Raw genomic sequence first — 72089 nt, forward strand, 5'->3', positions numbered from 1 at the left:
GGCGAAGGCTACTATCGCCATTCGTCTGGAATTCTTCCTATTGTCATCGTTGTTATTCTTATATCGCTGTTATCTGGCTGTTGGTTATCGGATTAGTGTCGCTGGATCGTAGTTTTCGCCAGAATTCCTGCGTATTATGATACCTTTCCTTTTTCTTTTTTCGAAGGGTAGCGTGGAAAGTGATAAGAGAGATAAAGTTGTTTCTTTTCTCGTTTTCGAGTAATTTATTAGGAAGAATTGCGAGTTGATTTTGAGTTGTATGTAGAGTGAGGATTTTTATTCCTTCATGGGAGATTTAGAGATAGAGTACATAGATGATATAAATATATGCAAAAATATATAAAATAAACAAAGTATAGTTACTACTTACGATATTTGAAGGCTACGGAGGAAATGTGCGATAAGTCATATGTTTTGTCTCGTATGAAGAAACGATTTTAAAATTTAACTCGCTGTTGGCTAATTCCATATTGTCTAAACAATTTTCTATTTGATTTAGAAATGAAATATGTTATTGCTATTCGTCTATTCTCGAGTATTCTAGAAATATTATACAAATTATACAAAACTTGTTAGATTGGCTATTTTTAACAGGTAATGGTATCTTTGCACATAGTGGACAAAAATGAACGAATGATAACAAAAATTAAAAACTTATGTCTTTTCGCATTATTGCAATATTTCAGTGATTTTTCACACAAATTTCTATTTAGACACACTGATTTCTATTTTTGCGGCCTATTACTCAGACAGTCTTTGTAGTTGTAATTTTGTTTATTCTCCAGGGAAGAATTATAATTATAGTTGCAATACGTTAATTCACTTTGAATTGTAGTAAATATAAATGGCTATTTCGGGATCAGTGTAATAATATATTAGAATACAATGGTATAGCGAAACGTAAATAGAATTGCATAGTATTATGTACATGTAACTTCCAATGTACACATTGTTAGGGAAGGTTAATTTAAACATAGCTGATTTTGTTTAATTTTTATTTGGAACATGCTTTTGCAAAGCATTCTATCCAATTTTTGCTTCTTGGAATATTACCAGTAGATATAAATATTCCGTTCCTTTCTTTGTCTATATCAGGCTAATTTCTTATGCGAAAACGTAAGTTGATTCAAGCGTGATCAATTCAAGTTGAATGCTTAACACCGTCTTGATTAATACTTTCGTAGGAATTGTTTGAATTTCTTAAGGCTTTAAGAGTATCTTCTTCTTTTATTGCGCGTAGAATGGCACTGTATGATTCTTATCTCGTATACTTTAAGGATAAATATGGATAAACCATGGTTTTAACTCTTTCATTTCTACGACAGCCTTATGATTACATATTCAGAATTACGAAATACGTAGAACGTTACTTTCGTCAACAACTAATCGTAGAATCGTAGAATTGTAAATTTTATTCCACGTTTAAACAATCTTGAATATCGACAGAATGTCACGTAATAGGCAAAAATATTACAGATAAAGATAAACGCTAACGCCTTTTTTTACCAAGTTCCCAATTGCCACGTTACACTTCAGAAATCGTAAGTACCAAGTATCGAAGGGCTCGAGTGTTTTATTTCTCGAGTTTACGCTCTTTCCGCCGTTAGACAGAGAATTATCGTACAAGTATGTAATAAAACGAATTCCTCTAATTTCTGGCCGGGTAACGTCGAGTTTCCGCGAAACTCTGACAAAAGTGGAATCATATTTTACCATACACGTACGCTGGGAACTAGCCGATTGAACTTACCGCGATTTTCCTCCAACTTTCCTCTCCGCCAGGCGAAGGAGAACTTTTCTGACAGTAACGTAATTTCGCGAAGAGTAGTCGCTGGAGAACGAGAGGAGGAGTGCAAGGTGAGGATAGAGAAGTCGATCTTTGTTTGGGTCGGAGAGAAAGAGGAGAATGGTTGCGAGATTAAATGTGGGATAAAAGGGCAAGACGAAAGAAAAGAAAACGAAGAAAGGACGAGGAGCCGTGGGCTATACACGGCCAATCTTTCGACGATATTTCATCGCGCGTTTGGGATCCAGCGAATTATCGATAAATAAATAAGTCATAAGCAAAAATCGAGGATGATGAGGAACCTGTTAAGATGAAAGATTTGTTGCAAGGCTTTTGATCGTTTTTTTCTTTTTTTTTTCGTATGGACATAACGATTAACGTATTTACCGTGACTTTTCGATTTGAATTTGAGATGATATCTGGAATGGTTGAAGCGGTAATTTGGGAAATTCGTGGCTTGACACGTGGATTATGGTAATGACGAGCCGTTTATGGTAGATAGAAGGCATGGACGGTTAAACTCGTGACGAAAGATACATGAAAAAGTATATCAACGTATAATAAAAGCAGGAAAACATATATTTGACGGAAAATCTACGAAATCTTGATCTTCATGCCAGGTTTTAGATTATAATAAAAAAAATCAGATGTTACTCAAAGTTCAGTTAATTTATCATGCACAGAAATTTACGATATCTTTAACATTTTTGTCAATTTTCATATAGAAATTATATTGTATTCAATTACCTAGAATTCGTATTTTGATCTTGTCATCATGGATGGAGCGTGACTTTCTATGGTGTTCTTGATTTTCTTCGTAAGACAATATCCTTTCACTAATTTTTTAAGCGCAATAGTATCAAAGCGTTGTAAACAAAACATATAATATTACTATTGTTACGATATTACAATTGAATTACAATTGAAACAGAATATTCAACGTACGAAATTTCTCTGGCTAATTTTTCATCAATCAAGATTCTTTCATGAATTCCACGTTTCATAATAAAAATTCATATTTCAACGAAATTCTATCCTTACTTATATCGACTTTCCAAATATCTAATATTACTAAATATTTGCCAACTTGCCACTGTGTATTAATTCGTAACATGGTTGGTTTGGTTCTGACACCAATCAGTGGGAATTATTTCCGGCTAATGATTAGTGGCACGGAAATAGAACAACTTGTTTAAAAATTCATGAAAAATCTTCGCTTATATTCTCTTTCGTTCAATCAACTCTGTGACGTCAGCCACGACCTTTGCCTGGCCCGATTCGTTTGTGCATGTAGAACATTTGCACGATGTTCTCGAATCGGGAAGTATGAATTGCATTAGTATAAAGTTATATCTTTGGAGGTAATAGGCTTACTGCGCTGTGATCAATCGCTTCAAGCGTTTGTGTTTCCTTCTTCCGGGTATTGGCCAACTGAGAATATCTCATCGTCAAATAATATCGCTTTTGAGGAAGCGATTCGTGATTTCTCCCGTCATTTACTAAATTTATCTAATTTTTCATACACTTCGTTGATAATTATCTGTCAATCTTCAGTTCTCTATTTATGGCGATAAACAACGATTTAAGCGTGAAAAGTTACACACATCACATACAAAAAAAAAAAAAAAAAAATACAGCAAAATACGATGGAATGGAATGATGCAACGTTTTCTTCTAAGGAATATTTTTGTAGAAATATAGGAGTTTCGGCAAATTTCCTCTTACAAAATTTCCTCCATTCGGTAATAAACAGTAGCTCGACCCAGATTCTAGGATCACGTTGTGTACATGTATCCGAAAACTGCACTCGTGGCATTCATTTAACGTCAAACACAGTTCCCATCAGCTTCGTCGTTAAACTGCACTTTACGCTATATTATCTGAAGGAACCATTTCCGACGTATTCTTCGACATTACGCTATAAATTCGTAATTTTCTCACTTCGTGTATGGAGAGTATTTCGTATTTCGTACGAGAGAAAGCTTGATCTTCACTCGGCAAGGAATTTCCAAAAATAAAATTGTGGAATCTATGTGAAAGCAACCGCAAAGTGTGAATTCAAGGAAAATAAAATATATAACGTTATAGATAATGGATTCCAAAGGCTCTAACAGTTTTTTAACACTTTTCGGGTCGCATTTATCACCTCCAAAATGTGTGCCTTATGGCGATTGTTTGAGGTGCTTTCCTACTTAAATTTCGTCGACACACTAAACTTACACAAAAGAAAGAAAGAAATTGACCAATAAAACTTTAAACGATCTCTGTTTATGCTACATTTTTCATAGAAAACATCTTAGCAGGAGAACAATTGACATTATGTGAGAAATAGCGAATAAACGAGCAACTGTATTTGGTATTTGTGTTCTGCCTTGGAACTTGATATTTGTTTAATAATATGAAGCGATATAAATTAAAAGTAGACAATATACGAATATATAGAAACAACATAAACACATAACGTAAAAAAAAAATGTATTAAGATGAGTTAAGACTAAATCAGCTAATTGTTCCAATGATCGATCAAATGTAAAAAATAATAAATATTCAGGAACAGAGCTGTGAAGATAACGAATATCTATAACCATAAATTAAAAAGAAATAGAACTAATGGATTTCAAAGAAACTCTTTTTCAAATTCAATCGGCCAATTATCGCCTATATGTCGCTGCTGAACGCTGTTCGGTTTAAAATTCAGAGAACAATGAGGATATTTTTGCGAATTAACAAATCCACCGGTTGAAAATTGATACACGGTTGAAATGATGTACCATGTGCACGATAGTCGCGCATTTTGTGCCGAGTTGTTCGTATAATAGCGATGATGTAATTTTCAGACGCGTATGCATCTCCAATGCAAAGGGATATGGCATCGTATGTGTTGCGAGTGCACGCCCTGCATTGTAAAATGTCGCGTGGAAAAGGATCGTTTGAACGAAAATACGGTTAATAAAAAAGCGGTGTTTCGCCATGTTGCGCGTACAAAAATTGGTAGTAGCGCAAATGCTCCTAATGAACAATCATTATGTGTAACAATTTGCAAAAGTGTCGCTTGTGAGCTAAAACACAATTACTGTTCGTTGAACTCGTTAAAAATTATCGCGAACAATTACTTAGTGTAGCAATTTGTAAAAGAGTCGTTTCAGCTAAAATGTAATTAGTGTTCGTTGACCTCGCTAAATTTTACTATTTAATTACTACGGAAAGATTGCAAAAATAATTATATATATATAAAAAAGGAAACAAAAGAAGCATAGGTATAGTAAAGTACACAAAAATATAAGATTCAGCTGGCGTAGTCAGCTGTTTAAAAAATTAATTCGGAATAAGGGAAGATAAAAACGCGAAGAGTATACACTGTAACAAGTAACTTCCTTTTCTCTTATTCAGCGTGTAGAATTTTTTTCTTTTTCTGTCTTTTATTTCACGTTTGCTACTGGAGATTGAATCAAGGACCAGCAGCAAACTTATCATTTCTATTCGTTGTACGTAAAAATCGCAACCGTATTGGCGTTTCTATCAACGTTGAAAGGAAAGTGGCTTTCATAAAGTAAAATAGGACGTGGGAAATACAGATAGTTCGAAATTTGCATGTCTATATTGACTTGGATCGTTTACCACTTTCGCGTAAATTTACTATTTTGCTCGGACATCGGTAATTAATGACAATGAACAGAGAATAACGATGCTCGTGGTCGTACTCATCGTTGATTGAAACATTCACGTTGAAATGATCTTCGTGGATTCGCTATTTTCCTATCGAATGAATACGGCGCTAATTTTGTGCATTTCGTGTTACTTCGAATTGAATTTGAACGATTACGTAAATTCTGTTTTAAATTTACTTTTATTCGACGAAGATATTGCGCATTTTAAAATGAAATATTGACGCAGACGAAAAGAGAAGAGCGAATAGAATACTTTGTCCAATATCAATTGTTATAAACGAAAGAGTATATTCCCTTTATCAATGATATATTATTTTTATTCTGTATTTAAAATTGTAATTTAAAACTGTATTTCAATATCGAATTTTAATATTACGTTCTATCAGACTAGATTTTGTTACATGTGGATCATAATCGGTATCAGTGTGACTCACAAAGAGAGAGCTGTAGGAGGTGTCCGCCTCCGATTTTGACCTACATCGTAGGACAGTAGAGTACACTTTTCTTTTCTTACGTAGAAAGCATTACGCGTAAATATCGTGTATCTTTAAAAATTCTAAGCGACAAAGGTACAAACAATCGTCTAACGTAAACTCCTCTATTTCAAACTCCGCTATCGAAGATGTACGAAAGTAATTTTACCAGATTAGTACAATTTAGCTGAAGAGACTCAATCCGATGGAAATATGAAACTTTAACTCGATATTTTTATTTTATTTTTTCCTTAACAATACCCATATACTCCTTCGTAACAATTATTTTCTTATCGGGCAAAAGATCCGAGTCCTGCTGTATAATAGTTAAACGATATAATTGCACATATCTGCTTTCCAACAGGATCACAAACAAACACTTTAAATTCGCAAAAATCTCATAGAAATGATCAGCAACGCCAAACCATGTACCGTTTACGTCACTTAGAGACTCTTCGTCCTTTAATTGCCTCATCTCCCATTTTTCAGCCCGAGGCCACCTAATTATCAGTAATCGAGAATGACATCTCCTCTCTCTTCAAATTCATCCCATGCTGTTCATCATCGCAAACATTCTCAAACTCCAATTACAAAGTTACAACCTTACAAACCGTGCAACCCATTTCGATCGTATAATAAAAGCTAAGAGGGCCACGTTTCCACGTCGCGGAATTCATATCGGCGCTCTCTGCTTCTCGATGGTCCTCGATGTCTAAAAGATTCGGCGTGTCAGGGATAATAAGCGCGCGGGGATCACGTCCGATCATTAATCCGCGAAATACCAAGTGGATTCGGTCGGAGTTTCGGCGAGTGAAAAAAGCGTAAACGCGTGTTAGCGCCGGATGCATTGCAGCAACGTTGACTGATTCGGGGCCAACGTTGCGTTAACGCAGCATTTCATTTGCAACTCTTTCTTTTTCCAATAAATTTACATAATTCAATTCTGTTTTCTGTTTCAAGGATTCGTAGTAATTCGAAGATGGTATTCCACTGGGGGTAGCCATTCACGTGTTATTTAGCAATTAAGTTAGAAAAATTTACCAAATGTCCAGGTGGACAAATTGTAAAGTACAAATTAAATAAATAAATAAAAAAAAAAAGGATTCGTAGTTAGAGTTGATGGTTTTTTCGCCACTATCTATTTCACATAGATCTTACGATTCTATGAAAGTTGGAGAAATTGAAATAAGGGAAACCTGTACGAAATTGTATTATTGCAAGGTAAAACGTATCTCCATAGCTGGTTTAAGATCTTCATAAGTAATTAAAAAGAAATTGGCGGTCATTTGGCCACTACTTTTCACCATATTCAAGCGTTTGTCGATAAAAATGTATTACAAAGCGCGTACATCACGGAGAATTATTAAGTTTCCTGTATTTTCAACTGTTTCGATCTTATTCTCGACGCTACACGAAGAAATATATTAACAGTGTCTATTTACAACATGTTTTTAAAACTATCGCCGGTCATTCATTAAAAAACAAATGTCGACGAACAAATAAGCCAAGGCACGTGAGAAGAAATAACAATGAAAATAACTTTTGCGTATAGAAACATGGCGTAAACCAGTTGAACGAACATTTTGAACTGCAGTTGCTGTGAATACGAAGAACTTAACGATTCTCGATATCACCATTTCAGATCGGTTTATACACGAGTTTCATTCATTCTAATATCATTCAGTAGCTTCGATCAAGATCGATATCGTACAGTACGATTTTACACAGCCCACGATCCAAGATCGAAGAAAGAAGAGATTTCGTTTCATCGTTAACTTTTGTCACTGCGCTTGGACTTTCGAACTCTACGTTTATCACTTCACGTTCATTATGAAGGCGTTTCGTAAGCACAAAGTCTGTTTTCTAAATTAAAAAACCATAAACCTAGAACCTTGAACATACAATTTTCTACGATTTTCCCATATTTATAACATCGTGATAAACAGACGTCGCTTGGTCTTCATCGCGTTGACTGCCATGCAGCTTCTTGCATAGTAAACATCTTACCCTAAAAACCGCTTTAGATTCGAAGCTACTCTGACTCCCTTTCTGACAATGTTCATCGATCCAGGTCGTTCGCATCGTTGAATACTCCTCGATCTCTGTCGCAAAAAATATATTTTTAATTTCTTACTTCGGTCATCCTGAGAAATTCAGTAAAACGTGGGTCACCGATGATCACCGTGGCGGTTGAGGTGTCGATGGGCGAAGAAGTGTGAGCGAGTGGAGGACACAGAATGGGAAGGAAGGGGTAGAAAGGGCGTGAGAGAGAGGAAAAAGGGGGAAGGAGAAAAAAATAGTAGGAAAGGAATATCGAGAGGGGGTAGGCTGAAAGGGGGATGCGGGAAGGAGAAGAACGCAGGTGAATGCGAATGGGCAGCGCAGGGTGTGACGCGAATGAATGCGATCCAACGCCATTTTGAAAGGATACCGCCGGCGGACGAGGCGGGAAAAGTGGATTGCAAAAATGTCCAAGGTATGCACTTCACGGCGTCGTGCTCGAATCCGTCGTGGTTTTCGTGACCGCGAGATTCTTCGAGGGTCGACCGATTCGCACCCTTCGGTTTTCGCAATCGTTTTCTTAGTCGCGAGTGCTCGCGTCGTACTCTCGTGTTTCGTTACGGTACGAGGTGATAGGTGAAGGTGTTGATGGAGTTGCGTACGATGACGGTTGATTCCTTGGAAGATCGTGGAAGGCTGTGACGTTAGTTGAATTCGTGGAGAAGGTAAAACGATTAGAACGTTGTTGCCGTTTTATTAGAACCAGAAGCAATGAGAGGTCGATAGGTTGTTTTGATGGAAGTAAGCAAAGAACGTACGTACACTTGCTCACGGAGGTATTCGAGTATTTATCATAGGGAACTTTCATGTGTAGACACGTTCCATGTGTTATATAAAACAGCTTGAGATTTCATTAGCACTCTGATGAAACACGATTATGACTTATACGTATGGATTGGTAGAAATTGAGATTTATCGCAAGATATTATCGCAAACGTACATTTAGTAAACAATTAGTGTACAGTGTGCACAGCCACGTCTGATGTCTAATAATAAGTGTTAAGGATTTATTGTTACTTATTGGTTTATTTATTTATTGCCACGTCGACTTTGTCTTGCTCGATATCGAGGATTATTAATGGTGTAATAGATAATTGACTAATTGTCTAAATAATTTTTTTGTAAAACATATACTTGTATTAAATGTCTCGTAATTTCTATATATATGTTGTAGATTTGTTTCAAACTTCACCAATACAGATACGATAGATGAATTTCATTACACACATGGTGCTTTTCAAAATGTTTCCTATAACACGTGTAATATATTCATGACAGGTATCTACAGGTGTTCAGATACTTTCGTAAGTCCGTATAGATCGTTGTTCTTATAGTTAGTTAATTCTGTTAGAGAAACATAAGGAATTAAATTACTGTTTCGTTAGAAAATATTAACGACCAACAAGCTGTAAAGTTATATACATTTATGCTGACTATAAACATGTAAAAATAGACCAGAACGTGTAAAAACTTAATAAAAATATATGATATCTCGTGAAAGTTTATCTTTTTGAAATCATTATTTGCGTGTTTCACATTTAATAGGTACCAGACTTGCAACAGTATCTTGTTACCATACTGTTACTTGATCAAAATTTTTTCTACGAAGTAACGTTTTTGACGTGCAGAGTTGGTGATCAACAGAAATTTTATCACTATATGACGTTATATTTTATGCAAAATTCTTTATACGAAGAAGCTTATACAGTATAAATTACGGTAAAAATTTGCCTTCAGAGAACGATCCAAATAATAATTTAAATAATTCTCTATTTCACATAATATGTAAAATTACGTACGATGTATATACAATGCGTTACACTGCTTTACGCTAAACGTATTCTTTAAACTCACAAAAGAATCGTATTTTAATTTCACTTTACCGAGACTTCATGAAATATGACCTTGTATCTTTGTAACAATCGAACGTCATGTTTTAAGAAAATATTTATATTCTAAGGAACCAAACGACACGAAAGGTAGAAGGTCGAATCTTCTTGAAAAATAATTTGAACGTTAAATTTCGAATTTAATCAAAGTATGCAATCTCGTTATTCTCTTGTGCAAAAATTTACGCAAGCCAAATAATGTTCAACCTTTCAAGTACTCTTTTTCCAAAAATTCCAAAATACAAGTGAAATACCATCTTGAACATGTCTGTTCGAGAGAATTATTTACACGTGTCGAAAGATCGCACTTCAGGTATCGCCTGATGAATATCCGAGAACCGCGGTCACCAACGAAAGAAAGCTGTAAACGAGATTTATTCAAAGACAGGAATATCAGAATTTGCATTAATCGCCAACTTCGAACTCGATACATTTCCATGAAACATCACGATTGTCGTTTCTTTCAGAATCTACGAACGATCTCGTCACTGCGGCGAACAGCGCGCTCTTAATCCTCTATAATCTACTGTAACATTCAGGTAAAGTTTCCAACGCATACTATACTTGTTTCCAGTTTGATTTGTTGCGTTTTCCTTTTTTTTTTTCCTTCTTTTTTTTTCGGAATGCGCCAAGTAGTCGCTAATTTTTATCGAAGCTTGAGATACAGCGTGGACGTTCGCTGTACAATCTTGTGTTTATATTTCTTTCTTCTTCTTTCTCTTTTCCTTTCGCGTGATCACAAAGATTGACGCAGATTTCATTCTGTATGTCCTTTAGTGTGTTTGTCTATATGCAAGTAGCTTTGTTCGCAGCGAAACGTAGCTAAGATTCTATTTATTTGCAACTGTTATTAGCTGCAATTTCACTTGTGCTTTTAAGTAGCAGTGAATTGGAATTAGATAGATGTCTAGTGGTAGTGATTGAAACAGATTGTCAATTAGATTTTGCCAGAAGATATTTCACGTGCGTAGATGAACTTTCTATAACGTAGCGATTAGTTTTTTGTAGAAAGTGTTTCTTTCAGTTCCGTATTATACGAAACGAAGGATTTTTATTGAAATGGCTAGAGCCGATGCGAAAGTGACGCAGGGTTGCAGTGGAGATTTGGTTTTAATCGTTTGCTTTTCTAATCAGTCCCATACCAGTTTGTTTTTTTTTTTTTTTTTTTAGTCATTTCCTACGATTCGTCGTTTGTAACATTTCGACAGTTGTGACGTTTTTGGTTAGTAACGAAAATTCACGACCTCTATATTTATTGTAAATCTTTATCAAGTTGGAGCTGTTAATAAGTTATTTTTTGGCAAATAGACCTGAACCAATTTCTATTAGGTACTGTATACTACAAAGTAGACAGATGGTCGATTCACGTATCTGTTCTAAGCGTCTCGACGATATAGAAACCAGAGTTAAAGTTCGAAGAATGAATGAAAGCACATTATTTTCTTTCCGTAAATTATATCAGAAATGTGTTTATTAAAAATATCTACAATTGGTCATTCTTAATTATACACTAGTGCATGATAATTTTGTTCTTCTTTATTAAACGAGGGTGTTCTCCCACATATAAAATGTCTTCATCTTCTGAGCTTTCTGCTACAGTTTTGTCCTTAATTTTTTAATTTCTTGTGTTGGAATTAGACCAAATTGCAACAATGCCCTGTGTATTTGGAAAATAATGTTAAATTGTGAAATTTATTTATTTTTTTTAAATAAACAGCTATTGATCCGAATTAAATAAATTTGAAAATTGCATTAAATCTCGTTGAAACGACGGTATTTACATTTTTACACGATTTACGTTACTTAACGATGACTTTAATTTTTAAATGTGAAACAAAAATCTAAGTTAGTTCATCGAAGTATTCATACAGAGTTCGAGCACACTTTTCTAAATTTTTTTAATTAACTGCTGTTCATTGATACATTTTGAAGTAGAATTCATATCATTTTATAAAATTTCAATGCTATTTACGATATTTTTAATGTTATCTTTATTTTCTTCGTGCAACTGCGTCAGGCACTTGCGAGTTATTGCAGTTTCAAATGAAGACGTCAGATAAGGTAGTACCCGGTGATCATAAAGTCTTTCCTTCGTGGATATTGCATAAAGATTTTATCATGCCCCTAATTTATGCTCGAAACTTTTCAATTTCGCTGCGTTTAACCGTGTTAACTTCCTAGAATCGGTGCGACTCGAAATTGAAGTTTTAAAATTGATATAATAGTCTGCTAAAAATAGCAGGCCTGTGAAATGGCACGGGCACATGCGAATCTTATTTTTGAGGCGTTCAATAGCAACAAAAATTATCTTTCGCGAAACAGTGCAATTTTTAGTGAAAATAAAAAAAGGTAAGTGCGTACGAGAATCTTGAAAATCCGAATCTTTTAAAATTGAGAAATTTATATTTTTTTATTTTAATGTCACTTCCAGTTTAAACAGAAGTTTTAATACTATGGCTAATAAGTCGACGATGTTGTACGAAAGTCAAAGGTATAATTATTAAGACAATTCAAATATTAACAAAAATTCCAAGAGCATGGAAAACACACGTTTAACCCGACAATCAACTAAACAGACAATTTTGGCAATTTCGGGTTGATTGACCATCTTCTTCCATAGTGTTCGTGTATATTAACAATAATTGTTTTATATTTCCTGTTTTTTCGACCAGTCGCCGAGAGACGCGATCACGAGGAAGCGCGTCAACGGGAGTCGTAAATTCCCGTTACGATTGGACGATCGACTCCACGAACAGATCGATCCCTTATCTCGGTTAGGATAATAGAGGTGGTTTAATGAGTATAACAGTTGATTAACAGTTCAAAGATATATATTTCCAACAACCTTGCAGAGAAGATAGTTACGCTGTTGCGTAAGGTAAAAGCTAAGTAGTGAAATATTGACAGGTGTAAACCCGCCAAAGAGATGTTGACTGTTCCAATGTCGATAAATCAGTGAAGTCAGGTGACGATGCTGTTGCAAAGGAAAACTCTTGTCCGGTGGTGATCGCTGCACCACTGGTCGCTTGCGGGTGGAATCCTGGGAAACGTAAGAAAACCCAAGTTTCCCATATTTTTACCTGATGGAACAAAAACCAATAGGGGGTCTCTTGACGAGAAGATGTTTTATGCCAATTGACGGACTTGACGGTAAATCAAAAAGCCTCGTTTTATGACAGTTCCTTAGGATTATTACGGCCCGCTTAATTCTATGTGCACAGCTGGTGGTCGTCTGGAACGTAAAGAGTCACCGGACCTGACATTTCCTACAAACGTAAGAAATTTCTTAATAATAAAAAAGCACGATTAGATAAAAAATGATCCACAGCACATAATAGGGTCACATTAAATATATACAGCCTGAGATCACAAAAATTTGTTTACACGTCCGAATTGTCTTAATTGTACGTACATGTTAGGTGATAGTTACGATGGATAAAACATCCGAAAATTGCAATGCATACGTAAAAAAAATATCTATCTATGTATTTAATTATTATCAACTTATCGAGTTCGTCGAAATAACATTTCTTTCGAATAGGCAATCGTTGTCACCATAGCCTTGTAACTTGCTCTACGCACTTAATGTGTATATTACGTGCATTGTATAAAACATATTGAAATTTTATTGGCATTATGACGAGACACGACTACCATAATTATATCCCGAAAATATGAAACGAATCTGAAGATGCATATTCGAGTTACAAGCTATTTACTCTTAAATCAGAGCTTGCAATTAATAAAGATTAATATGAAACATGAATAACTATTTTAAATACACAAGAAGTATTAAAAATAGTCTAATTTAATTTGACTTGAAATATACTTGTGATTTCTATGAAGCAACTTGTACCATGTATCTTATAGCTTTTCTGTATGTTCTTCGATTTGTTTCACATCTGACAAATATATCGGTGTCACGATTAGATAGCCGAGTCTTATTAGAATGCTAATGAAATGTTAAAATGTTTCGTATAATGTACGATAATACATACCGGGTGTTTCATAACATGCGGGGCCCACTTCAGGGGTGGACAGCAGACACAGACACAATGAAAAAGGTTCACATAATCGTGTGTTCTATTTGACCTCGTTTCGAAGTTATAGCCACTTTCGTATTTCAATGATCCGCGATAGTTTACCTTCGTAGAAGGTGCTCGAAATGGCTACCTTCGGTCTGTATTATTCGTCTGGAATTTTTGAAAAATTGCCAGATTCTTTGACACGACGGCTGCGAGCTTGCATACAAACCGAGGATAGAAATTTCCAGCACCTTCTATGAAGATAAACCATCGCGGATTATTGGTAACGTAAAAGTGGAAATAACTTTGAAACAAGGTGAAATGGGACACATGTTCGTACGAACCTTTCTCCATTTCTTTTTCCGTTCCCTGTTCACTCTTGAAGCGGCTGCCGCATATTATGAAACACCCAATATAAAGTTGTCTACAAGCGTCCAAATACATTCGTAAGCCAACGCGTATTTAGAAGAAAATTTATACAGGAACAAATTAATATTTATTCGCGTGAAAGGGGTGACTGTTGGAGCGATCCCTTTCTTTCTCGGCTACACGTGTAATTCCTGGTAAAAACGCTTTGTGACAAGCGTGTAAAATATGTCCGCAGACGGAATTCAGCCGGCTAAACTTGCTGTTGGTCTGGAGGCAAAAGATGCGAGGCTCGTTCGAAGGAAAAATGCGGCGAGTTTTGGCGAGGGAAAGAGGGACATTTTTCCATCTACGCCGGTCATCTTAGCGTATTCAGCGACACGCGCTAATTATATTGCTCATTATGCAAATCGAATCCGCTTAGCATTTGTATCGCAGCCGCGTTTACGTTTCTCGCCATTTTTAGTCCTCGTCGACGTCGTCTTTCGCGCGGCGCGTCGCGCCGCACCGCCTCGAATAGCAACTACAAACGTACAGAGTCCTGTCTTTCCCTCTCTTTCTTCCTCATCCCCGACTTTCACTGTTTGTGCAAGTGTCTTGCATCCTCCGTCTCTGAGATACTACCGATTTTCTCCGAAACGTTCGAATATTTGTACTTACGTGTTTCTTTCTTCTTCTTTTTTTATTTCCTCTTTGATTGCTCTGTTGTTTATACGAGACTTGCCGGGGAATTTTTATTGTAAAAAGCTGAATTCGTTAACGTTTTGGTAGATAGAATACGTGAATAATTATTGAGATATTTTATCAAAGCAAGTTCAAAATAAAAGAATAATCGTTGCAAATATGCTATTCTTTTCTCAAAATTATATCTTAATAGTATATTTAGATTTATCAGAAATTCATAAAAATCACAGTTTGTATCATAATATTGAATTACCGAGATATTTATAATCAAGTTCAGAAAGATAGGAAGTGAGAGTTATGGTACAATAATAGATGTAATTCTAATTTGTGATCAAAAATCGAAAATTACAAAAGTCATCTTTTTGTCATCTTTTATATGAAAGATCGCATACGTCTAACGTGTTACTTTTCTAAAATTATCAACGACGATATTATATACTGCAAATTCTTATATTAAAATTATAATGTAATTTTGCAGAAAATAAAGAAAGATTTGATGTTGGTTGTACGAAGTATCTTAACATGGTAATTCCATTCTTTTGTACATTATTGCATTGAGTCATCGAGGCTTTGAAAATTCGTCATCCCTGCTATTGAAGTTGCACAAACTCATAGTTTTATTTTTATCATTCCTTGAGCAAAATTAATTCCTATGACGATTTCCTACGATAACTTTGTTCTTAGAATCACTTTACGATTACTAACGACTACGTTACTTACCATAATTTAGGTCATCCAGTAAGTATGTAACGTGGCTTTTCTCAGAGTTCTGTTTAACCTAGATAAATCTGTCATTTCAGAAGGATGATTACAAGGTAATCTTATTTCTTACAGTACAGTTTATTCTGGTTTATACTAAACGAGATTCTCCCGGAGGAATTTCAAATCAGCTGACAGTAATAGAAAAATTTAGTTGACGAATTCAATTTGATTAGCAAATAAAGAGGAAATTACATTATTTTAAGAAACGTCATAAAAAAAATTTGGGTGTTTGTACGTTAAAGCAATGAAACTCTTTACGATAGCAGTAGCTGTATGAAAATCAAATAGGAAACTTAATATTGAGGCGATAACAAATTTTAGAAAATTATGGAAAAGAAATCACTGAGCAATTAATAATAAACAATTCTTTGTTTCCAGTTAATATGCAGTGAGAATATGTGCAAAAATATTCGTACATTTATTTTATCGTAGAAATACAAAAAGCATTACTTATATGTCACGATATCGTATAATAGTTTACTTCAGACATTATTTATGCATTTAGGAATTATATACCGTCAGGAATTGTTTCCTTTGACGATTTGTTAAATATTTAAAATTATTACTTTTAAAAAACGTAAATTGTAAAATGTTTTAACGTTAATAGTGACGCAAAATTTGCACAGCTTTTGATTTCCTAGATTAAAATTAAAATTAAATTAGACCAAAAATGTAGTTCGTGGTTGTTATACTTGGACTATAATCTGTGTCATAAGGGTGACTCACGTTCAGTGGTGGAAGGAAACGGGTTAAGATATTATTTTTGTATATGGAGATATAATTAAGTGCTAGGTGATAAGGTCAATTTTATGTTTTTCCATGTCGACAAAGTAAAAAAATATAAGATTTGTACTATAGAATATCTCATAGTAAGCAATTGCATGCTTTGAAATTTAAAATATTACATGATTACACATCAGATTCCACAAATATTTTAATTCGTGCCTAATAATTTCATTGTTGAATATCTTTTGTTAATCTGTAAGGATAATTTTTCATAAATATATGATTTTGAATGTAATTTTAATTTGTAATGTAATTTAATTTTAATTTCCAATATCGATAAATCAATAATCATTTAATAATGAAACTTATAAATAAATGTGTTTAATCTTCGAGTGCGCTAGTTACTATACACTCGTATAAATTCTACTTAAAAATGCATCTGTAATCAGAGAAGTTCGAAAATAGTATAGTTCATGGGATTCCCAGAATTATTCATTTCTTCACATTATTTAAACGGAAGAAATATGAAGACCCTAAATTGACGTAAGCTGAAATTAAATTTAAAAACTTTCGATCTAATAATTTAATTTCAATTTATCTATATTCGGAATTCTCCGTTCAAATAAATGAAGCGCCGTGTTTCGTTAAAATTTCATCATTTTAGAAATTACCCAGCATATTATAAAATGTTCCCTTATATTTTCTACAATACCGAACCGTATTAATAAATAAACCTACCGAAATAAAAAATTCCATTTATCGAAGAATTTGCACGTACGATGCCTATAAAATAATATCGTAAAGTTCCATACAATTAAATGAAACGCTAGGGTCTTGGAGAGATTTCACGTATTATGGTCCATAAATTCGAATTTACATACTCAAGAGGAACCGAACGTCGAAATTGAAGTTTTTGGCCGTGGGTTAGGTTTGACCACTAAGTTCTCCACGGAAGAACAGTTTCCAACGATTTCGAAACGTGTTATTAAGTTGATGTATGGGCTTTTTGTGAGCGAAACGCTCGCAGTACTCCCGGCGGCGCACATTCGACAGTAGTGATCTTAATACGGGCCTGATCTTTAGTTTATGACTTAAGGAAAGGTCTACCGTGGTATGTACCGGTTGTTTATTAAGATTTGTGGATTTACGAAATTTTTTCTCCATCTTTTGAAATACGATATTTGCGATAACTCCTTTAAGAAATTTGTGCGGTTCCATTTTATCGCCTGTATCGATACTTGATCGATGTAAATTATGCACCTTTTTTAAACCGTGTAATCGTAAGGTACGTGTTGAATTTCCTTCGTGCAGAGATTTAACAGGAGTTTAGTATGAATTTCAGATTAGGTAGAATAGCATGAATATATTTCAATAGAAAATTACTAAGTCTCTTATTATCTTATTTGAACATATTTTGCAATTAGCTTTATGCATCGTTGGAATCCCATTGTTTTTAAATCTAACTTGGTTGCTATTCCCAAAATTTGTATCGAATATGTCTACATTAGTTCTGCAAATTAGTAATTTGTTGCTCGTGTCTAATTTAGATTTTCTCGCTGGAATTCAGCACACGGATCCTCCTGTTAACATTGTTTGCTTCATTTTTTCCCGCGCGTGTTTTTCGCACTTCGGCTTACGATCCAGATGTAGTCCGAGATATTTAACGGAAGGTTGTCGATGCCTCCGTTCGAATCTCGTATTCCTGAAAGTCGACTTTCTTACTGTTTTCGCAAGGTCTTGCCCGATTCGCGGATAAAGTGTAAGAAATGTTAATTAGCGACACTGACTGTACAATACACGATGCACAGCGTGATATTTGCGTTTCTTTAGCATCGTTTAATTGCGACATAGTTGCACGATACGATGGTGTTACAACTCGTTAATTGGCACTTCGCGGCGAAAAGAAGGAATCTCGGTCTATGAATGAAAACGGCGAGAGTTCGTTCTTCCCAGACTTTCTCCGAATCTGTTGCTACGTGTTGTTAAAAGAACAACGTACAACTATACATAACTACGAGGTATTAACGGGAGAAACTATTTGTCTGAATTATATCTATTCGACTTTTTCTGCATCTCGCTAAATTCGATAAGAAACTGTTTCAAAACTGTATCTTTTATGGCGTTTGGAAAAAAAAAAGTACTACGCAAACAACATAGCAGGTATGGTGGTAGTAAAAGTAGAGGGTATAGCGTATCATAAAGTTGCTTTACTCTTATTTCTTTATTTTTTTGTGTAATCTAACTGAAAGTATGGGTTACTGCTAGACTGTGGATGGTTATTCGTTTATGGGAAATTTAGACACAGACGTATACAAAAATGTATAAAATATCGAAAATACTTGATGGTATTTTTAGAGGGTGAAACAATATAAATAATTTTCTTTTTATTTATGAACTGAGTAATATATTCGATATTTGAATTATATCTTTATTTTATTTCTTATTCTAACTACAGCATTGATCTTATAAATTAAGTTGCTTTGTTTTATAATTGTTCGAACTACTGTAATCGATGTTTTAAAACATATATGCACGTAGAACTAATTAATAATCTCTTCAACTTTTAATATAGAAAATAATTACCATGTGAATTCTAAATATATATACATATAACGTTGTCTTGTTTCGTTTTTAATCACAATTTTCAGTGAACAGATGCGAATGTTCCACGAACATTAAACGTTCTTTAACGAGTTGTATTCTACAAATATATTAGGTCGTCCGAAAAGTTTCTTTCGTTTTATAAGGAAATAATGGATGCACAATATTTTCCGTTTTATATTATTCTATCGAATGATCCAGTTTGTTCGATCAAAATAAAGATCACAACGTTCGACAGATTAGGTTTCATGTTTGTATAAAGATGCATCGTTGTAAAAGACGTGTCTGTAAAAGAAAGACACTTTTCGGACAACCTAATATTTCAGTGTTACGCACCACGAAGTGTAATTTTATTCAAAATTCGATATTACAATAGTATTATGCATGACATTGATGTCATAATTGAAATTCCTAATAAATCCGAGTGTTTCGTAATTTTCAAGGACCATTAACTTTGATTAACGTGCAAGATCGCTGGTACTTGCTGCGATGCTAATACTATGCTCGTACGAAATTTATTATCCACTTTTTCGATTACTATAACGCGTTAACGTTCATGCTTAGAATTCATTTGTTCGTGCAAAAATATTTGGCGATTTAAATAGATTCGAATGTAAAATTGTTTAATATATAGCAGAATTCAGCGAACATTACGCATTCCTGCGCATTCCGCGTACCGTAATTCGTGAGCCGTGGTTTAATAATGTTGGAATGTTTAAGATTCGACGTATTTAAGCAAGCCATAAAGTGTGAAAACATTTAAACTTTTTCTCGATGCATTTGGCCGCGAGAAAGCGAGATCTCTAGTGAAATCCGTATGAATTCTATTGTTCGACTGGTAAAATTAAATATCTTTGGACGTTTCTCTCTAACAAAAATTATGAAAATTTTATACCACGATTTTACATAATTATTGAAAATTTCACGAAGAAACTGCATATAAAAATTTACAGAATTTTAAACTTCAATAAATTTCATTCTTTTATTTTATACGATAATAAATCTTTTTCCATAAAATTTGTCTGTGATGATCGATATATTAATTGTAATAGTAATCGATCGAATGATCCTTGTAGGTTATTACTCTATGAAAAGATTGATTGTTCGATCATAAAACAAGTGGCGAATAACAAAAATGTTTGTGGAATGAATTTTGCATGAAAAACGTGCCGTAATTTTAATGCTTGCGACTACTCCTTAAGCAGTATGTATTCTGTCGATGGTCTTACTTCCTTTTCAGAGCTCCTTTGTACCGTACAGGGTGTGGTTTCTTTCGCGGTAACACGGAGAATTTGTTGTAGATTAAAAATCCTTCAAGTTTAACAAGGAATACAAGTAGAAAAAATACAGAATATCGGAAAAGTGTTAGCAAACTTTTTTAATCGTGGATTTTGTAGTTTAATTTACTTTTAGATTAATGGTTCTTTGATACAACGACATTAACATCGGCAATAACAAAAAGGTGTATTCTTTTCAAAAACAGCATTACGATAATTCAAGAATAAACTTGTAATATTATTTTTCACAGAGATATCACATCGAAACATTGAAAATTATTAACATAACAAAATATAATCAAAATTATATCTGTAAGACACTGCGAGAATTAAATTTCTGTATTATTTTGGTAAGTGTGGTTAATTGTAGGAAAAAGGCAGAAAATTCAACAAATCGAGTAACAATATTTACAAAATTGGAACGTGTTTGTTTCTTAATTTTTCTGTTTAATATTCGTCAAATTTTTATACGATCGTCTCTAAATAAATTTTTCGATGTTCCATTGAAATAAAGACAATGATCACGAGTGTTCCTAATCACTCTCTCGTGCAATAGAGGTATACTAAATATCACGATTCCTTTGACGATAAGTTTCGGTGCCACCTATAACTTCGTGAATAGTAAAACGATGATCGGACTCGGGGAATTCGACAATCATTCTCTCCTCGTTCGGTCGTCACCACGTGCCTATTCAATTCTGTTAAGCTTCCTTCGCACGTGCACACGACGAACGTGTAAAAATCCCAAACAGGCCGTTTTCGATCGGCTATGGAACGTTTTTCGCTCGGCTAACAATGAAACCGTCGCGCGTTTATGGGGCAAACCCTTTGATCAGCGCACGCATTTTTCACCGTCACTTGTGGTTTCCAGTTTAACCAGCCCGTTTTATCGTCCTCACGACCGCGTATTCAACAGGGACACCTGTTTTTGACCGCTCTTTCGCGGCAGTTACAGGACCAGGCGATTTTATTAGGTGGTCCGAAAGAATTTTTGCTCCATTCCATGGCGCTCATTTAGACTTTGATTCGATCGAGAAAATGAGGGAAGAAGTAGAAATAAAGTGGACGACAGAACGTTGTAGACGATCGTTTGTAGTAATATTTATGATATTTTCAATCATGTTTGGTAATCTGAAATCGATTGTTTATAAATAGAATGTTTTCCGTGACGCGTTGCGCGGTTCATGGTAAAAGAAAATAAGTTTTTTGAAATTGCAAAGTGTCAAAATTAGCGTATGATATTGTAGCATAGCGTTATATAAATTTACAATCTATCAATCAATCAAAATTTATTTGTAGAACTTCTGCTAAAGTTTCTGATGAGCTTGAATATAATTCTGATTAAAGTAGGCTTATTTGTTGACGATTGTCAAGCTAATTCAGATAAGAAACAATGTTAAAACTATTTACGGAAATAATAGATATTCAGTCACTGAGGAAAACTTAAGAAAAGCTAAACTCGTTAACTCGGTATAATTTACAGTAACAAAGATATTCGGGGATAACAAAAAGACAGCTACCTAGTCTTAAGTATTATTGAATTATCAATTTAAAAAATGTATTCACAATTCACAAACAAATCTTCGCCATTCGAAAATCCAACAATTATTACAATTGAAAATTGAGAACTGATTTGAGACATAAATATCATGGAGTATCAAAAATGGCAAAATTTAATTGGGAACAAACGTTATTAAATTGTATAAAAATGAAAAAAAAAAGACAAAGCTACCTATAATAATTCTTAAAGGACGTAATCACAAATTACTGCGATCTACAAAAATTCTTCAGCGAGCGATTACTTTGTATTAAAAATTATCGAAAATAAAGATTCTTAATTAAAGAATTTTCATCCCTTATATAGCATTCAACAATGACTATAACTGACAGTTACTCGGTAAAACGTGCACTTATTTTAATTAGCTTGTTCGTTGGCAACCTTCTGGAACCAGTCAGATGTTGTATGCCAGACGCGTTCCTTGTGTGGATCTCCCCAGGAGTCCAGACGTTGTCTTCCAGATATTCGTCACGTGCACGATGAACGTGAAACTCTCGTATTTTGACCGATCACCCTGTAGACGGGGGGAGCATGGAAAAGCACGTTGTCCTTCGAGGGTGGAGGCGCCAGTTGCCTAGCGACCGGTCCTGGAAACCCTCGTAGCCCCTCGGGGCGCACCCTGTGCAACTACCATCAGGGGTGTGCTCGACACGCGTTAAATCTCTTCGTATCTACGGCAAAATGTTCGAATCTTTTCAAGTGTGCCTCTACATTGCTATTTAATTCTTTCGATAGAATTCTTTCCAAGCTTCGTATAGAATCTTAACGTAAGCGTTTAAGATTTCGAATTATTATTAAATTCGTTCTAAATAGTAAGATTTGAAACTACTACGAGGTATTAAATATTATATAAGAAATACTTATATCCCTTTTAGGTGATGTTGCTAGTAGAAAGAGCCAAATCTTAATTTTTAATTATCATTTACCGCTGTACGATATTAAATAAGTGGTTTGTTCAAATAAAAGAGTGTGATATAGAAGGAAGATGTTAAAGGATAGTAACACAGCACACGTTTAGTAAAACAATAATACTGAGTTAATCGAAGAAGTTATTCATCCAAGAAAAAGAATATAAAAATTATGAAAGTAATTTATTTAATGTCAAGAATATCTAAGTCTACGATCGAGCTACGGTTGTTTACTCGTTTTTGGGAAAATTGGATACATAAAAATACATATAATGCGTATAATATGCAAAAATATAAGAAATATTTTAGGTATCTACTGTAATATTTAAGGGGTGGAAGAAATCTTGGTTTGTGTGTTCGCCCTTTATTTGTTTGTGAAAATATGAATTTGCATAAATTTGTGTTTGATGGTCGTTAAAAAAGAAATTAAAAAATTTCAAGTATTATTAATACATAGTAATTGCGTACACTGATAAATAATTAATAGAAATTACCAAATTATAAATACAGATTACTAGCTTTCTTTCTTACACTTTATCGTTTTTCTTATATATCAATAAATTATCTCCATTTGGTCAAACATAGCGATATTTTCCAGCAACTCGATAACTGTCTTTTTATGCGTTCTTGATTGGAAATTTTGATTGGCCACACGCCTCTGTTCAAATGACGATTTAATTGCGATAATCTTCATCGACCTCGCACCGACTGACCTTTGACCACTGACCGAATAACGAACGAGTTGACATAACCCGCATTTTCGAAACGGGAAGGTTCTTGTTAGTTTAGCGCGTATAAAGTAGAAGAAAGTTTAACGAAGCGAAGGTGTTAAACTCTCTAAACACATGATAAATACACGTAGCTTTCATTAGCCCATCGTATCTTCTTGTATCTTCTGAATTAAAGTTATTTATGGACTTCATTGTTACCTTTTCTACTTTAGTTCAGTTTGTATCCAAAGTAATTCTCTGGTTTATCTGTAGGAAGTAAAGTGACATTTTCAATACAGATACGGAGAAAACAAAGTTATAGTCGTTCGGTCATGTATCACGATCCCATCTACTGTATATTACGTGTACCGTGGAGAAATTTCCGTGAAATGTTTGAATTATATTATTGGGTTGACAATTAAGTGATTGCGGATTTTGTCATTAGGTGGTAATTGTCAACCCAATATTATACAAAGCACTACACTTTGTATATTTTATATATATATTTTTTTCTGTATCATATGCATTTTGTGTAATTTACGCTTTCATATTTTATTTCATATTTTTTTTTTTATCAATACCACCTAATGACAAAATCAGCAATCACTTAATTGCCAACCCAATAAAAGACAGGCGAACGAAATTTGTAAGAAAAACATGTCAGAAATTAGTTATTTTGTTGTCTTAGAAATGGACGATGCAGAGACATATCAAATCGTTGTAACGCGATCTGTTGGAGATGATATTGTGTCAACGGTGCGAAATATGATACGTCGAAGAGTAGTAGCGCACATACTTCAATAGTGATACCTTAATAATTCGCCGTTTACGTACTGGAAAGCTTTATCTTTTTCGGGGTACTCGGTTTTCATGCCGGGGGTAGCTTTTTCTCATTACGTACAAGCCCTTTGACAAATCACAAGTCGAGCAAATTTGTTGGATAAAAAAACGAATATCTTCTGCGCGACTTGACGTTTAAAATATCTTCCTCTTAAGACTTTTCACGTATATTTGAAATTTTGTTTGCAATTTATTGGAAAGAGTCTCGCTTCTTCCTATTCCCTTTCGGATATTTTTGATGCCATGGAAAAGTTTACGTGACTTGCTCTTGGTAAGTTGAAAATTCACTTTCGGCTCTCCATTTCGGCACTCGCGTCTCTCTTCTATATCGAATAATAAATATTTTATAATACATGTGTTGTATGCTTCTACGCAGCTGTCAGGTTTGACTTCTTAATACACGTTCTTTTTATCATTTTAAAAATCTCGTTTTCACAAGATAAACACGAATTCCGAGGAAGTATATGGAAATCTCCAAAACTCTCATTCTATCGTAATATACCAAACGTTGTTGCGTGTTCAGAATGCTTTGTTTTATTTAACTTTTTTTCAATATTTACTTCGTTTCTTAATTGCACCAACTACGGTAAGAAAAGAGTATGAATTCTGAATGATTTTGTATTTACAACACGTTGTATTTATTATAACATGTGCACACTGATCAATAAGATCCAAATATATATATACACTGTACAATTCGATCGCACAAACACACGTGGCTACAGAAATTTGATACTACGAAGATAGAGAACCAAAATGTAGAAACTGATAAACAAAAAAAAAAAAAAGCACTTCATTCAGAAATAAAAACATGATGAAAAAAGATGTTAGCAAAAAATGTTAGCACCAACGTACATACCACGCAAGTTCTTCGACTTAAGAATAAAGAAATCGTTTGGAAGTTGCACGTGCAGCGGCCAGTTTTCCGTTTGCTTTCGCGCCCCTTGAAACCTTTCAAGGATCAAGGATCAAGGATCCCGCAGGCAGGTTTTCCGAGGGATACTTTCACTCGCGAAACAAACGGCAAGACGGAAAGAGGAGCGGCCACGAGCCATCGGCTCCGATCGTTGTCAATAATTATCTTTATCTCGCACGATCCTTGTCATTATCGTTTTTTATATACACTCGCTGAACAACACGCTATTCTCCTTCGCTGTCTGGCCACCGATAAGATCTCGTGTATCTTGCAGCCAGCTGAAAATCCTCCGACGAGCAAACCATGCTTCGAACATTTGCTCGGTTCCGTGTCTTTTTTACATTGCCAACTACCAAGTGTAATTGATGTTTCTTAAACTGCATTTTGTCTCCAAGCATGTCGTTTAACGAGGATATCGTGAAGCGATGTTGGAACGGTTTATTAGAGAAACTTTCGGGACGGGGTCTTTTTAAACGGTGAAAGTACTATTATGGGCTGCTAGTCAAAATTCTTAATTAGGATGTGAATATTTGCATAAGTTCGTATTCTTAAGAAGATAATGAGAAAAATGTAACGATAATGTGATTTTGTAAAAAAATGTCGCTAAGTTGCACGTGCCAGAAAAATTACTGAATATTCTCAACACGAGAATTGATTGTAATTTTAATAAATATTAAAATAGATATTAAAATAAAAAATAAAAGTTGCACGTTGCGTAGCGAGTCAAATATTTTTGAACGTTGACAGAAACTTTCTGTAGATGCTTCACGCGCGGAATTAACGGCCAGTGAATGTTTAATTGTTTTCGTTGGATACTGAATGCACTTGTGAGTTGTTAACAACGAATATGTTATATTTATATTATATATATTTGATATATATATCAATATACGAAAGAAGTAAAAATATGAATTTTACAAGGTTTTGAGTAAGTCAATGTATCGATGCTTGCTGGATTAATAATTGAAGAAAATCTGATTTTCATGTGGCTCCCACCCTTTCACGTGCTCGTGATACACCTCCTTCTGTTACGGGTGAAGGGCGCTAAACTTACGTGAAACATTTATCTATTTGAAAAGGTCGTGATATTCCTGCAGGTCCTGGGCTTCGGCAACTTGTACCATTAGATGCGTTTTCCAATTACCCTTCGGAAATCTCGACTTTACAACACGTTCCAGGCAATAGCCCACGCAATAGGGTGCGAAATAAATTAGAATTCTAAAGAGTGTGCTGCCTGTTGCCTCCCTTAAAAGATTAAGATTCCAATTCACAAATAGCCCTCTTTATGCTCGTACCTTTAAATTTATTCGACGAAAAACCCACGTAGACCTTTTGCGCGTGTTTCGGACGCAGCGTAATTAAAGAGATGAAACCCTAAAGGGAAGAAAATTTTTACTCAATAAATAGTATATATTAGATATTTGATATTGTATATCACGTGCATCTTTACACCTTCGAATTTCCTATAAGAATATATCTGTTTATAATCGTCAGACTACAAATTCCTAAGGTTTTGTGGGAAATTTAAAGGTGCAAAAACGTATAGAATGTATGTAATACGCAAAACTACACGAAAGTGTACATTGAAAGTGTAGCATTTGTTTATGATTACTTAGTAGATGGAAGAAATTTCTGCCCAGTTTCCACTTTTTATATTCATAGAAATATGAATCGATACGCGAAATATCTGACGGTGTTCATCGCTTACGCATCGATTAGGCCTGACTTTCTGAATACATTTTACGATTCTCTTTTTTAAAGAGCCAGAGACTCTTCTGTTAAAATATTTCCGGAGGAAATGCGACGGATTATTTCCACATCGGTATCGGTATCGGTATCGGGACTCTCGCGATCTTTCTCTTTATTCACTTTCCTTGGACGTGTGCACGCGTTTCGTTTGTCGACCATTCGGAGCCAAACCTCGCTATAAAGCGTTTCATCCTCGCAATAAAGCCGTGCGCTGTGTACAACCGAACTTTTCAAACATGAAATTATATTGTTCGTAGTTCCGCTTTCAAGAAGCCTTTCTGCCAGTGCCAGTCGCGTATTGTTTGCTTGAAAAATTTGTAGGCGAATGATATTGCGCGTACGACAGCCTCTCTCGCCGGTGAAATTCAGCCTTTCCGCGTTTTTGTGTGCTACGAAATGGCGCAACGAAATGCTTTTCTGAAACATCACGTGGTAACTGCCCATTACGATAAAAATCAAGGTGCTCGTGTAAATGGAATTTTCACGAGCTCAGACAGGAAACGTTGAAATTTTTGTATCGCCATTATGGAATTCAACATTTCGAATGATTGTTCGATTTATGTTGAATGATTTATATCGCGTTAATCTGTATCTATATCTGTTACATTGTTTATATTTTTGCAATAAAAAATTGAAAAATTGTCGTGGGAATATTTTATTGCTGTCACGGAACTTTCATATGAATATTGCATAGTATACGTTTACATATTTGGTGTATCGTTTATATTTATTATATTTTGCAATGCGATACATCGCGTTAACTGTCTGTAATAAAAGCTGCATAATTTATGAATTTTTTAATTTAGAAAGAATCCATTCTTCTAAAAATCTGAATCAATGTGTGTTGAATTGTTTAATATGATTTATAAAACAATTTCGTTGATTAACTATTTCGTTTGCGATCTGCATTACTTTATGCTTATTCTTCTCGAATAAATAGGTGACGAAAGTTCACGTGGAAAATTTTTATTATCGTCATGATATGCTTAGCAGGAATTAAATATTCAAGGTATCGCTTAAGCGATCTTAGTGCTAAGTAAATTTTTTCTGTGTGAAGCAGACTTTTTTTATTACGGAAATAGCGAAAGAAGATTATATGAAAAAAGATAACCTTTAGTCTAAAAGAAAGAAATATTTCTTATGATAACTCTCAAGTTCAATTCTCAAGTTTTTCATTTACAGTTCACGATAATTATTCTAGCAAACATTAAATAAAAAGGAAAAGAAAGCTACATTTATATCTTTATGAATACAACTAAAGGAATGGAATTTAAATAGACATTTGTTTCATCAATTAAAAATTACAAGGGATATTTTCCTTTGGATATTTTATCTATGATATTTATATACGAGCTTCTCAGAAGCCAAACTGACTAATTCTGCTTTCTGTGAATTACTGAATTTCATCTGGATATGCGATTAATACAAGAGCTTCGTAAAGAAATGAACTTTCTCCGTAAGTTTACTCGCTACAAGAAAATAACATAAATAAACGTACATCCCAAGGAAGTTCTTAAAAAATCGCAACATTCAACACACTTTTCCTCAATGCCCAATTTACGAAGTTGATCGATATAGCTTCCGAACGATTCATTCTCGCATACAATATAAATTCTCTGCAACGAAATAAACATAATTTACGAACTTTATAGACCCTGTATGTGTTATACATTTTTGCACAAATTATAAATTTCTTATATAACCACATAAATATACTACGTAATTTATACAATTATTTCCATATAACTATTTAAATGCTATTTACAAACTTCATACACCATTGATAAATTATCGCGCATATCTAATCATATTCTAATTTTACCCCAAAATATCTACGACCGAAGCACGAAATCTCACCGATTCTTGCGAAAACAGTCCGCCACGATACACATACGCATCACCCTCGTCATTTTTCCGATAATCGAAGAAATGCAATTCGACCCGCATCGTGGTGTCTGTACAGTCGATGCAGCCAGGGGATGCTTACAGGCCCGTTTATCCATTGAACAATCCTGATGTTGACCCTGATCCTGGCAAAGGGATGAAGAGGAGATCGGTTCCTGGAATGCCATACCTAGCTTCGGGCGTTTCTCTTCCCTTCTTCCCTTTCTACCACCCCCCTCACTTCGTCTCTTTCACTTTCATTACGTTCACCCACTTCCGTCTGCCTCTATACCGTCGTTCTACCTATCCTTCTCCACCGTTTGTTTTCCAGCTTTCCCTAGTTTATTCTTTATCTCTCTCTCTCTCTCTCTCTCCCTCTCTCTCGCCCTCTTCCCTTGCTTCCTGCCTCTGTTGTTTTCAACCCTCGTTTTGTCTCTCTCATTCCTGCGTTTCCCTGTGATTCTATGTTGGCCTACGCGTTCTCTGTTAAAGGCATCAACATCACCGTATCGTGATCTTCCTTTCTCCTGTCTGGTCTAGCTCCAGGCCTGCTCCGCCTCTCTTCTCGTTTTAGGGGCTCTCATTTTGTTTACAATCGCGTGTTTCCTTTTCGGGTCACGCCCGAACAACCGTATTAGTTAGCCTCTTTGCGTTGTTAGAACGGGGAGGTCAGTTCCGCCTTGCGCGTTAATTTTAATCGAAGCATATTTGCGGGAAACACAGTTGAAAGTAAAGCTTGTTATATTAGATCGTGCGAAAAGTCCCTTTCGTTTTTATAAGGAAACAATGGATGCACAACATTTTATATTATTTTATCGAATGATCCATTTTGTTCTATCAAAATGAAAATCACAACGTTCGACAGATTAGGTTTCGTGTTTCTATTTCTTTTTATTTATGAAGTGAGTAATATATTCGATATTTCAATTATATCTTTATTTTATTTCTTAAACACAGTGGCTGACGAAAATGAAATTTCCTCAGGAAAAAGATAAAAGTCACCTATTACATTACGTGTAACTCACGGTCTGTTTTTATCGCCAAATATGAGTAAAAATACAAAGACCTAAGTGCATCGCAAGATTTTCCATCTTTTTCTCTTTTGTATTAATTTACACGAAATTTGCGAGAAAGAAACTTGCGTTATGCTGTATGCCGTGCTTTAATGTCATTCGTTTAAAGCGCAAATCCTACCGTAAGATGAATCGTATAGGAAATATATTTATTAAAAATATATTAATTAATTAAAAATATATTTATTTAATAAATAGAACGAGGATACTGCAACAGATTTTTTCTATTATTAGGTGGAATATTTTTCGATAAAAAACAATATTCTTCAATTTTGTCACTAACAGTGCTCTTTCTGCAAGGGTACTTTAATTGCCTGAAATCAGTCGAGCGTTTTCATGCCGTGTGTTGTTCTTTTTGTGTTTTTTTAAACACAAGAATGGACTGACTTCTTGAAACAGGCTGGTTAAGGCTAATGCTCCGGTGCGTGCTTGCGTATTTTGCATAGTGCTTTCTACGAAGATTATTTTTGACGATGCGGACAATTTGATAGCTTCCTTGAGAAGATTGAGACTAACTTTCGAGAAAGTTACATATGTGTATTGAGCTGTTTTCTATTCTTCTCGTCTACGCTGGTTCACGTGTTTATTGCAAGTTTCGTGGTACATATTGGAGTTCGCGTTGCTCTTATAACAAAATTATCGTATATAGCGTAACTGTGTTCATTCTCGATAATTTCGCATAGTTTAGAAACTTTTTAACTGTAAATCCAACGTCAGTTAGGAATTTTACACTGATACATGGAATTGTGTTAATAGCATCAATCATATGTTAATTTATTTCAATTTGCGTATTTGAATAATTTATGAAAATGTTACTTTTACTTGTCCATGAGAATGTTACACTTGCTCTCGAACCAAAATCTCTACACTTGTCACGTATTTCATTCATTGATAATGAAGTGAAAAGTCAATATTCAAGATTGATTAAACCTTAATTCCTGTAAAAATTCTTCATACTGAATTTGACACTATAGAACAAAAACCGATATAAATTATAAAATCAAAGTTATCTTTGTTCAACCAAGAGTAACTTAAAAATGAGTGTTAAAAACCGTATCAAAATTCGATTAAACCATCGCATCCAAAAATTTGTTAAAAACCTTCATTTCGCACGCTGAAAATTCCAATTTGCTTGGGTACAAGCAGCGCAACAGTGCTATCGTAAGTTTCCTTAATTCGTAACTATGCTACAACTACGCTACGCTACACATTTTTATAAACACAATTAAAAAGATAGAAACCAAATAAAGATTTGTCTCGCCTAGATATCTGTATATTTTGTACACTAAAGTTTCTAATCCTTCGTACATAAAGATCTTCCACCCCAAACATTATCCTCTTTCATCGCGGACATGTATCGATCGGTCAAAAATTCGGCCTAAACAAAATACTCAATCAATTGGAACAACAGCGCGCATCGACTCGAACCTACCGCAATACTTGCCAATTTTTCCTGCAAATCCGCGCAGGAACCGTAAACACGGAACCGAGAACACGGATCCCTCTATTATCGTGCTATATTGCACACGCGACAAGTACCGGCATTCTCCGATATCTCGTTCGGGCCCGTATCACTCGAAACCAGTAGGCTCGGTAACGACGCGTCTAAATCCCATCCGCTAATATCGATAATCTCGTTCAAACAAAATCCGCGGGCTCGTTTATGGAAATGGAAATGCTGGGTCACGTACCGTGGAAAAATGAGCACCCCTGATGGACACAGGATTCGTGACCAGGGGGCGAGCACACTGTCAGACAGAGAACGAAAGGAAAAAGCGAGAAATACGGGGGAGAGTGGCTAGACTTGGGGGAAATAATCAGTTGGAAAGGAAAGGAGAAGGCGTTTCAGTATATACGTAGGCAAAGACCCGCCCTGGGTCCTCTGAGTCCTCTGGCCCTCTGGTGCCTGTTTAGGTTGCGGCCTGAAGGAACAACATTCTAACGGCGGCGTACCTCGGTGTCTCGTCAGTCAATTCTGTGCTTCCGACCGCGCACTTTGTCCGCGGTGGAAAATTTCCGAATATCCGAGTGTTTTTCCAACATCAGTCGATTGGCAACTATGCTCGTTTCGGGGATCGTGAATTGAAATTGTGAATTGGAATTGTGTCGATCAAATGTGTATATTTATCGCTTCGGAATGTCGGTGGCAAAGATGTAAAGGTATGTTTATAAAATTAGCATATCGTTGGACATTACATACTTTCTTCCTCCACTTTCTCTCTTAATGGGGTTCTTAATTTGGCTGAATTTATTTCAGGGGTTTAATACATGTACTTATATACGAAGAACAATCGATATGTGGATTTATGTGTATACGTAAAAAATACGATAGAACAGATAGGTTGTTAGAAACAGAGTTAACGTTAAGAAGAGCAATGAACACGAAGTACATTAATTACATCCTGATGAGTTTATTGTTAGATGAAGAGGTGTCGTGAGGAAGAAACGTGTTTACCTTTAAATTGTTGACTGAGGATTTTAACATTCTCCAAACACATTAAAGTCAAGTACTGGCGTAGATTAGAAAACAAGATTCTCTATTTTATCAAGAAACAATTTCCTCGAAGCTTAAGAAAACCATATCGATAATTGCGAGGAAGATCGTTATTGTTCCTAAATAACTATGATTCCATTTCTCTAAAGTGAAACAAATTACAAAATTACGAATATACTTCTACGTAACAAACTCATTCAAAAATAGTACATCTCTCATTCTATTTCTCTCTTCGTTTCCCGTGCTTTAAAAAAGGAAGCTGGCAAGCGATGATATTCAGTAACCATCTTTCCGTTTAAAATCGAAGTCAAGACTTGTACGAACTGCTGGAAAAGTCAATTTTGCACGAACGTAGCAGATATTAAAACGATAATTTCTATACCAATCTTATCCACATTCTTGAGAATGAAAAAGAAAACGTACAATTAATTTCATAAACCGTTCGAAAGACAAAGATTCATGAAAAAAGAAAAAGAAAAATACAACATACGTCGATCGTCATGCGAAAAATTCGCTCAAGTTAAGCTTAACGATATATCGTACAATACGTCAGTTTTCACAATCGAATAACCGCGCAGACGTTAAAAGAAATTCACGACTTGGTAGACGTCTCTAGGCAAAAAAGCAAAATGGACAATTCGCCAGCTTTTCCGCCTGTCCTTCGACAATTACTTTCGTCCCGTAAGGGAATCAGGCGCGACAAAATTTCATTAAAATCGGAGCGATTGCTCCGCGAAAGGGACGGTTACTTTAATGTTTACCTTGCCTTCGTTAACGAAGGAGAGTACCTTTTAACGTAATTAGGCCAGTGTAATCTAATAACGATATACAATCGATGCACTACAGGGATGGTACGGGGGGCCAAAAGGGGGGTCTCCTGCTTCAAATTGACGCCGTGTCGCCGCGTTGAATATAACTACGATAGTAGTAACGTTTACGCGTGCGAATAATATAACTTGAGCTGATTGAATAATGAGGCTAATTTGCGCGACCGGACGAAAGGTAAATTTTCGGCCGGACTGTGCTCTTCTCGTTATTCGTGTATTCGTACGTTTTGCATAAATATCTCGATTGTTTGGTGCCCGTTCGGCCAGGTTATAATTTATCAGGCGACCGGGAGAGATTCTCGATCGGTAGCCAACGATTTATCGTACAACAGAGGAAACGATCTGCGTATTCGGTGTTTAACCAGGGAAAAAGCTGCGATTTTGGTTGCAGTGGTAGAGGATTTGCTTTCGATGGAGCGTCTCTGTTTGTACAGAGATTTTTGAAAATTTTAGTTTCTTAATGCTCGAATACAACAACGATACACAAAGATTGGGATTGTTTGCGGGAAATTTGATTTTTCGAAAGAATTAATCTCAGGAATTACGGAAACATGGATAAACTTGATTAATTGCGCAAGTTTTACAGATTTCCCTTTAGGCGAATCGGCCTTCGTCAAACTACGGTAGTAAGAACAGTAGTAAGTAAATAGAAACTTGAACAATATGGAGCGCAAGGAAGTTAGAAGTCTAAATCGACTTGGCGAGTTTCTGTCGTGAACTAGCTGCTGTTGACGCTAAGTAAGTGCTAAAAGTGCAGTTCTCGAATTGTCACGAGTGTCGGAGTTGCTGAAGTTGCTAAAGACGAGCTCAGCGATTTCCGTATTATAAAACAGATCGCGTACCGTTGCATACACCAGTGTTTTATCGGCATTTAATTTCTGCTATTACATAGAATTAACATTATATAATTCTTCTCATTCAAAATTAGAAAATGAACATGAAAACTGAATTTAAATCGTGAAACAAACGAGTAATTTAAGTAACTCAACTGAAAATTCAATCAAAATCATAGCACGTTTTGAGACGCGCCATAAATTTATGGTATTATTTAAGTAAATTTATGGTAATTATTTAAGAAGATTCGTAATAAGAAACTTTCGCACTTTTAAATGTCATCTTGTCTTTCTTTCTCTCCATATAAATACAGTTTAAATGTCGAGGCTGCCTTCTTATTGCTGCAAACCCGTATTTCTGAGACCAAATATATCATTTAAAAATTTCAACGTAAAACTTCAACGTTTCCAAGGACAAGAAAGAATAATAGGTTTCTCCAAATGGTCATACCAACTGTATACTATGTAGCTTGTATACATACAGCTTGTATACTATGCTGACCTGGGCAGGAAATGTTAGGGTAACCTAAACAAAAACCCCGAAAATGCGTGTCGATGGCCAAAAGGGTCCCTCGCTTTTCCATTCCTCGCACAAAACTTCAAATTCGAAACACGACCACCAACGTTCGTTTCCATGAATTATCAGATTGACAAATTCAATTACTTCCTCAATCCGCGATCAATTAGCTTCGTCGTTCCAGATTTATGAGAGATTATTGGTCGTAGAACTAAAATACTCTTGGGATGAAACTGTTACAGTTTTTCTCGAAGAAATTTCAGAACGAATTTATCTACGATAAGTTTCAAACAGTATTTTCGAACAGAAATAGAAATAGTTTTAGGAAAAGTTCAAGAATAGTTGCTCGCTTCCCAGAAGTTTTAAATGTTATCTGATGAAGATTAAAATACTCTACAAAAGAGTGAAAGCGTAAGTTTACTTACGGAAGGATAAGTAAGTATTAGAAAAGTACTGTGAAACAGCAATGCAAATCTGGACTTTGGCAGACAATGCCAGAAAACTAGTACCCTTGAACGGTGCCTTAACGACGGTTATGGTCGATTCTTAGAATTTACTAGTCTCTGGTCTAAGAATCTGCGACTCGTCGCCGTAAAAGGACTCGTTATAACGACCAATGGGAGCTTAGACGAAAACCTTCGACGACCAATAGAATTCGAATCCTCAGCTATTCAACGCCCCAAGGAAAATAACATGGAAAAGCTGCGGTCACGTTTTAACGTTCAGTTTATGAAGTTTTCGTCCAAAGATATCTCTTATTTCTACGTATTTTTTATTTGTGCGAATGGCATCTGATTGGTAAAATTTGAATAAACTTTTATAGACTTCGCATTTGCATTGATTTTTATTTATATCAAAGGAATATTATCCAGATGAGATTTTCTCGTACGAGTTCGTAATGATTCATTACCAAAGGTAATGAAATTGTAATATCCTGGTTGACAGAAATATCAATTTCATTGAATGAGAGAATGCAATCAATTGTTATTACAATATTATGCAACGTATTAAAGCGAAATGCCATTTCGTACGTTCGCATTTATATTATAACATAAAACACAATTATAACACGAACGATAGTTTCTTCATTTAATGTAATGCGTAGAATGTTTCTTATTTCATGAGATTTTTTATTTCGTGCATGACTGATGGAAAATGAAACTCAACAACACGAGAAATATTTCTCTAATTAAGTATCTCATCAAACGTTTTACATTTGTACTTGGCTAATTGGATAATAATTGATATTTGCTTTTTGAAATTACGTTCCTTTTCCTGAAAATGAAATTGAACTTTCGTGACGTGTGAACGGTGAATGAACGGTACAGTGGAAGTTACGAATTCTAGTAATCGTGAAGTTACAAAATTGTAGCTTTCAATGGACTGGAGAATAACATCGTACAGCGAATGTTTGTGATTAACGTAATATGCTGTACGTACTAAAATTATTGTACTTACATTATGAATTAACAAGTTTATGCTCCCTTGGAAACTTGGAAAATCTTCATTACGCTTGGAATTTCATTTCAACCCTATCTCAGTAGATATTTACTTCAGTAATGTAAATGGTAATCGTCACGTGTAGAGATTTCAAAGAATTCTCCGACTGTAGGCACATATATCAATTCTTAGAATTCGAATTTCGTACAAAGATACGCTATACAAAAGAGTATAAAGAGTTAAGCTAGATAAATTCTTCGACTTGTAGGAAGAACTAAAGAAGAAACAGGTAGTGTACCAGGTTTGCACAATCGTGGAATCAGACATGCCTCGTTACAATGATAATGAAATTTCAAAGTGTTCAAAGTACAAATACTTTCATCGAGTCACTGTGCATCGTACAGACTGTGACGAAACAACGACTGGATATTATGTTTCAAATTTTACGAAAGAAGAACTTGTGCAAAGAGAATAATAAAATTTCAGTTTCCTTCCGTTTCAAACTGGTGGATGGAACGTTTCGACTAAAAGAGGGCAGAGACCTCGAAACTAAAACGCACGACCAACAAATTTTCCAGAATTAACTCACTCTAGAAAAATCCTACTTTACAATGTTTCACATGCAAACAAGAAACCCATCGCTGAAACTCATTCCTTTTTTTTCCTCTCGCGACACACCTCCGCGTTTTACTTTGCCAGACAGCGACAGCAACCGCGGCAACTTGCTCTAAAAAGCATCAATACAACATTTTGTCGCGTCTGTCGCGAGATGACCTCGCACAAAGCGTCTCCGCTTTTCAAAGGGCATTTTAACATTTAATTTTAATTCAACAGGGCGTTCGTTCGTTTCGCGTCTCGCATTTAACGCCGCAGCTCGGTTCCACGATTAAAAGGACCGGGGAGGATGTTTTTCTTCTCGTGGCACGAACATCGGTTACGTCGACCATAGAATGGAAACGGATAGAATTCGTGCAAAGGCCTTCACTCTCGTTCCAACGACCACGCGACTTCGCTCCGGCTGCCAGGTGAAAGCCAGAGTTTCTTGCGAACAGAGAGGGTGACGTGTATACGAGTGAAGCGGCTCGATGACTTTTCCAGATAAACCGTGGCCGAGGGACGACGGGATTGAAATTCCTCGCGGTGCACCGACGCGACGCGCTCGCTTCCGTCGCTCCTTCAATCGCCTCGCTATACTTCGATTCTTCGTTTCTCTATCGTTGTTGCGTTTGTATCTTTGATGCAATGTTCTTTTCGAACGATCGGTATTTATCCTGACGATCATTGTCTATTTTCCGTCATCGTTAAACTACTTCTTAATAGATTTGTTCGGAAAATTCGCAGAGCTTTTCACGATTAACACGCTCTCTGATAGAATTTGCTAGAATCACAAGAATGTTACTTTTACCACGAACCTTTCGTTTCTTCATCGTCGTTGCGTTTGTTTCTTTGGTGTAACGTTCTTTTCGAACGATCGGTATTTATCCTGACGATCATTGTCTATTTTCCGTCATCGTTAAGCTACTTTTTAGTAGATTTGTTCGGAAAATTCGCAGAGCTTTTCACGATTAACGCGCTCTCTGATAGAATTTGCTAGAATCGCAAGAACGTTACTTTTACCACGAACCTTTCGTTTCTCCATCGTCGTTGCGTTTGTTTCTTTGGTGTAACGTTCTTTTCGAACGATCGGTATTTATCCTGACGATCATTGTCTATTTTCCGTCATCGTTAAGCTACTTTTTAGTAGATTTGTTCGGAAAATTCGCAGAGCTTTTCACGATTAACGCGCTCTCTGATAGAATTTGCTAGAATCACAAGAATGTTACTTTTACCACGAACCTTTCGTTTCTTCATCGTCGTTGCGTTTGTTTCTTTGGTGTAACGTTCTTTTCGAACGATCGGTATTTATCCTGACGATCATTGTCTATTTTCCGTCATCGTTAAGCTACTTTTTAGTAGATTTGTTCGGAAAATTCGCAGAGCTTTTCACGATTAACGCGCTCTCTGATAGAATTTGCTAGAATCGCAAGAACGTTACTTTTACCACGAACCTTTCGTTTCTCCATCGTCGTTGCGTTTGTTTCTTTGGTGTAACGTTCTTTTCGAACGATCGGTATTTATCCTGACGATCATTGTCTATTTTCCGTCATCGTTAAGCTACTTTTTAGTAGATTTGTTCGAAAAATTCGCAGAGCTTTTGACGATTAACACGTTCTCTGATAGAATTTGCTAGAATCGCAAGAACGTTACTTTTACTACGAACCTTTCGTTTCTCCATCGTTGTTATAATACTCGAATACTTTCGCGTGTCATTTTCATATGCATGTTATACTCAGACTTTTCATACTTTCCAACCTCTCACGCCACAAAAAACCTACACACAAGAAAAAGATAATCCAACAAACTGGTATCGAAACGCAATCGAAATCCGTCAGAATAAGTTGCACGAGCCATTGCGTTCCGACGGACTTCTAAAGCGAGGAGAAATCCGCGGCAAGAGGAGAACGAGTGTCGGTCGTTTCACGCCACGATAAAGTCTGTAGATAAACCGTAGAGAAAAGACGTGCAGATAGACGAAAGGAACGAACGTCATCGTCGGGTATACACACGTTGGTCGTTCGTTGGCGATGTGTGTTTGGCTGTTTGCCGTAACAATCAGTCGTCTGTTGACTCAAGTGGACTGTTAGCTAGGCATCGCTAACGCAGCGGCTCGACCACCGCACGAACGCCGACCGTGTTCTCTCCCTTTGCCGATCGCCAGCGCGATCCCTGTTGCCCGCCTGCGAAGATTGCGATGACCGGAATGTAATAACAATCGATGTTCCCGGGCTTTGCGTGGCCCGGCCCCCGGACGCCTCGAATTAGAGAACCGCAAGGAATTCTGACGGCTTGGCGCACGATCGGCGTACGATCGCCTGGCATAGCCTGCGTCCTTCACGCCCACATGGTCATCGCGATGACTCGTTAGGTTTTAAGCGGATAGACGATGGCTTTCAGTCGCTGGATGCGGCTCGCGAATCTTTTATGTCTCAATTTTTGTTTATGTAGTTTCAACTGAGAAGAAGACTTGACGTTTTAAGAAAACTTATTGGTACGTAAACGGAACGAGTAATCGTGTGTGTGTCGATAAGGGTTCTTTTTTTTTTTTTTTTTAAGTTTTCCGTAGGTTTTACAGCGCTGCTCTCTGCGCTTCTTCGTCGCGTTTGTATCTTGACGGATATCTTTCTTGGAACACTTGTTCGTAGGAAGCATAGAATATATAATACGAAAGCTAGTAAAATGATACTGTGTTTTAAAGCCCAATATTTAAACGATATCCATAGTTTAATAGAGTCTATCGAAATATAACGTACGTTCTGTATCGTATAGAGAAGTAAGAAATGTAACGAAGATTAGTTTATTGGCACAATTTTTACTTTTTATTTACCTCTGTGCATCTAATTTATTTGTGATATATTATGATGCGATTAAGCAAGAATATTGGAAGACTCTCGTTGCTTACATTATTGCAACAAGTTTTGCTCTGCATCCATATACTTCTGTATATGAGCGAAATATCTCATTCGTTATTTCGAAGTATAAAAAGAAATTGTACAGCTAATTTCGTGTTTAGAATACGCAGAATGAACGTTGGTATTCGATAATTAATACTTAGCGAAAAATAAATAGTTTATGTTGGGTTTCGGTAATATTTTTCTACATCTGTTTTCGATAGTCGTTAAATTTATCATTTACTGAAATAACTATGGACAAATTTCCTCTGGCTTTATTAATAGTGTTCGAATTTCAAGTTGACAAACGATTAAAAATCACCAAAAATTTACTCGAACTGACATTTCTATCTGCTTGATTAATTATTATGATACAACTGTATTTAATTGAGGAACATTTACGAATACGAGTAGTAATGGGTTCCATTTGCCACTTTTTAATGTTATTCATTACGAGAGACACGTGAGCTTCGGTTAAAGCGGATAAGACGATTGAATTTCTCGATATTCGACAAATTATTTATCGCACATATAATGTATTATCTACCATAATGGTAATACATTAACATGCTATAAAGTTTCGTTGTTGTTCACAAATTTTCCTACGGAAACATCTGGAAAAATTATGCAAATGTATACGATTGCAAATGTTTTTTTCCGAAATATATGATAAGAACGTTATTTTCTAAAGCCACTCGAAGTAATGTTTCAAATTACTATCCGATGTGGTAAATGGTTTTGTTTATATTCACCCATAGAATGTCTAATCCTAAGTGCTTTGCAAATTTTATTTTGCATTCATCGCTAATAAATTCAGGCCGCGATGTATAGTGGTGTCCATTTAACACGAACATACCTCTATCATTAATTATTCATTGAATCAGCTGGAGACGTTTTATATTGTATCTGCTGATCGTGTACGTATGACGCAATGTTCTTAGATCATAGTTTGTGTATGCTATTTTTTATTAACGCCAAGCCTACCATACCATAAGAGGAAAGCGTTTTTAAAACGGTATTAACAAATATTAGTTCTTGATTACTAGTTTGAGAAAAAGAGCTTTTACTAAGTAAATTTATTTAATCTTATTCAATCGTGTTGAAAATTCAGATCTGTCGTACCATAAGAGATAAACGGTTCTAAGCGATATTGCTAAGTTTCTGATTACTAACACGTGGAAAATAATTGTAGCTAATGTACTGTGTTGAAAATTCGGGTACTGTTATATTTGGTTTCAATTGTGTATTGCAATCTGTGATTTACAAGATATTAAGATAGAAAATTGTTATTAAAATTGAACATTGTTAGAGAAATACAAAGTTGGATATATTTGAATAAGTATGTGTTCGCGATTTAAATACTTTACGAAGTTCAAATCGAAGTTTAATGAAACTGTCACGATGATCGATGAAGCGCCAAAATTTACAATCTTTAGCTGTCAAACTCTACTAGTAGTAGCATAATAAATATACACCGTAGTATGCTATTAATATTTCGCAAGAAGAATTTATTTAGTTTTCTTTCTTTTGAAAGCGCGCGTACAATCCGCATCACCATAATGAAATTGAAAATAATTCGTGGTTATAGCAATGCACCTAACGATGAACATTTTTAATCATCTTCGTGAAGAATTAAAACAGAAATAAATTAGAAATGAGATGAAGTAAAATACTTTCATAAGCTTCTCATCCTTTCAAATTGAATCTACGATCAAATTTCCAACAATGTAACGAGCTACGCAAAGAGGAATATTTTAATCGTTATTGTATGCGAGAATTCCGAAATAAATTAGAAAAGCACGCTCTTTTAAGCTACTTATCCTCTCGTACTGAACATTCCTACATATAATAAAGTTTGAGATAGTACAGCAACAAATAAATAGTACAAAAATAATTAAATAGTACAGAAATACATTTAAAACAAGATAAAGGGAATATATTTAGAAATATCTTTCAATTAAATTGAAGCTGTAATCCTCGTGTGCATCTTAATTTTATCATCGAAAATAAAAAAAGAAAATATTATTTCAAATCGTTTAAAAACGGATATATATTTTTATATGTCGACGAATTGTATCTCTCTACTCAAAACAACGCGTATATTTCTTATATAATATAATCCAGATGAAAATTTTGAAACCTTCAAATGGATGTTTTACGTGAAGATCCCAAGGGGATACACGGCAAGTACAAGTTTTTAATACCACTTTATGACTAAAAAATAATATTTTCATACGGCACAGTTGACCATAAGAACAACCCGTTAGATCTACAAATAGAAACGTTTCAGAAATAGCTTACAGGCTGACGAAATTTTGTGAAAAACCCGAATGTGAAACTACTAAGACAGGCAATATTCCAAAATCTTTTATACTCATTCTATTGGGTTGGCAACTAAGTGATTGCGGATTTTGTCATTAAGTGGTAATGACAGGCAATATTCCAAAATCTTTTATACTCATTCTATTGGGTTGGCAACTAAGTGATTGCGGATTTTGTTATTACCACCTAATGACAAAATCCGCAATCACTTAGTTGCCAATCCAATAATTCAACATTCTCGATCAACGTTCTAATATCACGACAAAATTATGGCAAGCTAATACTTAAAATGATGCATAGGCTGAAACAATTATGTTTACTTCCAAAACCAAACGACAATACAATCCTAGCAACATGTGATTGTTCGATAGCTTATCGAATATGGAAACCGCTTTTCCGTCAAAAATAAATCCTATGATTTTCTTTCTTTTCTTCCCATATATACAGCGATATTTTTTCGCGTCATTTGTACATTATTTCTATTTTTACGACTCCGAATGTCCCAGGCCATAAATGTACGAGCATCCCTATTTTATCCATCACTATGCCAACATTTCGAGTGTTCGAAAGGCAGCGACTAGCGACCCAATCGAATTACGAGGCGAAATACCCTATCCGAAAGTCGACGTATCGTCAGGATGCCACCTGTTCTTCGGTCGGAAACGATAGGAGGGGACTTGCAATCCATCGAGGAGGAAAGAGGCGGTCAATCGATTTCGTTCCGGCCGCGTGACTCATCCGTGCGAAGGTTCTTCCTCGTAAGGAGCCTCTGTTGATCAAGGTCTGTTCTAACCGCAACAACCATCGAGGAAAAGTGGAATATCCTTGAATCCGTACATCGAATCATCCTGATGATCGTAATAGTTGTCGGGAAGAAAGAAAAGAAGACACGAGGTTAAAGTATAATCGACGCAGAACAAAGACGTTATGTTGGCGGAATACGTTTAGTATTTGCATAATCTTTTGTGGGATATCGTCGAAGAGAATGCAGGTTGACGGACAGCGAGTGGAATTTCCGGCAGGTCGACGATCAAAAATTCACCCGTGTTTCTACGTTCTAATATGGAAATGGCGTGCGTGCTATAAGCGTATTTATATCGAAATATCGACGAACGAATTTTCATTCAATTTCGTTGTTAACTGGATCGATTAATTACGGGTGTTCGTCGTAACAATCGTCATGATTTTTCAAGCTTTTTCGCTAGCCTTTTTTATACGATACCATTTGAGAAGGTCGAAGTGACCTAAAATTTGTATGGAATTCAGATTCGTTCGATGTTTTTATCGTTGCAATTTGTTATCGATCGTCGAACTTCTGTTCGACACATTTTTTCGTGAGATTAGCCCGAATGGTTTCGGATGAACCAACGGAATCTCATTCAGAAATTTCTCATCGTTTTCTGTCCTATTTAAACCAGAAAAGAGCAAGTCGATATTTTGGCAACAATTTTGAAGGAAAGAGTTTGTAACGTTTCGCGTGGGTCGTACTGCGATTGATTTATCGAAAGAAGGTAAACAAGGAAGCACGAAATTCTGCCTATGTTCAACGTGCTTACTATTTTAATGTAAAGAACGATAGTTCGATTGTAAAATGACATCTGATTTAAATTTTTGTTCGGGGCGTTTAAGCTGATCGCTAAGATCGACGACAAAAAATCAGCTGACCACGTGAACAGTGGCATTCTCAATTTATCTCGCGTCTATATTTGGTATGCTCGATAGAAAGTATAAATGCGAGAATGATAGTAATTGAAAATCACAGAAAAGGAATACGACAAGCTTATTTTTGTTGATTTTCTGAATTCTAAAAAGTTGTATTTTAATACCAAAACAGTCGAGGAAGAGAACAATCCGATAGATTCGAGAGATATGTGATAATAATCTATGATATTTTTTAAGGTACGAATAATATTGCATTAATTGTTATATTAGTTTAATTAATATCGGTCTGCGTGATTGCGCAATTAACGTTATTAACATTCATGAAATGTTACGAATACACACAAGCACGTGTCTAATCCCAAAATCAAAAAGCAAAAGTAACTTTGCATTTTCAAATTGCAGCATAAAAGACTGGAAATCCGATTTATCGTGTCTTGTTTTTTTACCTGTGTTCTTTAATCGTGATATTATTACTTTTCTGGTATCATTACACATTTCTTTCTTTTTTTTCTTACGCTGCAATTTGTTACACTATCATTTACTAATATTATTTGTATTTTTATTTTTCAGGTATGTCAGTTATAGATCGGCGTTAGATGTGAGGTGGTTAAGTGGTACGTAGTTCCTTTTTTAACTTCAAGGATGGCTTTATCGTGTGAATGATTAGGTTGAATCAGAGAAGTTGAATTTTAATATTGAAATGGGTGTTAGTACATTACCGCGGCGAGGTTCTGATTTCTCTTGAAATATGTTGAATAGCTGTAATTATGGAAATGGAGGGTATTGGGTTAGTGACGCGTTGTTAATTATGCGAAAGTTTTTCCCTCAATTTTTTTCCTTTTACATTTCATTATTATGAATCATGCATGCAATCTAATTATTATTAAAAAATATTATTCGTTACTAAATATTTTGTGGATTTGATAAAATGATATACGTTATTGTAGATACATTATTTGAGAATTTAAATAGCCAACAGGTACGAATTATTCGAAGTATCTTGTTTGTTAGTTGTCGCAATATTATATAAGAATTGAATTTGTTAAATATTTACAAGCTGAGGGAAACCTGTTTGGTTTTTGCAAATCATAGATATAAATAAAAAATTAAATATCGGCAGTAATATATGGTCTTGTAATATATGTATGATAATGTCTTTTAATCACAATGTCTGTTTTTATCATTAAACGTAAATCAGTCAGTTAATGAAAACAAGGAAAGAACTTACGATGTAACAATTCTCAGTAATAGTCTTTTAATCTTTCCCTGCAAATTTCTTCTTCTTCGACTTTTAACTTGGCACTTAGTTGCCAACCCAATAGTACGATAAAATAGAAATAGGCTGTTAACATTCACGTAAATCTCTGGAATATCTGAATAAAAAAATTGAAATTTGAACTTACAAAATTTTAATCACGAAACATGATCCAATCGGAGACCAACGAAACATCGAGTATTATGCATTGTTTAAAAACTTAAGAAATGAAAATGATATTTGTAACATTCAGATTACTCTAGGATCTCATAGAAAGTTAAGAAACAATTCATAAAATCGACGAAAAGATGGTGGAACTAAGTCGTCAAATCGAAGCACACTATCACGAAAACCTACGATTATCTATATAAATGTATTTTAAATAGACGACAGCTCATCTACGATTTCCCAAATATATCTGATTATTCCAAATAACTTTCCTCGCTTCAATGCGGATATTCTATGATTAACGATATCATTAAGAGCTCAGATTCCACCTTAACAATGGAACAGGTTGACTCGTCTCCGAACGAAAGACGTGGTCAATTAAATATCGTCGGCGTTTCGAGGACGCTCAACTATATCATTTGGCGTTGAGCATGCGAATTTCGTGTATTAATTGGTCGCGGCGGATAGCGAGAACGGCTGGCGATACCACCTTACTTTCCAGATCAATTACGGATTCCGTGGCGCATGAATAAAATATGAGGTACGAACGAAGGAAACGTAACGAATAGTGTCAATGAGATGGAAAGACGGATGACGGGACGAAAATGCTGCTGGCACGTCGAGACAGCAAAACAAGCAACTCCGGAAGGAATAAAGGCGTTCGAAACGACTGGATTATGATGGCACAGCGAGAAGAGTACGTGGATGCATCGCATTGGGTATGTGTCGATCGAGCAAGAGAAGGTAGAAACAGAGAAGGAATGTTGATTTTGAAGTTGACACGTTTGCTGTCGACAACGAAGAAGAATATTCCGTGGTTTCATTTGTTGAGAAGCGACGAATTTTTTTGCCCCCTTTGTCAAATATTATAAAACATCCCTTAAAGTAAGGGTGAAGTGATCATGGAGATTCACATTATTCGATTATTTATACGAATTCACATTATTCGTATTTATACGAATACGAAATTTCTGTTACGAGCAAGCCTTCTCGTATAATAATTTGCCAACTAATAAGCTGATAGGTCGGTGAATTTACAAGTAGAAAGTTGTTGGTTATAGCCTTCCATCGCATAAATAGTTTTTACAATCTTACGTTGAGGAAGTTCATTAAGTAGCTTATGGTGTCTGAAATTCACCTGCAGAACATCGCCTGTTTTCTTATCGAACTTGCTGCGAGAGAGTTTAACACTCGGTGACTTGCAAAATCTCGCTAATAATATCGTACAACGGAAAACGTTAAAACGTCGTGTAAAATCGGGAAGAAAAGTCAATCAAGAAACGACAATATCGTGGAGAAGAAAATTGGAAGATATGCATGACAAATTTTGTAATAATTTTAACTTCAAAGTTTTTTCACTGTTATTAATTAACTAACGTCACGAACAAATATTACTAGCGAAAAGAAACAATATAAATTACCAAAAGGAATTTTATTCAAGGTTGATCGTTTACACGCATCGTAGATAATTAGTGAAAAATGAGTAGTTATAGAGCGGAATTGAGGAGCGTAGAAGAAGAAAAATATGGCGATGAAAGAAAAGGAATACCTACGTACAAAGAAAAACTGAATTAAGGGGGAAAACGAGAGAAACGGGAATGCAAAATAAATTTTAAACGAGAGGTTCGTGCGATGAAACCCGTAGAAAAAAGTTGAACACTTAAAAAAACATAGACGGGATAGATACAATCCGAGAGGAGGCAGAATAGATTATCAAAAGAGAGTGGAAACTACACGAAGAAGAAAATTGGGAAATATTGAGCGCAATTAGGAAAGGGAGGATAGAATTGAGAAATTAAGTAACATGTTAAAAATAATAATATGCGCTGGGAAGATAATGTGAACGAAAGAGAAGAGAAACTGATTTAAGATGATAACAGGGAAGGAAGTATCGGAGAAAATTAGAAGAGGCGGATTGAAGAAAGATAAATGTCGGTACAGAGAGAATATGTTGCTGAGGGAAGAAGGAAGAATCTAAATTGAGTAAGGAAGCGCAAGAACTGTATGGAAAGTAAGAATGGTGTAATTTGAAAAGATGGCACAAGGTGGGATGCAGGAAGGGAGGAATAAATTGTGAAAAGGAAATAGAAGAGAATCTGAGAAAATAGACTGCAGACTTTATAAAGATTAGAACTGATTAAAAAACGCAATTATTCATGAGGACGCAAGACGGAGTATATTTAATTGCAAATAAAGGAAATGGAAGTATGTCGAGTTTCTAAACTAGATATAACTTGGAAAAGAAGAAATAGCTGGTGTAAATTCGTCGATCTGCCAAGTAATTTTGCTCTGATATAATCTTCTGCATCGGCAAAACTAATTAACTAATTCAGTACATCGATTGTCTAATAACAAACAATAAAGATAACGTACAACGAACAAAAAGGGTTCAAGAAGGATGTAGAGAATAGAATTGTAGAAGAAACTGAGAGTAAATAGAAGAAAATCAATGCGCTGGAACGAAATGGAATATGAAAATCTAAGAATAAACATACAAAGAGACTAAGATAAGCCGTAAAAGGGGATAAGGGGTGTAATGAATGTAGAACACGCATCAGGTCATAGAATAATATTCATATCATGTTTATAAATGTGATAAAATCCATAGAAAGAAAAATAATAAACAAACGACAAAGATCAAAGAAGAAAAAAATGACAATCAACGCACAAAAACGTTGAAAATATGGAATGAAGCATCAACGAAAAATAGACATATATCCTACAACGTGCGATACAGAAAGAGAACAAGCGAAACGTGTAAAAAGGAGAAAGGTAAATTAAGAAGAAATTGATGATGCGGAAAGATACGACGAACGAGGAAGACAAAACATAGAAAAATTAGAAGAAGAGGCGATGAGTAGAGATAGGGGGAGAAGGATGAGAGCAAATCGAGAAGATGAAACAGGAAGGGGACGTTTTCAGCGAACGGGAGAAAGAAAGTATGCGGATAAGACGGTAAAAGGATAATTACATATAAAGAAGATAAAATGTGCGGTGTTGTAGAGGAAACGAGCGTCGAAAGGAAGAGAATAGGAGCAAAGATTCAAGGAGAAACAAGCGGAGCAGGAAAACGGGGAAGAGCAAAAGAAACGAGTGAGAAGGGAAGCGAGCGAGTACACAAATGAGATAAATAGACTATGGTCCTGGCGAAAGGAACACGACGCAGAAAGAAACGGCAGATAAACGTGTCGAAGTTTAAATACGAGTTAATAAAACTAAAATAAATGAGGAAGAAGAGTGAAAGGAAGAAGCAGATCGTGAAGAAGGGAAGAAAAATGATGATTCTGAGGGAAGTAATTAGGGAATAGCAGGAAATCCTGTGATCTGAGAAAGAAAGGAGGAAATCAGTGGACGTATCGTTTGCCCCGATGAATGATAGACTTTTGTTATTATTGTTTACACACAACCGCGATTAACAAAATACATAACAAAGATATACAAGACACATACACAGGGCAAATTACAAATATAAATAATAGTATCTATACGTTTTGGACATTGTTTACACACAACCGCGATTAACAAAATACATAACAAAGATATACAAGACACATACACAGGGCAAATTACAAATATAAATAATAGTATCTATACGTTTTGGACATTGTTTACACACAACCGCGATTAACAAAATACATAACAAAGATATACAAGACACATACACAGGGCAAATTACAAATATAAATAATAGTATCTATACGTTTTGGACATCTATAAAGTGCAATTACAGTACAGTTAGTAAACTTTAATACAATGTAGTGTATGTTAGAAACAAGTCATTGGTTATATATATAACATATTTAATGTAAAAATGAATAGCCAATGTGTGTTTGGTAATAGTACTTTTATTCCATTTTTAAATGGCATGTTATACGCGTTTATTTCTTGTACGATAGTAGACGATTTCAACAATCTACAATGCAAACTAACATGGTAAATGATGAAGCAATAAAACAACGAGTCGTACATCGTAACAGATGCTGGAAGCACTAGTTCGCACCAATGCAACATTGCAACCGTTAGATCTAAAGCCAATGCACATGTTATCACTTCCGGGTTGATTGTAGCGTGTGTTACAATGATATGACGCTGTTGGCTTTTCCTGACGCACAATAATTCTTAACGTTCTCCAGAGAATATTTTTTAATGACATTCCGTTGAGCAAACGAACTAGTTACGAAACTCTTCTGCCGCAAACTCTATCCAATCCATTTGAGAAAATTCTGTCGAGTGTAACTACTTACTGCACGCAACTACACGAAGGTATGAGGCAGAGTAGCATTTAAATTTATGAAATTGAACGTATTCTAGGAAGAATTCCGAAAATTAGGTTCCTTCGTGAGATAAGTAGATTCTCTATCGTGCTTGTCGTGGAAAACATGCATCACCGTGAAGAAGTCTTTAGTATTCTTCGAGATTTTAAGCTGAAAATAACGAGATTGATAGCTTGCCTTATTTTATAAACGTTACCTTTCTTAGGAAGAAATTTTATTGAGAAACTAAAACAGTGTGAAAATCTTAAAAATGAATATTTTTGAACTGCGTAGCTTTCGATGTCAAACCTCTACTTTCGAGAGACCGACGATATAAGGAAGTGAAAATTACATTGTTAATTAAACCTCCGTAGTCAAAGGTACTCTTTGGCATTTCATAGGCAAACTACCTTCAGACAAGAATCTAGAAAGATTCTGAAATACGCATATTAATGTTTCTACTATATTATACAATTAAGTCAAATTATCTGAAATTTTCCTCCATAGAAATAAACACTCGAAGCAAAAAAACTCCAATTTAAATACTTGTATGAAATATTTATTTCCAAATATTCTATTTCTACATTATGTATCCTAAATTTCTAAACCACGGTAATTTTCCCAATCTAAAAAAAAAAATGTATATATATACAATATCACAATACAACAAAAGCTTCGGCACAAAGCACACGATATATTCAGGCAAACAAAACAACGAAGAGAAACAGGGAAAACAGGGAAGAAATGGTGAAACGACATGGAAACGAGAATATGGAACACGATTCTTGGAAATCAGATACGCAGAGAACGAAGGTCGTAGGTCGAGGAGATGTTAGCCAGGAGACGGATAGAATGCTGCACGAAAATTGCGGAATCCCCTAGACGCTCAATTAGCGAGTAACATTATCTAGGGGTGGGTTTTCCGTGAATCGTACGTGGGTTTAGCAACGATTCCAGGGGACGCGTATAGCTCGGGGCGATGGACAGCAATTGCGCGAGCACGCGTTATACGCGTTACGGAAATGGTCGGGTGTTCGATGCTGCAGAGGATGGAAAAGTCAAGAATCGAGGGAGTGTCGTTCGTTTCCGGTGACACGCTTATGATAACGTTTATTTACAGCGTGTTCGTGTCGTGATTGAAACGAAACTGGATTGTGTTCGTGGTGCAATCAAGCAAGAAATTCTTATCGAAGAAAATTTCTCTAGTTTGTTGGATAGATACAGATTGTTAATCAATGGATTCTTTATTCGGACATCTGTTTTCAAACGAGCATATTTGTATAGAATGACTTTGTTACAAATATATTTGATCTTACTTTGGATACTTTGTGTAGAGGAATTAATAGAATCTAGTTATAAACGAGATGCTTCGATAGCATAAATATATTGCAGCAGCTAACTTATTTATAAGGTTAAAAGTTGAAAGAGTTTGAAAATTAAAAAGAGACGTGATATTTACATACACGGGAAACCAAAGATACGTGATACTCGATGACAAATTGTGGAATTTTAATTTTAAATGAGACATTCCGACAGCATAAATATATTGTCGATCTAGCTTGTTTAATTTGATTTAATATTATTCCAGTTTAAAAGTCTCGAGAACGTGATTCTATAGATTTGTGATAATAATAAAAAAAAAAAAAATTAAATAGAAAGAAATAGCCACCGATGAAATTTAATTTTACGAGTGAGATATTAAAATTGTTCGAATACAGTAATACAGTAACAAATTTATCTGAATTATTTTCAATGTAGAAAATGTATACTCCGCATAGCCATAGTTTGTTTAAGAATAACGTAGAATGTACAGAACATGGTTGAAGAATTTGTTGCTTAGTGAACTCGATGAATTGAATGAGGGAAAGGGATCATTCACGTTTACCTTCTTAGAAAGTATCCTCCATAAATCATGTTAGACTGTTTTTTAACATCTCGACAATTTTATGAAAATATATCGAAGATAAATAATATCGAAGAAAAAAATGGAAAATATAATAGAACCAGTCAATGAACATAAATAACACGAGTATACCGCGAGTGGCAGAAGAAATGAAAGCAAGCATAATATGAGAAATTTGCAAAAGACTTTCATACTCCACTTACGTTTCTACATACTTTCGTTAGAAAAAGTCATCCGTGAAAGCGGCGAGACTAGGATTACCATTAACGTTTAAATAAACGTTATCCCGTTATTCCATCGCGAATGTTTTTTTCTCTGCTATAGAAGCGCGATTAATACAGGATTCAATAGAAGAGTTAAACGCAATTTTAAACTTACTACTTGACAGACGTTAACAATCGAAGAACATGACGAGAGGTTTGGATTAATTTGCATTTTAATTTTAGGTTAGTCAGGTAAAAGTGGCGATAATGAAGCTTGCAGATGCTAGGAGAAAGCGTAATCAGTCTTGCGTAACAGAGGCAAGCGATGCGTATCAATAAAGACGATTTATGATACGCAAATGCGTAGGAAAATCTATGCGTGAGATTTTATGCTTACACACATTTTTTACTTATTTTCTTTCTTATTCTATTTACTTATATTCAGGCGATAATTAGCAAGTATTCCTGACAAAGCTTCAAATTTGGTTTTCTTCGAGACTAATCCTCGGACGAAAAAATATTGTTCTATGTTTTCTTCTTATTTTTTCTTTCGTATTTTTTTCATAAAAAATTATCTCATCGACGCTTGTACATGTTACGTACATGGTACCGTTTAAAAATTGATTTATTTTCTAAAAATGTACGTGTCTATTGTCTACACAACAGTAGCATGTCTACCATTATTTATATCGTTAGTCGTACTCATTGCGCTTGATTCAATTACACGAGGTATCCAGATATTTTAATCTTCTATATTTATAAAATCTACGTACATAGAATGCATTTAATTTCAGGGATGCTGTGATAAAAGTATTAGTGTATTCGTGATAGACTATTTTGTAGCTCGTCATTTTTATACTTAGATAGCTATAGAATATAAGGTTGAAAAATGCATTCAAATTGAGAGTTTTGCAAAGATGTATTCAGATGAAAGTTTCGCATATTATCATAATAAATGAAAGGCAAGTGAAAATGAATTGTTCGATATTTATAGGATCTTTCATTTTTTAAGTACTTTCTGTTAAGATATCAATGTCATTCGAGTCTCTTGAAATTTAAGAATTATGATAACGCGATAGTGTAATATGTTACCATTGTAAATAAAACTGACTGGTAAATAACATATAACATACGTCATTCGTGAGAATTTCATAGTATATAGAAGGTATCAAACCATCTAATGCTCCTGATCCCTGAGTATTGTTCAACGAGGTCGCTTGTTCATCAATGGTCAGGTACAGACGGATAGAGTGACATTGCCAACTAATCTTAATTACGGAAAATCCAGTATGTCAATTCGGATATTGTTCGAATTCCCCTTGAATCCACCTACATGTTATGCAATACTGTGTATTCCAGAATACCAATCAAGTTACATTTCTCTTAAGATTATAAATCTAGAATTCCCATAAGGAATTACATTATAACGTGATCTGATTATAAATAATAGCGTTAGGAGATTCGTAAATCTTTTATCAAAATATAAATTACCTTTCTGTATTAATTAAAATTAATTAAATAAAAATATATAATTCGATACAAATTTAATATCTTCTATTGGTTGTCACAGATAGTATCTGATTGCTTTAAGAATAGAAAAAGTATACCAGATTTATATAAAAATGTTATATTATTACTCCAGTTTAATATCTTGAACAAATAACGTGTTTTTAAAATAATCGCGAATCATTCTGAAATCGTCAATACGATAAGCAAAGAAATAATCGCGACGCGATTCAAGGATCGTACAACGATTAATCTGTCCCGGGAGATTGGAAGAAATCTGTAAATGAAACGACGCGACGCGTAGAAAAGAAATCTCCATCCATCACCAATGGCCAGATTCGTATGCAAAGCTGACCATTGATCAATTTCTGTAGGTCATGTGTACAACGTCCGCCGCTTTTCTACGCGCGACATCTCCGATAAACGTCGTCCATCAGCCCACGAAAAATGTTTATCGAATAGGAATCGAGTTACGCAAGTTCAATCACGCAGGAAACACTACTTGAAGAGCAAGAAAAAAAAAAAAAAAGAAAAAAAAGAAACCATCGACTGAAATCATGTACTTGTTCGAAACTCGTTTTTCGAACTAACAACTAGATGTTCGAAATTTTAGTTTCTGGAATATCTGAAACAGCATTGTTTTATCGTTATTCTTTCTAAATTTCTTTGTGTGTATGTGTATATATTTTGAATTATCTTCATCACAAATAACTTCTTTAATGCGTCTAATTAGATGTAAGAAATTCTTATACTTTCAAAATTTGCGTGTATACATTTTTGAGATTAATTTTGGTCAAATAATTTCCTTGAATGTAATTCTTAAGGGTAGAAAGTTTTTATTCTACTGAAATTGAATATTGAATATCGTTCTCGTATTATTTTCGATTGAATAATTTCTTTAACACGCGTATGCAATTAGAAAAATATTCTGTGATTTTAGCTTCATATTTTCTGTATTTTTGAACAAAAAATCCTTTTAAAAATTCTGAAAATTTACAATATTTCCAATAGCCAAGAATATTGTATTAATACCAATGAATAGAACAAATTGTTTCAACTACCTCAACACGTGTTTATCGAACCAACACGCAAACAGAATGCAATGCATGTATAAACGTTTTATCGACTGGCATTGTATTTTGTATCTTTTATGATAGGTGTATCATAATCAGAATACAGTATATATATATATATTATGTATTAGAACAACACGATTAAAATTATTATTTCATATTAGGCGAAAGAATAGTGAGATATTTGAAATTGAATTTGAAAGTACAAAATAAACTACAAAATTAAAAATATGTTACAGAATTTTTTTCTATGCATAATATCTTCATTATTACTTTAAATTATTTTCTAGATATTAAAAATTCAGAAATTTATATTTATCGTATGCGTAATTTCACTAAAAATGTTTATTTATAAGTATAGATTAATGTGATATATTCTTGCCTGATGTTTCTTTGATTTATTTTTTACTTCGTTTTTAATATTTTTCACTTGTTGTAGGATTTTTTATATTTGCAGTTATTCGGGCTGAAATATTCTTGATTGTATAGCTTAAAGGAAAATTGATCGGTTTCAGAATTTTTACATACAAAACGATTCATATTTCTGTTAGGAGTGCTGTTGTATCAACGTTCCAGCACTATTTACTGTTGTTTGATATAAATTTTGTTTTATTTCATTTTGTGTTTGCTTCTGAATTTACTTTGTTTATTTGATACCCACAGTCACTTCTATACGGCTATTTGAAACAATTGTGACTCTATGATTTGAAATTAAATTGATTTTGATGTTTTTATTCGATCCAAATGTTTCCATGTAAACGTTAGTTCGGCAATCGACTCGAGGAGGTTTGTTAGAAACGGTAACAGCGCAATTTGAAATTGAAAGGTTTATATTTCATAAACTTCATATCGACTGCATATTGTTATTGGAAATAGTTTTACGAAAGAAAAGAAAGAAATCAGGTACATTGCAGCAGTTTCACTAGCAATCGATATCGTCTTTGCATTATTCAGAATTTTATTTCTTTTAAATGATTTCGATGCGTCGTAAGATACTTTATTTTCACTCGTACAACACGAATTTGTTTCGTTCCCTAACGGTGATAAATTCGAAAACAAAGATACCATTTTAATAATTCTATATTCTGTATGTGCATGTACGTGTGTATTCAACAGTTGTAAACAGATTAATATGCGAATGTTTGAGATAAAATAATACAAAACGATAGAAAATTACGCAAATAAATATCGTGTACCGATTATCCAGATATTTACAATTACAGGATACATTTATGATCGTCTATTACCGTAAATCTCTTCGTATTGAAGAAAAATCAACAGAGTAAAATCTACTAAAAATGAGCGCAATATAAATTCGAGAATAAAAATTGTTCAACTTCCTGTTGGAAAAGAAACAAAAGCGACTAATAGGAAATCTTCGTTCATAATCGGCAGAACGTAAATTCCATGGAAAACGCTGTGAAACTTTATTTCCTAGTAGTATTTTATCGCGCACGAATTTAGCCACGTCTAATGCACGTTACTCGCATATCTCTAATACACGACGCGCAGAGGGTGGCGGCAGTAGGGAGCAGAATATCATCCGAAACACACCAAGGGGTGACTGGAAGCTTATCGAGATAGACGCACTGCTGCCAGGACACGAATCCCCTGGGACGTTTCCTCTGGCGGAAAATAAAATGAAGAGGTTCCGTTGGCAAAAGGAAAGAATGTCATCGAACCCTACGATCTCCGCGTGCTTTACCGACGACCACCAATTTACGATAAGATGAAAATAATCGTGCGATTTCATTTGTTTGATGTTAACTGAAATTATCTTTATTGTATTGAAATTAAAAGATGGATATTTATCGGCGGATGAATATTCTTTTGTAATTAATGGTATACGCAATTAAACTGTGAGAAATTGGTTTTATTACCATTTTATCGATGGGGTGTCTTTATGGCGGATAACGATTATTAAGATGTTGATATGAAAATTTGACTATTATTTCTTATACGTGTATCTATAGGTGTCTTATGTTTATGGATCTCATTATGATTATTTCATATAGGGTGGCAATTGGCATGCTCAATTGCTTAAGTGTTAATTTTCGTTCGTTATAGAATTCATACATAGAGTTCAATTTAATATGATAAACAATAGAGTAATAGGTGTTAGTAACAGAACTGTTCTAATAAATAATAGCAATAAGTATTAGGGAATAATTAATAATGAATAATTAATGAACGTTATATAAAATACTATAGAAATATTCTTTTGTGATTTATAATTTCGTGAAATAATGAGAGTTTCCTTCGTAGCATGTAGATTTACGAATATCATAATCTTTGATCACACGCTAAATTGATTGCAATAATTTAAATGAATTTGTAATGTCTCTCTTTCCTTTGTCTTTTACATATTTCTTTCGTATAAATTCTAGAACCCCTAAAGGAATGATTAATTGTAAATGATCCTATCAATTTTCTTGCCTGTTCCTCTGCTGGAATACTAAGATCCCGCTCGAGTATCTTAATTTCGTTAATTTCTTCTTTATTAAAGTACTTCCCATAATACAGAACGTTGCTAAATATTTATGGTAGACACAAAAAGCCTGATCATTTTCGAAATAGATAATTCGAGATTTTTCAATTGAATCAATTCATATTTACATGGAACTGGTGCTGATATTATTGTACATTCTGTTACTTAAGATAAAAATAGACAATTTCCTATCTTTTTTTTCTTTCACATTAACATAATATTTATTCGTACGCATTGCTCGCGTTTGTTATTAGAAATTCTTTCGTGTATTGCGATTAATCTATATTTCCTTATACGTGTAAACAACAATATTCTGCTAATATAAATTTCTTGTTCTCCTAAGCTTAATCCATTTCACTAATCAAGAAAGTCGCATAAAGTGACAGAATATATTGCTAGAAGAATGATTCTGCACAATCATAATCGTCGCGACAGTTAAGTCCTAGGAATATTAAATCATGTCATACTATATATTATGCACTACCGCTAACTTAAAATTCACGTTTCTAATTATGGGTTGGCTGACTTAAAATTACCTATAACTCATACTAGCCCGTGTTTCGTCGAAACTTGGAACAAAAGTGATCGTACGATCGTACGAAAGAGCGAGATAGGGCTAATCCGCGCGCAGTGTATTAATATTGCTCAAAATTTCGCGCGGCAAGTTTACGATGCTACCGGCGCGTACTCAGCTCACAACTATACGGATAATAGACGTGGCTGAATTGCGGCATCTGCTCGCGTTAGCTCGTGCAACGACGGTTTAAGAACCTGCCTCGCGTATATCTCTTGTTCTCGTTTCCAACCCGCGTCGTATTGTGCGCGTTGTTTCGTAGGGCCGGATATAAAATATCAAGAGACGACAAGAGAACGTCAGTTCCCGTGCCAAAATTCCGGTATGTAGCTGGGAATGTCGCTTACGGCCTCGTTCGATCGCTATAGTCCAAGTCGAACAATTTGGATGTCCAAGGATATTGGTGATGCTTTTGTCGAAGCATTTGGATATTATTAGGCTATCTCGTTAAAGGATGGTAATTTCTTCCTTCAAGTTCTTTTTTTTTCACACTAGAAATTACTACCATTACCATTTTGTTTTTTAGGAATTATTAAGTTAACTTGTTAGAAGGAAAATTAAGGTAATTCCTTCTTTCAAGTTCTTTTACTGACGTAAGAAATATCTTAGCGTTTGCGAACGTGGTTGGCTGAATTACTTTATTATCTGTTTTCTATTTTATTATTTTAATATTTTGTTATCTATGGATTATCAGACTATCTTGTTAAGGGGAAAATACTTGTTAAGGAAATTTCTCAAGTTTTTTTCAAGACATAAGAAATATTTTAGTATCTATTATAAACATGAAAGTTGGTCCAGTATGAAATATTATTAAAGATATTAGACAGATGTTAATAAACATTTTCTTTATTTGTCCTAATTGATCCAATTAGTTCTGATCGTAGAAGACTTATATTATAATTGCCGTTCAATAGTTGAAGATAATTTGCAAATTGCAAATTTCTCCTGTTCTTTTTTTCTTAACCATTGCTTTTCTCATTCGTAGATGAGATTATTCCATTCAATATCGAAAATATATGTATCCTATATTATTCAGATTGTAGTAGAAAACTCAATTCTATTTTACCATGGAACAATCAGATTCGCATTCCTTTCGTTAGCCAAGTTTTGTAGCAACGAACAGTATCGCGGGTTTTAAATCATGGTAGAAGTAGAGCGAGGAGGATTCTACAGTTTAAAACAGGATAATAATCAAAAAGAACAAAATTGAAGATATGATAATGATGCCACTCGTTCGATGGCTCTGTTCGGTCTGCTTATTGCTTGGAAAAGTTTTTACGTGAAAGATTTAAAGGCGTATAATTCACGACAATCGTGATCGTGTCGCTACAAAATTCTTCAGCTTGAAATCGCGTGATTATCTTTCATGTATTTTTCTCATGTTACATATATTTTATTACTTTCGTAGAAATATTCTTTGCAACGTAATTGCGTGAAAATTTCGTAACCAAGAAGCTGATAAAGAGGGACAATCTATAATACTATTCGAACAGCAGGTATCCATCGAGTAAGATCTAATTGCACATAAATCTTTCGCAGTATTTATTATGACAAACAACATATGCCAATCTAAGGAATAACCGTCATTTATTCCAATCAGTGTTAAAGCCACTTTCACCATTCAAGAACAGAGTAACTTATCATTTTATCGTATAATTCAATTATCGTGCTATTCCCTCTTTCTTTTTAGAGGCTAATAGGAATTTAGAAGAAAAAGATATATAACGAACATTTTTGTTTTGTCACACAAGTCGTGTTTAATGTTCATAACATTTATTTTGTGCATACCATATAGCGCGTACCATTATGTATTATTATTATGTATATCATATGATGGATAAAATAAATGTTATGAATATCAACACGATCCGTGAGACAAACGAAAAATGTTCATTAGGTGAACAAAAATATTCCCTATTATGTTGTTTAGGTAAAGTAGATGTTGCTACTATTTTCTAATTAAACATACATATTGATAGATAACTTTCATACTCAAATTTAAGATTCTGACAAAGACCCATTTTGAGTTAAGTGTAAATAATCTAGACATTAAGTATTCCCGACATTCTGTGCTTTATGAATTTCATATAAAATATCAAATGACAACTGGAAATATTCCATGATTCAGTTTATCTACAAGTTGCGGATTACAAGGAAGCTTTTCGATGAGGTTAGATATTATCCTGAAGAAAGTTTCGGCCAAATCGAAAATCACAGAGAATTTATGATGGAATAGTTGTCTCTTAGACAGGAAAGGACGTAAACTTGGAAAAGGACATCAATACCAATTGAACTCAACGTTTTCTTCTAATTTCATTTCAAATTCCTAAGAAAGAAGCGACAACATTTATAAAAGAAGCAAGTTATCTCGTCTCAAATGGATGCAGGAAAGAATTTAAATATTAAATGAAGATTAAACATAAAGAACATCTCACGAAACATACGAACGAAACGTACGAAAAGCGAATAATTCTAAAACACGCAAAACACGAATAACATAAAAATAAACAGCGAAAAGATCGAACCGAAACGGACAGCCATAATTTTATTCCTATCAATAATGGACGCTGGATGAAAGTCGAAGCACGTGTCGAAGTCGTAAAAGTAGAAATCAGTTTGAGTATTATTCGAGGATAGGGACGCAGTCTCAAGAGGGCGTAATCTTTGGCGCGAACTATAGCGCGTGATTTCCTAACGTCAGCATGAATTACATTTGCTAGACGACGTTTCGATCGAACGGTACCGGATGCGACAGACACGAACGTGTGCACGCCGCGTTAATTAAATGCAAATACTTCGTTATTTGCGCCGCGTCACGCGGCGCTCGGCCACTTTCGTGCCTGCCGAAAAAATCGAACGTTTTTTCCCCTGTAAAATATTAACTCGCTGCGGGAGTTTCGTAATGCGAAACATGGACGTACCTTGGCTGATTTTTCCTCGAAATTAATGAACTTGTTAGCGTCGGAGTATTTGAAAAATTTTCATGCAACAGACTGTCATACTAGAGGTACTTTCAGAGAGTAAATTAGATGGCTATTTTGGACGATTTAAATCTTAAATGGAAAATTTTTTGATATCCAGTGGAGCGTTTTGAAATTGTCGATTTATACAGGGTGGTTGGTAATTGGCAGTACAAGCGAAAAGGGGGTGATTCTACGCGAAAAAAGAAGTCGGAAATATAGAATACAAATTTTTCGTTTGAGGCTTTGTTTTCGAGAAAATCGACTTTGAATTTTCGCTCGGTACGCGTGCTCTTTATCACGTCTCGTTATAACGGATCTCACTGTAGATTTAAAAAAAAAATTTTTTAAAAATTAAAAAAAGAAAATTTTTATTCTATATTTTCGACTTCTTTTTTCGCGTAGAATCACCCCTTTTCCGTTTGTACCACCAGTTACCAACCACCCTGTATATGAAAAGCACGCGAGAAGAACAGTTTTGTCGGCAGGTTCGCTTTTAATTTCTCGATTTCGTACAACTTGTGAGGTTCACAAGTAAGTTTCTTGAAAATCGGCGATACATCTAAAAAATTTCGTGAACGGTCAAGCAAAGAATCAGTTTTGCATGAGGGGAGAATCATGTTCGATAAAGTGGTCCACTACGCAATCGAGTGAAGTGACAGTTTCGGTAACGTGAAATTGATTATCGGACTTTGAAATTGCTTTTCACGTGTTTGCCTGTGATCTTCATTTTATAAAATCAGAGAAGAATAGTTTTAATAATCTACGTTATTTGTTGTGTGTCTTACTTGAAAAACAGGCTATAACGCACGCGGAACGTGGAATTTTATAATACATATTGATAGACAGAAAATAAAATTCTCAGGCATAATTGTAGAATTAAATGACAGATTTCCTTTTCTTAACATTGCTAGAAATCTTAAATCATTTTAACCAATTTTGTAATGTTATTACTACGAATCCACGAATAAACCACGAGACGTAAATGCTTCACCTTTAAACGTACTTTAAATACGTTTCCTTTCCATGTTTTTCTTCAGTCTCTTTGCGTTTCCTTGTAATTCTCTTCTATTTGATGAATCGTGTAATCAGACAATAACAAAAAAAAAAAATAGTAAGAACTTGAATTTTTTGCATTGATGGCAAGAGTAACCACACGCCTGCACTAACACTATGCGAGGGGAATTGCAAAGCACTTTTTAGAGGATCGTTGTGGTTATTTTTATTTGCAATTATACGAGTTAGACAATTTTATCATAAGAATTATTTTCGATATATACAGCTAGATTTTATTGGAAATAGATTTTTTACAAGTGAACATTGATTGTTGATAAATCGAAGAAGTTAAAAAGGGTTAGAAAACGTATTTAGAAATTTTTACAAATACGTACATATAATGTGTTTTATTAATTCCTAGCTTGGTTGGACATGATTATCATAGCGCAGTGTGTAACGAATAATACGATGCGCTGATTAATTATATAATCTTGCGCGGATTGAGTCGATTAAATTTCTATCACTTGCTGACCGTTTCATGACCACATTCACGGTGAAACGTATTACTCAAACTTTATCGTTTTCATTATTGTAATTGATGCTAGTTTGTAAATAGTTTATAAATATGAATGATACGAATTTTACTCGTTATATCGTTTAATAACGTGGTCTTTGAAACTTTAGTCTTGAACATGGTTAAGTTACCATTTAATTTACCATTTAAGTTACCTTTTAATTTTGTTATTAATCAGATTGAAAATGTTAAAATAAACATAACATTATAAATTTACTGTACTCGATCATAATACATACATATCTCGTAGCCTTATTAATGCATATTCCAAATCGAAATACAGAGTCTCTGTTATGATGTTGCTATTATTAGAAATGAACTTTGTTATTCGAATGAATGTTGTACCACTCACTGCAGGATGTCTCGTACATTTTAGCAAGGAGAAGGGTTGATACTAGAATTTCTGGAATTTTACGCACTTTAGATCCTTCGTAATGATCGTTTCGACAGCGTAAAAGTTTCTTGATATTATAACAAACATTACGATTAAATATCGTCCCGCTCGACGATATACAAGAGATTTTAAATAATTGCAAAACGTAACATTTATAAAACGTACAAATGAAATGTTCTCCTTTTCTCGTGTTTCACGTATTTTATACAAGTTAGAATTCATAAACGATCACGTCATAAACGATCACAAAAGCGATTACGAAATTTTGTACGTATAATGCGATATTAACCCCATTATATTTATCGAACGTACGAAATATACGAAAAAATTCTTATTGATGTAGATCTTCTCTTTTCTTTTTTAAGTGTCAAACATCGAGAATCGTAGGAAAGTGAAATAAGAATACGAAATATCATGGAGCATTAAAGAACACCGTAATAACGAATAAGACGAGAAGGAAAAATTCTATTGTCAAGGATATAAAATTTCTTGCAATATATCTTTCGCCTTACACAGCTACAAAACTCATTAACGTATCCAACTACCCATCACGTAATCCTCATTCCCTTGGTTCCTCTGAAACTTAACGATGCTCCTTCAGAAAGAGTCGATCAACGTCCACTTGCCACTCTTCGACGCTACAACATCGATCTTCCACCTTTAACGAGCTATGGAATTTTAATAAATTCTTGATTGTTTAAGGTCGCAAAGGTATTTTATCACTTTGATGTTTGGTGTGTTTCTTCCAAACATCTGGCTCAATCGAGAGACGTATCGTCGTCTATCTCGACTAATCGAATATCGATGATCGCCGTTAGTTGCGTTAGAAACGGCGAATAGATCGACGGTAGAATTTATAACACGTAATTTGTCAGCTGCCCACGGCACGCTTTCGGATTGTTCGCCATATTCACCTGATTAGAAGCAACGAAACTTTCTATATATTCGTACAACCCGGTGTTAATGACGCTTACGAATCCTCGGAAATTAGCATTACACGCACTATCGTAATTATCGGGTTCGATCAATTTTTGTCAAATATATTTTGCTCCCTTGTCAGGTGCCATTAAGGTTGGGAAGATGGATGGAAGGTTGATTAGCGTTGTATTGAATCTGTTTAACACGTTCACCGTCATCCTGATCGTCGGTGAGCCGATACTTAAATTTTTTTAAAATGTATCTCGATCATTTTACATTTTTTTAGAATTTTTTTACAAATTTTTCCGAAGTCTTTTAGTTTGGTCGAAGTAAGATAAATATCGTGGATTAACAGATTTCCAACAATGTGAACGATTTAGGTAAAATTGTCAGAAAAAAGTGGACATAAATATTTTGGAAAAATTGAATGTTGGAATGTTGAATGTTTTGATCTTTAAAAAATCTTCGTCTGGAGCAGTCAACAGCAAGGGAGTAAACGAATTGTCAGGTGAATGAAAGACAATCACGATACGATTGATTCTTTTCTTTCAAACCGTGACAGTGACAGAATTTTCCAACCTACTATACACCAATATTACTTTTCAAGAATTTCTCGACTTATTAACAATTGTAGAGTTGGGTTTAATCGTCGAGCATCGTCGGGTCATAGGTAACTACAAAAGTTTGGATTGGAATATCTAACTGTAGAAAATACAATTTTATTCAATATCTGCATTTGTATATTATATATTCTATACTTATACATTGTTTGTTACGTTCGAATTTAAAAAGTATGTTTTAATGTTCAGAGTAGAACATAAACGTATAAAACTTCTCGGATTAAAACTGTCATACATCGTATGATCTCTACGAAATATTATAACGTAGAAATTACGAAATAATTTTGCGGAATGAAATAAAATCTCGTATTCTCGTTACGTGAGAGCCATTGCAACTAAAAAAGAAGGAACACATAATACGAACCAAAGCTTAAAATAAATTATACTATTAAAAAAAAAAAATACCATTCAATCCTGCCACTTTAATATCTTCCATCCAAAAGCTTATTATTTCCTCTCTCGACGAACACGAACCTTACATATTACTAAACTGCACCCTTCGTCATCCCTAAATATCAACTTTCTCCTCGTAAACCTTCTTGTGACTCACAATTTTAAGCCTCTTATCGGCATTATGACTCAAGCTACCGATAAAACAAGAACAACAAGAAAGAAATAAAGATATAACGAAAAAGTGAGAGGAAGGGCGGAAAATAACAAAGGAGGGGTAGAAATATCGAAGTAGCTGTATCGGAAAGTTTAATTGCAAGGCGGGCTTGCGATCTCGGTATTCTCCTTTAATTGGCCCTGCTGCATTTTCTTGCACGCGAGCGTCGACCGGGTTGCACCGATAGCGAGCGCATTCTGCATGAATTATTTCCACGTAATGCATATTTCGAAAGGTTATAGGCTTTTTCCTCTGTCCCTCAGTGTTTCCCTCGAATCCCTGGGACTTGGTGTTGCGACACGATCGGCAAATCGCCACCAACTACGTCGGCTGTTTTACTGCGGACGCAATAAAAGTTGCTGCGAGCCCTCCCACGGTGCATCGTGCACATGCGGCTGTTTTCTCGTTCTTCTATCGAGCATTTCGCAACAAGCTTCCTTCTCGCCGAGAAAAACCATTCCGCACTTTCGTCTGAGAGGGAGAGAGAGAGAGATGCTTTAATTCGAAGTAAAATATTCTGGAGAATTGTCTAGATGGTTTTCGTTTATTATTACAGTGAATTTCATAGAAGAGCGACAAGATTAGAAGAAGTAAATTTTGAGGAAAATTCGTTTAAAATTAGGAAAGTTTGATGATTTAGTAGGGAAGAGATTTTTTCTCTTTTGTAATTTCGATAATAATTTAGGGAATTTTTAAGGTTCCCGATTAATAAAGGTACTGTCGATGAATGTTGCTTGCTATTAAAATAATTTTCGAATCGTAAAATTCTTAAATTGTATGATTTTATTAGATCAAATAATAATACTTACAGATTAGAAAACTCATAGCTTACTTTCGGAGCTAATTTTTGCGGGTATTTGGAAATGCACTATTTGCAAGATACGTCGTCTAATTGATACACAATATTTAACTTTCTGTGTATGATTGTTATTCATTGCTTTATGCTCATATTTTTATTGCACATTTTTAAGAAAGCGTCGAAACAGCTTTGTTTGTAGAACAATTTCATATTATTTTCAGTCGTATAGCGCATTAGGAAAATCTGAACGAAGACTCACATACATAGGTAATAGTAGGTATATTTCCATAATCTTTCTATTCATCATACGATACACAGGATTTTCTATGTATCTCGATTTTTTTAAGCAATTTGTATGTTTTTGCATATTAAAAAGTGCGGGGTTTCGTATACCCTTCGCTTTCAAATATTTTCTCTATCGCAAGCTGTTACATTAATAGAAAGAGATGATAGTTTGATGGTAAAAGATCTTTTATCCGAATCTTTCTATTTTTGGTTGCGTTTTAGAAATATACATTTTTCCAGTGGTATACAATCTTGTAATAACACTTATTGTTTTATTCTATTGCTATTAAATATTTACAAAAATGATATCGTATTAATTGCTATAGCTACAGAAATGAATGATGGCATATATTAGAAATTCTTATTAAAAAATATTTATCAAATGTCATACGGAAAAAGTACAGTGTTTTTTGTCATTTTCAATAAACGAAATATCATGATACTTTCATAAAAATTGAAATACATTTTTCTTACAAATGGTACAGTGAACATGAAAGAGTGAAAGAAAATCGAAGTTACTGCATTCCATTTTGGCGAAAGTTTCAACGTGTTTGCATTAACGCATTTTTTAAGAGCTCCGATTTTTACTATTATTTTAGCAAAATTTTCTTGCTTTAAGAAATTCCCTGAGTGTTTAAAACCTGTGACGGTATAAAGGTACGAACGTAAAGAGAACGAATCGCAATTACAAACTTTGTAATCATTTTTGATACGCAGAGGTGAGCATTACATGTATTAAGAATTTCCTTGAAAATAAGGATCACGTAAATAAAAATATAAATATAAATATAAATGTAATACAAAGAATTATAAATTTAGTATAAATCTAATATAAATCAGGAAATTATAAATAATAATCAGATATAATAGTCTTGATAATTATGTGCTGACTGTGGATATATTTTATGAACCATTTATTTCTCATGAATTTTTAAAAGCAGAGAGGAAATTTTATGTTTTTGAATTCCACTTTGATTTCATGCGAGATTAATAGACATCACGCAACACAAGTTCTTTTACGCTTATCCTTTACAAAAATCTGATGCATTCGATGCAACCTGTTAGGCTAATAAATTACTGTAAGATCTTTTTCGTGTAAAACAGGAAGCAAAATATTAATATACAATACTAAGCTTTTTACGAAATAGATCACATATTACCAGATAAATTGTTAGATACTAAAATATTAATACAATAGAGTTAGTAGAAATTTGTCGAATAAAAATCGAATTTTCATTCTTATCTTGACAGCTTTTCTTCATTCACAACAATAATTTATTAGCTTAGTAATTCATAAAATAAATAATTATTAGTTCTAAATTTCATTAATTTGACATTCGACATTTTTTCAATGATTTTCGGGGAAAGAAGATTCATAAAAGCTTTTGACCAACACTTTTGCAGTTTCATAATCGACTAGACGTACAGCCACTGATGAAAGCTCGTTCGACGTTACGAATGTTCAGATGGGACAATCACTTTTCCCGCGGTCTTTTTCCCTCGGTTTGGTATTAATTAAATTAATGAAACTGAAATCGTACGAGTGTCGTGTAAACCTGATCCCCTTGAAGCATAGTCAGCGAACGATATCGAAATGTTTCTGAATAAAAACAAAATGGCGTACTGTCTTCCAATGAATATTCATTATTATTATTATTGTTAAATGAGTACCCTGGTCGTTATTAAATTTTTGCGGAGATTCGGTTTTATCGGAACGAAACAACAATTTTTGAAGCTTGGTAGAATTTGATGAGTTTTTCAATAGTAAAAATCGAATTGATAAAATTCGAGATAATTGGAGCCGATGACTGCAACTTTTAACATAATTTTAATCACATAATTAATTAATCCTATCGTATGTATTTTTTAATGAATATAAATGTGCACGTACATTTGTACATTTATATAAAATTCGAGATGATTGGTTACCAATGATAGAAAAATTTCGATGCTGTAGACATAAACGTAACTTATGTACACATTGCACATTCATTACAAAGTACAGATCAATGGATTATATAATTAAAATTATATTAAAAATCGCAATCGTTCGATCATCGATTTTACTTGCCTAGAATTTTAAGCAAATATTAATTAATCGAAGCCAATTTTTTTATTTTTGACAGTGTATTCCGGCCGGGGTTAATTTACGTCGCAGAGAAATTGAATTTTTTTTTATATTGCTTTAATCGGCGTAACGTTGAATTAATAATTCATGATATCCGCGATGCAACGCGTAGAAACATAAAAAGTATTAATTTTGTAGAAGTAAAGGAAAGAAATAATTAAGTGTTATGTTTGAAGACGTGCAATTAGTTTTCAATGTATGTAGCAATTATATGACATAAATATGTATATGTAGTTTCCTGGAATCGTGACTTTTGTCACGACGAAAATAATACAACGAAATAACTTGCTTAATATATGTCGATCATGTTCAAATTTAATATGTAGTTACGTGTATACGATAAAGTAAAATGGAATTGAAACAATTGAGTAACAAGTAAAATTTCCAATATTTGAAACATAAATCTAATGTAATAATAGGTTTTTGAGTTCTCCTCGGTACATGAAATATTCACACGTAGTGCGTTTATAAATTTTATGTAACTAAAATCTCTTCTTATAATCCGGACTTTGACTTAACCTTCAATAGAAAAATAATACGCACTCTGATCATTTTCCTTGTGTGTATAAACATTAATTTATGAGTCTCTATTTTAAACCGAGGTTCAAAAAAGATCATCATTTTATACAAGTTATAATTACAATTACAAGCAGTTAGATGAAATCGATAACAATTCTTAGATCGTTTCTTTTTATGGAAATTACAAATGATGAACTCGAAGGATAACGAATAGTTCGTTATTCGGTAATAGCAATGAATCTAATTTGAAAAATTTTACAGATGATGTATTAGTCTGCCGTCGTTGCTTCTTACCTTATCGATGATAAAACTCATTGTTAGTCTTCTAAAAAAATAACATTCACGAATAAAATGTTTAATGTCACTATGTATTTCACATTCGTAAAATCTTTTCCACGTGAGTAGAAAAATCGGAAAAAGGCTGCTGATTCGTGCAAGAAGTCGAGATAGGAGCACCAACGATGGGAAAGTTATATGGTCAGGCGTTTATCATTTGGAGACAGCAACAGAATGTCAGTTGTTCTGATAAAATTGATAAGAACACGGTCGTTCGCTGATACCAGCTTTGCGTCTATATCGCTCGAACGTGAACGATACCTTATAGTTAGAAAACGTTTTCCCAAATGCTAAGTTTCGTAGACTCTCCGCATGTAACGTTATTATTCGAAATTAGTTAAGAAGATAAAGTTAAATAACACTGGCACAGTATTTTATATGTATATTTCCAGAGTTCCCTAGTATCCTATCTATATTTAGTGATAATCAAAATTTACGAAAGATCGAAGAAATTCAGTTAACGCTTTGAACTCGCTTTTTATTTTTTTTAAAGAATTTTTCCTTTATTTTCCTTTCTTCCCCTTCTTATTTGAAATATGCTGTAATATAATGGAGCTAACTTAATATAACCAACAATTTTTAAGTTTAATTTGAACTATTGAATTTTTCATAAAGTTTTGCGCAAATGATTATAAAAAATAGCATAATCGTGTAATGAAATTCTACATTAATCGACTAGGTGCACGATAAATAAAAAAGATTGTGCAGAATCGTATTTTCTTCTAAAATTTCTATTTCAATTTACAAAGTATTGATTTCACATAGTACGTAGAGAATGTTTTCAGAAATTTCTTTTATATTGGAAAATATTTAATGTAACAAATTTAACAAACTGTTAGTAAAAATTTTACAAATTTACGAATCAAAAAAATGTAGTAATACGACTAATGAGAATAGAAGTAAATTTGATGCTTATTAAACGCACGATTTTGTCGAACATAATAAAACACCATGAAATTGTCAATTTTCCAAAATTACGAAAGAATAATCATAACGATCTATTCTTTTCTTTTTTTTTTATTGATAATTAGGAAAAGAAACAACAATATACGTATGACGTACAAACAAATGAAATATTGTAAAAATACGACATTACAACATATAATAATACAACAAAATACCGAATTTGCTAATGAATTTACGTATGAAATATCAATACTACAGCTTCGAAATACTCTTCGTCGATGCAACAAAATGTCAGGAAAGTGCTGTGCATCTAACGACCATTTGAATTAAGGGAGACAAGGTCGGCAGATGGACGCACATTGGCGTGCCTCTGCTTTACGAAACAGAAATTCCGCTGGCGAACATCGATCGGAGCGGCACGAACCTCTCTGCGAACTCTTTGTCCTATTGCCAGGAGCTGAAACGTGCTTGGCCGTCTAAAATCCTTGATTCCGGAAGATACGGTCCTGTACGACAACCTTCTTTTCCTATGTTTTCAGTGTTCGTAGATAATTATCCATCTGACGCGATCAGGGCAACAAGTAGAATCCTCTTGTTTGTCTTTCGCAATCTCTTTTCGATGGAATCTCTATTCGATTTCAGATTTTATTTGCAAATCTGTCTATCTCGCAAGAATATTTACTTGCAATATGATAAAAAGATATTTTTCAGTAATTTATAATTTTGTCAATGAATATTTCGCCTCGTGATTTTCTTTCCTAGTTGATTAAATTAATTTATGGGGTTGATTAAATTTATTTTTGAATTAACGTGTCATTGTTTAGATATTTTTCAGGGTCTTTACCAATAGGAATTGTTGCGTGTGTAGGTCTTGTGTAAGTAAAAATAATTCAAATTACGCGAGATACAGAAAAAAATGTTCTACCGATTGATACGAATCTAGCCATTCTACCTGTTTAAAAGAAAAAGATTAAAAGAACATTTTGATCAGTGTAAATGTGTTTATAATCCGAATAAGAATTTGAAAAAAATCTCAAAAATGGCTTAAACATTTCTATCGTAAAGTTTCTGTTTTATAACTCAGGTTAGAATTAAACTTACATAATTCGAGCTAAAACTGAAATTAGAATTCAAATTTATCTCGTATCATGAACACAATTTAATATTATGGAAGAAGAGACTAATTGTGTTGATAATTTAATATCTTCATTTGTACTTCTCTTGATAATATTGGAAAAATGGTTAAATGGTAAAATGATCGAGATGATTCGTTTGATCAGCTCAATTTTTAAGAATTAATGAACACGATTTTTTTTTCATCCCTCTTCTGTTTCAAATTTGTCAATTTCGAAAGAAAAATTCTTCCAATAATTAGAAAAGCTTATTTTGCTTCAATTTTTTTTTTTTTCGTTTCGGAATACACCAATTTGGTTGAGCAAAATTGATATCGGAACAACCAGATACAAAAATAACAGAAATAACGTTTTATTAAAAAATACCAGCTTTTGTAGCTTGCACTTTTACTGTACTACGAAAACAATGTACACATGCGAGTATGAAACAAACCTAATTTCAATGAGGGAAGAAATACGATTTCTCAGCTACATAAATTTTTAATTACGTAGATATAGACAGTGAGAACTATCAGAAAGAGAATCAATTAAATATGTTTAAATATTCGCTTAAAAAAGAAAAAGAATTATCTTCTACATTTAATAATTCCAATTAATAGAAGAAATAGCATAAAACAGACTGAAGATTAAAAACATAAAATTAACACAGAGAGCTTATTTGATTTCTAAATTAAATCCTCCGATACCCATATAGTACAAATAACGAAATCATTAAATACTAATCGAATAATTCGTCGTTCAATAATATCACAACTATAAATTGGATAAAATCACAGAAACAAATTTATAACTAGAACTGCCAGAATCATTGAAATTCATAATTCTTTATAGTAACTTTTTTACCACACTGCAGTTTTGCACTAGAAATTTGAACGATTTGAATTTTGATAAAAAACACATATCAATAAATGCTTTATATTTCATTCGTTATTTTTTTCTTTTTTTTTTAGTTGCTTTATACTATTGAATTCCATTAAATCCACATTGCTATTACGAAACGAAATTTCAAGAATTTGCTCAACATTCTTTTTGTTTCTATTTGTTCTTCCATCTGGATCGTACAATTTTACGAAATTTGAAGAAGTAGAAGTAATGTATGCAGCTATTTTTTTTAACTTATAGAAATTCTTTCTAATGGGCTTCTGTAACGTATCTAGTGTTCTAACATGTTCCTTAGGTTCTAATTTTTGGTCAAAGTAGTCCTCAGAATGTAAATAGGATACTTTTTAATGAAAATTAACAACCTATCTGAAAATGGAAAGGAATGAATGAATGAATGAAAGTGAAGAGCTCGTACACAGATATAATACTAACAGACCTAATCCATTCGCATAAATATCATAACGATCATATATGATCAATATGCAGGGAAATTGACGACTCGCACGCGATACCCAGATTTCGATACTCTACGAAAAAATATCGATTGTATTCTATTAAAAAGCGTTGATCAAAGCGCAATTATTCGTCCTGTTCCATAAAATGAAACAGAGGATCAGGAAGAAAGAACGTAGCCCGACGGTAATTAAAAATCGAAATGTCATTTCATTCTCATTTCGGTTCGATTCAATTCGACCCGGACTGGTTCGTTTTCGTGCTGTTCTACCTGCGAACTTGGAACACAGCCTGAGTCAATAAATAAGCTGGCAACGGACCGGTGGGCTAATTCTCATAGAAACAAACGAGAAACGGGAAATTTCAACGTTTCGTCCTTTCGTGGTAATAGAACGCGGAGAAACAACGAATCCAACGTAGCCATCGATTTATTTCATTTGAAGCCTCAAACCTCGTCGAACATGGAAATCGATCGTTCATGAAATTATTACATAGGAATTATTACACGTAGTAAATTCGTTCGTATCTTTTTAGAGGAGCGTCAAAGATTTGCTTTTATCTAAGACCTACGATGGCTGACGAAAATATTTGAACACTTAACTACCATAGAAATGTTT

Source organism: Bombus bifarius, unplaced genomic scaffold (genome assembly GCF_011952205.1).
Source record: "Bombus bifarius isolate JDL3187 unplaced genomic scaffold, Bbif_JDL3187 scf7180000008366, whole genome shotgun sequence".
In the NCBI taxonomy this organism is placed as follows: Eukaryota; Metazoa; Arthropoda; class Insecta; order Hymenoptera; family Apidae; genus Bombus; species Bombus bifarius.